General features: G+C 43.8%; 1 protein-coding gene and 1 long non-coding RNA gene across 3 annotated transcripts; both read right to left on the reverse strand.

The window, feature by feature from the left end:
* Positions 1-5,532: 5,532 nt before the first annotated feature.
* On the reverse strand, positions 5,533-7,657 carry LOC308676857. The gene is made up of 4 exons (XR_014028371.1): positions 7,449-7,657; positions 7,209-7,344; positions 6,290-6,413; positions 5,533-5,711 (listed from the first exon to the last, which is right to left on the reverse strand). It is a non-coding gene; the product is annotated as an uncharacterized lncRNA (long non-coding RNA).
* A 1,473-nt stretch (positions 7,658-9,130) lies between these two features.
* LOC308676856 (von Willebrand factor A domain-containing protein 5A-like) lies at positions 9,131-33,315 on the reverse strand. 2 transcript variants are annotated; one of them, XM_081342893.1, is made up of 15 exons: positions 33,261-33,315; positions 32,907-32,951; positions 27,185-27,261; positions 24,360-24,562; positions 23,710-23,932; positions 22,640-22,806; positions 20,573-20,687; positions 20,170-20,330; positions 19,465-19,553; positions 18,345-18,489; positions 15,705-15,784; positions 15,345-15,459; positions 11,571-11,674; positions 10,590-10,795; positions 9,131-9,920 (listed from the first exon to the last, which is right to left on the reverse strand). In XM_081342893.1, the coding sequence occupies exons 3-15, from the start codon at positions 27,222-27,224 to the stop codon at positions 9,679-9,681; spliced, it is 1,890 nt and encodes a 629-aa protein (XP_081199019.1). In that variant the 5' UTR covers positions 27,225-27,261; positions 32,907-32,951; positions 33,261-33,315; the 3' UTR covers positions 9,131-9,678. The 2 variants fall into 2 exon arrangements, with proteins under 2 accessions (XP_081199019.1, XP_081199020.1); XM_081342894.1 differs by lacking the exons at positions 9,131-9,920; positions 10,590-10,795; positions 32,907-32,951 and having other exon boundaries at positions 11,593-12,012; positions 33,261-33,309.
* Positions 33,316-71,928: the final 38,613 nt, after the last annotated feature.

Raw genomic sequence — 71,928 nt, forward strand, 5'->3', positions numbered from 1 at the left:
CTAGAATCATGCATATCCAAGTGCTTTGTGAGTTAAATAAATACTTTGCAAGCCCCGTCCCAATTTTGTAGGAGACAATCTATTCTTGAATGCCCTGTCACCAGTGTAGAAAATGGACCATGGTAAGTCCAGTGTAATCTCTCTCCCTAAGTGTATTTGTAGGAAGATATTGGAAGGTAAAATTACACTGTAGTATATTGCTTAATATCCACTGGCCACACATTGGCCAATTCAATCCATGATTTCAATTCGTGCTTAGTAATATTGAGTGGGGCATGAGATTCTTCTGCTGAAGTAATTGAAGTGATTGATAAATGTGTGTGAATGTTTGGCTTTTAATTTCTCATTTCCCTAAGGGTCTGCAACCTTTCTTGCTTTGGTGAAATCCCAGAGGAGAAAATCGTGTGGAAACATCTCCCACAGGACTTGTTCAGTTACGGAGCCTAGGTATCCAAGGACACTGCAGAGTTATTGAGAGATGTATAAGAAAAACAACTTCAGCACACTCAAAATGCCATCTAAGGTATTGTGAGAATGAGGTGAAAACAGTTGAAATAAAAATCAATTCCAGTAACTTCCATACTATCTCAGCAGATCTTACTGCAACCTTTTAAGATAGCATTTCTATTAAAAGTGGAAGTCTAAAATCAGGGCTCTACCTAATGCAACTGGGTGAATTCAGGTTAAGATAAGATTTGAATGGGATTTTTCCCCCTCAACAATCTCTAAAGCTGTAGATTTAGTAAGATCTGTGGTCATGGAGTAAAATCTGATAAACTCTAATCATCCAAGTACAGGATTATAAAGATCTGACTTGCAAAAATCTGAATGACTACTAGATGGCAACACAAGCATACAGAAATCTCATTTTTGCTGCCATCTACTGGTCATGTGAACTGATGGGTTATAGAATATAATCTTTGGAGAAGCACTGCTAACTCTCTTACCAGGATATTTCCATTTTTGTAGCTATTCATTTCCTTTATGCCAGAGCACTTTTAGTTAATTTTTCATTTTTTAAAATGTAATTATTACCCAGTTACTGTCCTTATATGTCACAAAAGTCTAATGGTTACTCATATAATCTGAGAGATTTCAAAAATATTGCATTGGATTCCATTATTTGTATATACAGGTAGTCCTCGACTTAGAACTGTTCGTATAGTAACCATTCAAAGATGCAACAACACTGAAAAAAGTGACATGGCTATTTTACACTTAGGACTGTTGCAGCATCCCCATGGTCATGTGATCAAAATCTGGATGCTTGGCAACTGGTTCATATTTATGACGGGATCATGTGAGCAGATTTTGTGACCTTCTGACAAGCAAAGTCAATGGGGAAGCCAGATTCATTTAACAATAGTGTTACTAACTTAATAATTGCAATGATTCACTTAACAGCTGTGGCGAGAAAGGTCGTAAAATGGGGAAAATCCCATCTTATTCTGCTTATCTTCCTAGCCCACGCAAAATTGGGAGAGAGGCTGTCACCTGCTGAGAGATTGTATGCAATGTTATTTACAGGCTTTATCTTGACAATTGGAGGAGTGTTATTCATTTGTGCCTACCTTAGAAAACTCATTTGTTTAGGAAAAGTATTTGATTCAAGGGACTGTGTAGCATACTTTGTCAAATAGTAGACCATTAATATCCATGGAGATTCTCAGTCATCCAGATCACAGGTGCTTTTTCAAGAGGCAACTAGACTTTCTTGTTTTTCTTTGAAGAAGTTTTGCTTCTCATCCAAGAAGCCTTTTCAGCTCCACCATCCAGTCAAAGCTGAAGAAACTTCTTGGATGAGAAGCAAAACATCTTCAAAGGAAAAACAAAGAAGTCCAGTTGCCTGTTGAAAAAGCACCTTTAGGACAGTAGACCATTAATGTATCTTAGAAGCTTCATTAATTTAACTCCCTCAGTAATCTATTATATTGGGGATGACTAGTGCCCCCACAATAAGTATCTGACCAAAAAGTAAAGTCACATTTACATCCAAGATAAAAACAAAGGGCAGTTTTTAATCACAGCATTAAATTTTTATGCAGAGTAGTTATTCTATTCATTATATAAACAGTATGAATATGTACCATCTATCCAAGACTGCATGTCTGGGATGGTATAAGAAAATAATCACCTTTGGAATGCTTCAATAAATTCAAAATTCTTTATATATTGATAAAACTCCAGATGATTGCATAATTCAACATTTTAAAACTATTGTAAGCTTACTGTTCCTATTTCCAAACTTTATTAACATATTTATGATTTATTAAATAAAGTTATACACATAGTGAGAGAAGTTTGTATTTCTAAGTATGTGTATGCTTTTGAATTATTGTTGACTTTTCAGGAAGGTTGGAGTAGACCCTGCTGTTTGTTTATTTTGGTAAGGTTTTTCAGCAATGGTTTACCATTATGTGCTCCTTAAGACTAAAGGAGTGTGACTAGCCTGAGGTCACACAGATGGCTTTGTGCCTAAAGCAAGATTCGCAACATCCTAATTTCTGCTTGATGCCTTAATCACTACATCAAAGTGGCTTTTATTTTTTTGTAAGCATCCCCTCCATTATTTTATACCACCAGCATAATGAAATTTACAACCAACCATAAACATTATCTGAGCTTAATACTGATCTGGGGTTTTTATTCTTAACTAGAGTGTTTAATCCTTTATTGCTCTTTCAGATCAGTGAAAATCTCATTTATTATACAAATCTATTTTGGGCTTTGCTGGGATTAGGAATGCCTAATTTTTAATTAGTGGAAGATGCATACAGATTTATGCTCCGAGGTCTTAATATAAACTTTAGATTGCAAATTAACACAGAAATATTGGGGTGGTAGATGTCAACTTTAATTTGCATTCTTTCATTTCATTCTAACAAGTAATGATTTGTGGGTAAATATATCTATATCTAGTCTGTATGTATATCTATATATCATGGAACAAATATAAATCTACTGGTTGCATAGTGTTTAGAATGCAGAATTGTAGGCAAACTGCCCACAGGCTGGAATTCAATCCTGATGATGGGGGTCAAGGTTGACTCATCCTTCCAAGATTGGTTAAATGAGGACCCAGACTGTTGAGGGCAATATGCAAATAATGTTTCAACATTGTAAACCTCCCAGAGTGTGCTGTAAAATGCTAATGGGATGCTATATAAGCCTAAACACTATTGTTATTGCTACATTTATACCTAGAATGTGTCCATATCAATGCACCAATAAAGCAATTTGTGATGCATTAGAACTTAGTGAGTTTGTAAGCAAGGCACTGGTACTTTCAAGGGAATAACAACACAGGACCTAATACCGTATATACTTGAGTATAAGCCGACTCGAGTATAAGCCGAGACCCCCAATTTCACCCCCAAAAACTGGGAAAAGTTGTTGACTCGAGTATAAGCCGATCCGCCGTTCTGCAAGCCTCCGCCGCCAGCAGAGGCTCGATCCGCCATTTTGCAAGCCTGAATACACAGGAATACCCTGTGTGGCCGCGGCTCTCGGGGAAGCCCTGGCTGTCCGCTTCCTCGCTCCACGCTGCCATTCGGGGCCCGCGCGTTCCCCGGGCAAATCGCGGCGCCCAGCAGGCGAGGAAACACGCCCGCTCCAGTCGCCCCCCCTTCCCTCAGGAGACGCGAAGCAAGTGACCGCCCGGAGCTTACCGAGGACTTGCGCGCGGCCGAGGCTTCGGTGCTTCCAGGATCGCGCGCACCTCTCCCAAGCCGCCGCCGTCCGGAGACCTGCCGAAGTTTGGGGAGGTGCGCGCGCACCTCCCCAAACCTCCCCAAACGTTGGCAGGTCTCCGTTCCTCCGCGCAGACCTGCCGACGTTTGGGGAGGTTTGGGCGCCTCCCCAAACCTCCCCAAACGTCGGCAGGTCTCCGTTCCTCCGCGCAGACCTGCCGACGTTTGGGGAGGTTTGGGCGCCTCCCCAAACCTCCCCAAACGTCGGCAGGTCTCCGTTCCTCCTGCCGACATTTGGGGAGGTTTGGGCGCCTCCCCAAACCTCCCCAAACGTCAGCAGGTCTCCGTTCCTCCTGCCGACGTTTGGGGAGGTTTGGGCACCTCCCCAAACCTACCCAGGTCTCCGTTCCTCCGCGCAGACCTGCCAACGTTTGGGGAGGTTTGGGCGCCTCCCCAAACCTCCCCAAACGTCGGCAGGTCTCCGTTCCTCCTGCCGACGTTTGGGGAGGTTTGGGCGCCTCCCCAAACCTCCCCAGGTCTCCGTTCCTCCGCGCAGACCTGCCGACGTTTGGGGAGGTTTGGGCGCCTCCCCAAACCTCCCCAGGTCTCCGTTCCTCCGCGCAGACCTGCCGACGTTTGGGGAGGTTTGGGCGCCTCCCCAAACCTCCCCAGGTCTCCGTTCCTCCTGCCGACGTTTGGGGAGGTTTGGGCACCTCCCCAAACCTCCCCAGGTCTCCGTTCCTCCGCGCAGACCTGCCGACGTTTGGGGAGGTTTGGGCGCCTCCCCAAACCTCCCCAAACGTCGGCAGGTCTCCGTTCCTCCTGCCGACGTTTGGGGAGGTTTGGGCGCCTCCCCAAACCTCCCCAGGTCTCCGTTCCTCCGTGCAGACCTGCCGACGTTTGGGGAGGTTTGGGCGCCTCCCCAAACCTCCCCAGGTCTCCGTTCCTCCTGCCGACGTTTGGGGAGGTTTGGGCGCCTCCCCAAACCTCCCCAGGTCTCCGTTCCTCCGCGCAGACCTGCCGACGTTTGGGGAGGTTTGGGGAGGCGCCCAAACCTCCCCAAACGTCGGCAGGAGGAACGGAGACCTGCCGACGTTTGGGGAGGTTTGGGGAGGCGCCCAAACCTCCCCAAACGTCGGCAGGTCTGCGCGGAGGAACGGAGACCTGGGGAGGTTTGGGGAGGTGCCCAAACCTCCCCAAACGTCGGCAGGAGGAACGGAGACCTGCCGACGTTTGGGGAGGCGCCCAAACCTCCCCAAACGTCGGCAGGTCTGCGCGGAGGAACGGAGACCTGGGGAGGTTTGGGGAGGTGCCCAAACCTCCCCAAACGTCGGCAGGAGGAACGGAGACCTGCCGACGTTTGGGGAGGTTTGGGGAGGCGCCCAAACCTCCCCAAACGTCGGCAGGTCTGCGCGGAGGAAGGGAGACCTGGGGAGGTTTGGGGAGGCGCCCAAACCTCCCCAAACGTCGGCAGGAGGAACGGAGACCTGCCGAGGTTTGGGGAGGCGCCCAAACCTCCCCAAACGTCGGCAGGTCTCCGTTCCTCCGCGCCCTGCCTGCCTGCTTCTTTCCGCTGCGGAAAGAAGCAGGCAGGCAGGGCGCGGAGGAACGGAGACCTGCCGTTTGGGGAGGTTTGGCGAGGTGCGCGCGCACCTCCCCAAACTTCGGCAGGTCTCGGACGGCGGTGGCTTGGGAGAGGTGCGCGCGATCCCGGAAGCACCAAAGCCTCGGCCGCGCACAAGTCCTCGGTAAGTTTTTTTGTTGACTGGAGTATAAGCCGAAGTGGAATTTTTCAGCCCAAAAAGTGGGCTGAAAAATTCGGCTTATACTCAAGTATATACGGTATATTGTTATGGGGGTTGCAGCAGGTTACATTTCAGCAAGAATAGAAGCAGAATAGATGCAGATGTTCCAGTTTCAGGCATAGGATGACACTATAAACTCAGAGCCCGAATACCTGGGGGCTGACCCTACCTCCCAGAACTGCATTACCAGCCTTCACACACTTAGCCAGTTGATCTCCTGTAAATGAATAGTCAAGAATCAGGATTGATCAAGCAACATCCACTTCAATTTAAACAATACAGCATTCAGCACATCTTCCAATGTCCAAAAGACAGTTCACATGAATTTGGATGCCCTTTAAATTTCAGGAAGTCAACTCCCAGAAATCTCAGAATAGCTATTATGGCTGGGGAATTCTAAGGAACTGATCTACCCAAAAAATACTTCCAAGAACTAGAATCAGCAAGAAGGGTGGCATTAAGTAGTACTGCTGCTGAAATTTCATTCACCAAATTTTCTTTTTTCCATAAAACTAAGATTCCCTTGAATCAAATTCCTGGTTACCTCATGGACATTTCAAGATAGCCTTCTTGGCAACAATATAGAATTGATGCTACTGCCTTCTTTTGAGATGTTTCTTCAACTTCTCAGTCTAGGCAGTAGTCCTACGATTTCCTGTGATCTCCAAGTACTAACAAGGTCTGGTATTGATCAGCTGTTTCCATAATCACCCAAGGTACATTAAGGACTTCCACACACTATTATTTCTTATCCTTACATTGATTTCCCTTGACAAGCTGCTCTCAGTACCTCACCTGCGTTCACTTGGAGCCAATGGACAGCTTTTCCTTCCAGCAGTTCCCATTCATCTTTCTGCTCTGCAGCATTCAAATGAAGCCAGAGAACAGCCAGCACTGTTGCCCATATATCTGAGGCCACCTGAAAGCAATGGTGGGAAAAAGATGCTGAATGAGCCTTACACGTTATTCCTATAGAAACGTGCAAAATATTTTTCCAAACGATGGCTAAAAATAATTATTCAGTAACTAAATCAGAAATACAAGCTAGCCATTATCCAGCATTCAAAACAATAGATTGAAATAGGTAATGGATACCATGGTTTTCATTAACAATAGTAGTTAAGACTGTTTTTCATGGAGCGAAATTCAGTGAAGACATCTCTCCTGATTATTGTCAACCATCTCCAGTGTCCTAGTCCACTCGATGTCTTAATGCTGAGATAGCTTTGTTGAGCGAGCTAAATGTTCCATGATATGTATGAAATATTGAAGATGTTAAAATGTTTTTAGGGAAAGCGCAACAATAAGATGGCTGTGCCCTTCCATCTCCCATCATGGCAAAATGAAGGATTAAAGGCAGGGTAAACATGCATTGGCCTGTCTTCCCACCTACTTTGACAGCTCCTGTGTTCCTAAAAATGCCTGCTTACCTTCTATTAATGTCACAAAGCTTTTTTTTCAGTAACAGTTCAATCTGAACTCTGAAATTTGCTATCCTTTGGACTTTCTGGAATACAACTCTCACAACGTCTTGCTTTGGTCCTGCAGTGATGCCCCCTGTACCTGGAGGATTCTAGAACGCTTGCCTGATTTTAATTCTGTACTCCTTTCCCTCAAATTAGCTGAACGTGGACTCAAAGCTTTTTCTATTAATACACAATAATAAATGAATAAATCTTTTTTAGTCCATTATGAAAAGTTTACAAAAACTTACATTAGCCGGTGCTTTGCCTGAGATCTCAGCTTCACTGAGGTTTAGTATGGCGGCTAGGGCAGGCCCATGAGGCCAGGAGCCATCTGCATTCTGCAGGGATACCAACTTCAAAAGAGGAGATTCTTCTTCCTCGGTTCTGCTTAAGTTGGTGAAAAAGGAGATCTCAGATTTCAGAAACCATCAAGGTTTACCTTCAATTTCCTCTTAGCTGGTTTCTTTACATTGAATGTGTCAACTTGCCTCTTTGTATCTTTTGCTGGACGGGCTGAATGGAGTGACTTTTGAGCTAAATACAGAGGCAAAAATCATAGTGTAAGAGAGAACTACTAATGTAACTCTGGATTATTTACTTTTTAAATCAAATTCATATGACCAATCATCTCATAAATGTTACCTTCACCTTTTCACTTCTAAAATCCACTCTTACCCAAAATATTCACTTGCTGTCCAACTTCTTAACTTTTTACCAAAGAGACTACTCTTAATAAAATGAAATCGGGTTTCAATAAAACCAAATACGGTAGGTTTTAAATAATATTTATTTTTATTTTATTTTTGAGTTGAGGCAGAGAAGGAAAACAATGATGTCTGTTAATTCAGGTGTTGCATTTTAGATTCATTAACCAGAGATGGAACAAGGGAATAAGATCCTTTTTGTGTTATCTGGCTACAGGTAGTCCTTGACTTACAACAGTTCATTTAGTGACCGTTCAAAGTTGCAACAGCACTGAAAAAAGTGACTTATGACTATTTTTCACAGTTACAACCTTGGTAGCATCCTCATGATCATATGATTAAAATTCAGATGCTTGGCAACTTATGACCATTGCAGCATCCCAAGGTCATGTGATCCCCTTTGCGACCTGACAAGCAAAGTGAAGCCAGATTCACTTAACAACCAAGTTATTAACTTATCAACTACAGTGATTCCCTTAACAATTGTGGCAAGAAAAGTCATAGAATGGAGCAAAACTCAATAAATGTTTCATTTAACAACAGAAATTGGGCACTCAATTGTGGTCCTAACTTGAGGACTACCTGTATTAATATGAAGAGATTTAAAAACAGGATTTTGAGGAACAAGTTTCTAGATCTCATACTTACCAATTATTAAATTGCGTTTAATCCCTACTCTACATTTACCATTTAAATTTGATTATCTGCAACATCAGATATGAATCTTTGGGCGGCACAAATCCCAGGTATCTGCTTAAAGCTCCAATGTTGATCTCTCATATTTTTCCACCCCATTCTACCAACCTCACAAAAGCAAAAGGTTGGATATCAGAAGATACACTATAATTTAAAGATATACAAATGGTAGCCAGGTGATTTGTGGGACCACCCATCTCCCTCTCATTTGTGTTTGTGAACAAGTCGTGCTTTAGGTCCCTTTGTGTCAGTGTCACCTGGCTGAATCAAAGAAACATGTCTTTTTTGTGCAGCACCTGCATTTTAGATTGATTTCCCCCCCCCCTCCCCCCAACTCCAAGATTTGATCAATCTCAACCCTATCAGCTTTTCAAAAGACATTAAAAATCTATTTTTTCCCTCTGGACATTTGGGATGTTAAATATTCCCATCTCAGGAGGCTGATATCAGGAATGTGTATTTTGTCCTTATTGATGTTACTGTTTACCCAGATTTGGTTTGGCAAGCTTGGACAGTCATATAAATGAACACATTTCCTACTTTTATTATTTAAGTCACTTTGTAGTTACTGACACAAACCACATTCCACGTTCGACTTATACGCAAAATGTAATGGACGTTTGTGAAAATGGCTTTTTTAAAAAATTAGGGTTCCATTGTGATGAGGGGAATTACCTTCAAGTGCCATTGGTGGTACAGCACGTGCCTTCCGAGGGCTTCCCATCTTCAAAACTGAACCTAATGACATTGCTCCGAAATATGCTCCATCATCTAATCTGGCAGCTGTAGACATTCCAAAATGAAACACCACAGGAAAACAACTTTTGCAATAAAAGCTGTAATAGCCCCAAATTAATGTTTCCTTCTCTTTGTGTCTTTCCAGTCCTCCGTGAGCTCTGGATGGTTTAGATCAGTACAATATTTCTCAACTTTGACAACTTTTAACATGCATGCACTTCAACTCCCAGAATTCCCCAGCCAAGTGAAGTTCACATATTTTAAAACTGACAAGGTTGAACCCTGCCCCCACTAAAGTATAACTCATTATTTCAATCAGTCACTGAAGGACAGATTTCTAGAGCTCATTATTGTTAACTATAAAACTGCCTATATATTCTTCCCACCATATCACAATACTTTACATTTTGTTATCTGCAAATTCAAAAACAAGACTTTCCGAGGTGCAAATGTTAGGCACTGTCTTAAAGGTCCAATTTTGGACCCCCAACAGTTGTTTCCACCTCAATTCTGCCAGCCTCACAAAAATGAGAGGTTGCAACATAGCCCAAAACCACCTTACACAAATAATATTCTACATTTATTTATTGTATTTATTGATACGAATGAACGTATCCCATGTTTGATCTTCATACAGAATATAAAGGAAATTAATGAGAACATTTCTTTTGCTTGTACAATGCCTAACAGGAATTACCTTGTTGGTTATGATACACACTTGCCCATAGAGGTTACCTGAACTTTTACGGAGGATCTTTTCACATTGATAGTTAGATGCTAATGTTCGTGGCATGCAGTTTGCTCGTGATGCTGCCATCAAAGCTGCAGACGTTCCAAAATAAAACAGAACACAGGAAAATATTTTGCAATAAAAACTGTAATAAGCCAAGATTGATTTTTCCTTCTTTTTGTGTCCCATTCCCTGCTGAGTGGTCTAGATCAGTATTTCTCAACCTTGACAACTTTTAAGATGCATGGGTTTCTTAAAAGTCCCAGAATTCCCTAGTGGGATTAAGTCCACACATCTTAAGGTTGCCAAATATTGAGGGATGCTAGCCTAGATTCCAGCAGATGCAGAGGTAGCAAGTACCACCAGTAAACATTAAATGTGACCCCAAATTACTAAAAGGCTGTCCTTCCATCCTTCTCGGAAGGAAAGAGGGGATGTCCTAATGAAGAATCAACGATTCTCATTCAGATATTAAAAAGCAACAGCCTGACAGCTCAGGAAGGAAGTAGAAAACCAGCAATCCAGCGAGGTCACTACAAAAATATGATATGTTGATGATACCTGGCAATTAACACCTGGCAATCAATACCTGACACTCGCTCTGCCAATTGTTGGACAGCTAAAGTCCAGGGAGCAATGGGCTTTTTAACAGAAGCTCCACCAGACTATCTGAAGAAACTCAGCTGCAAATCAGTCCCTCATTTGGTTCAATGACCACTCAAGGCCTGGGACTGATCCGCCGTATTTTGCTGCCAACTCACCTGGAAGGGGGACATCTCGGTGGAGGAGAGCTCCTTGAACCGGCTTGCCCAGCTCTGTGTTCACACCCACGTAAGCCGTCTGGGAACACACCACCCCAGAGCTCAGGCTTGTCTCTAGTGCCAGGAGCTGCTTTTCTTCAACCTTCTCCTTGTCCTCCTCTAATTCCTGCAACAGCGCCTGAGCTGCAAGACGGTGAACAGGGAGCCTGCAAAAAAAGGGGAGGGATGGGCAGAGAAAGGTCTGCCATCATGCCACACACCAAGTCTTAATTTGTTGTCAGCTCCTTTTATATCGTGGCTTTCTCTCCGGAGGATCAGCTGACAGTAAATATAACAAAGTTAATAATGACTAAGTGCTTGTGTTGGATTTTAACTCAATGAAGCTGAAAATCTGGAGCAAAAAACCCCTTTCCTTGTTGTCTCTTCCCTGAAAAGAGAAAAAGCAGAGCCTGAATGTACCCCTGGAGAAGCACTTCTGTAGCCTGGAAGTAACATAAAAGAACACAAGTGGTTTGTTTTGCATTGGCTTGGGCTATTGGGCTTTAGTCAATATGTTCACAATGAAAACTGCCAGAACAATGATGAATCTAGTCAAATCTCTGGGTCCTTGGCTAAAGGTTTGTGACTCCAGAGGGCAAGAGATGACACACACATCTAAGCAATAAAGTTGATCAAGGTGGTGGCTTCCTACTTTCACTTGGCATTAACATACAAAGGACACGTCATCTCCAAGGGGAAATGGCTCTGCTAGGTGAAAAGCACCTCTCTCTGAATCAACAAAACGGCTTCATCTTTTTCTTGGTTCATAAGCTACTCCTGGCTGCATTGTATGTGAAGAGATAGCTGGGAGTAGGACATGAAGAAACTGTGAATCTGAAAAAAGAGGCATCTGCTTCAGGAGTCAGAAAAATATTTTGGATGTGCTCCCACTGACTCATTCATGTGCCTCTTTTCAAGGGTTTCCTCAGCCTTGGGTTATACCTGTCTGTCTTCTCAAGTTGGAGTGAGAACTTGGTTGTTTCTGTGGAAGTCTCATTTTGGAAATTATACCGAACAATGGCTGCCCCCTCCATGGAGCCCGACGTCTGTATAAAAACAAAAGTTGCAAAGGAAGGAAGGGGAAAAGAAGGGAAATTCTTTCTGAGGATCAGGACAATTCTAGGATTAGAGCTGCTGAAGGAGGGCAGCACAGGGTATATAGTCTGCACCACAGGAGGGAGGATTTCTCAGGTTGGTGGGCCTCAGGTGGATCACTTGCCTGAAGTTGCCCCTGGATCTGGGCATAGATGAGGCAGCGCTGACCTTGGAAAATGACCTGAGGGCCTGACCCCACCAGTGTGGCCTCAAGGCCATAAGGCAACTCCCAGTTCAGAGAGATCCCCGTCAGTGCTGGCTGAAGGGCCTTCTTCAGACTTTGCAAAGCCTGCAGGAAACAGGAATCTTATGAAGAAGCAGTACCGTATTTTCCGGTGTATAAGACGACTGTGAGGACGCAACGTATTTTCATATATGGTGGACATGTAAAAAGGTTAAAGCTTTTTGGATTAAAATTTGGTGGAATATGCAAAAGATATTTAAGAAAAGGATAAAGTTCTCTCCGCAATTGTTTCTATTGGGTATTATTACAGATACTACTGTTATAGATATTAAGTTGATGTTGAATTTAATTACGGCAGCGAGACTTTTAGTAGCGCAATATTGGAAGAAGGAAGAACTGCCGACTATAGAAGAGTGGACTTTAAAAGTTTCTAATTTGGCGGAAATGGCGAAGATTTCAGCGTATTTGAAAGACCAATCGCAACAGAGATATATTGTGGAATGGAGGAGATGGATTGATTATATCCAGAACAAATATGCGACTAAAAAGTTTCATTTAGCATTTGAATAAGTAGTGGAGTTATATGATGTATAATTAGCTAGTAGTTATTTTTTTGTTATTTTGACGATGGAGAGTTAAAGTGCGATAGACTTTAATGTTTTATTGTTGTTAGCATATTTTAGATTATGTTTGTTTGTATTTTTATACCCTGTATTCAGCTCTGGGAAGTCGGGGAATGGGAGGGGAGGGGAGGGTGGGGTTGGGGAGGGGGGGAGGAGGGGAGGTTTCTTTTTTGTTTTTCCTTTTTTTGTATTTTAAAATGTATTTTAAAACTTTTCAATAAAAAAAAGACGACTTGGCATATAAGACGACCCCCTACATTTTAAATTATAGGGTTTGGGCTATACTCGCCGTATAAGACTACCCCTCTTCCAACGCACACCAAATAAAAATTAAAAAACATCAGATTTGATTTTAATATGGTAATTTTAATTCAAATGCTTATGACATGCAGGTACTTAGTAGGAAAACTGTCACTTATAAACATAAGGCTGTTTGTCATCAAACATGTAAACATAAAACAGTGCAAGTGGATTAAACTTTTCCTAATTCACTCTAAAGCTTTCCCTTCGCAGAGCCTTAAGTAACACCAGCTGCCTGCAATTAGTGCAGGTTCACATCCCACCAGGCTCAAGGTTGACTCAGGCTTCCATCCTTCCGAGGTAGGTAAAATGAGGTCCCAGACTGTTGGGGGCAATAAGCTGACTTTGTAATAATGCTGCTGGGGGGGGGTCAAAAGCCCTAATAAGCAGGCATATACATAGAATGAAGGCTATTGTTAAGCAGATTGATTTGTGCTTTAAATTGTAAGCTGCCCTGAGTCTTCGGAGAAGGGCGGGATATAAATGGGATTAAAAAAAAAAAGACCAAATGGGAGATCCGCTCCAGGTTTTCCAGCCAGCCCGCCCAGTTCCTGAGTCAAATGTGTCCTTAGAGCTAAGCAGCTGCTCTGACTGCTGCATTCCCCACCTGCCTTTCAAGTTAGGATAGACTACAGCTGCTCTTCAACTTTAGAAGGAAAGACGCCCATACCCCAGCCTGTAAAAAATCACAGACTGCAGCTTCTTCTCCAATTGGTCCCGCTTTCCCTGCGCAGACAAAATGGGAGATCCGCTCCAGGTTTTCCAGCCAGCCCTGTCCCTAAAGTTTCAGCACCCGGCGTATAAGACAACCCCTGACTTTTGAAAAGATTTTCATGGGTTAAAAAGTCATCTTATATGCCGGAAAATACGGTATATGATTTCAGCATGCTCTGAGAAATAAAAGGCAAAATTTACTTTGAAAATATTAAGGTTGTCACTGCTCTAGCTTTGAGATTATAAAATAGCTTCTGCAAAAACAATCAAAATTTTGACTGCACAGTGTTCTATTCTCCCACTCCTCATGATAAACAGTAGCTTTTGGCTGCAAAGAAGGTAAATGCAGATTTATGCTGCAACTGCAGAAAATTAATTTTCAAATAATTATTCAACTGTATTCTGCTTTGTACAACTCCACCTTGAATGCCATGTCCAGTTCTGGCCTTTACTCTTTAAGCAGAAATGAAAGAACTGAGCAGATTCAGAGGAAGATAAGAAAGAAGATCGGGGAATTAGCATCTAAGCTCTGTGAAGGCAGACTGAAGGCGCAGAGTATGTTTAGAACTCAGAAAAGATGGTTGAGAAGGGATACAGTGGCACTCTTCAAATACCTGAAAGGGATTGCAGAATTAGTGATGAATTGGGTGGACTTAAAACATTTAAATAAATTTATACATTGCCTTGAGCTCCTAAATGAAGGAAACAAAGAAGACATTATCTTTTATTCCAGAATGCAGGGTATGGAATAGTGGATTTAATTACAGGAAGACAGATTCTGATTTGAAGTTAGACAAAACTTTCTGATAGTTAAGAGCAGTTCTGCAGTGGAATCAACTACCTAGAGAAGTAAATAGGCTTCTGTTCATTTGATGTGTTCAGATGGAGGTGAAGCAAGATGTTTTAATGAGGGCACCTGCTCTGAAAGGGAATTGGACTGAATAGCCTAAACAGTACATTCTGTGATTCTATGAATTATATCTTGCAACTTTGGTTAATACTGGACAACCTATGCCTGACTGGGTCATTGTTTCAGAAATATTTCTAGCATACAGATAGATTTTATCCCATCTGATGGCTTCCAGTTCAGAAAGAGATGTCATACAGGTAATCTTTGACTAACAATCACAATCGAGCCCAAATTTTCTTCTGATAAGTGAGATAATTGTTAAGTAAGTTGTTTGCCCCATTTTATGACTTTTTTTGCCTTAGCTGTTACGTGAATAACTGCAGTTAATAACATGATTGTTAAGTGAATTTGTGTTCGCCACTGACTTTGCTTGTGAGAAGATCACAAAATGTTATTACACGATCATAGGACACTGCAACTGTCATAAATATGAACCAGTTGTCAAGCATCCAAATTGTGATCACAGGACCATGGGGATGCTGCAATGGTTACAAGTGTGAAAAATGGTCATGTCACTTTTTTCAATGTCATTGTAATTTCGAACGGTCACTAAACTTATAAGTTGACTGTTGTTAATTTCCAGGTTCCAAATAACAATGACAAGGCTCTATATCTGCTACCCCAAAATATGTTCCTATATTTGTGCCTCATATGGAACATGTATTATAAATCAAAATAAACAGTGGGTTTTCACATTAGTTCTTGTTAGCACTAAAGAACTGAATCCATGTAATTTCTGATGTCCCCCTATATCTCAAAGATATTAAGCCACTGCAGCTGAAATATTAAAGACATATAATAATGTGGCAGCATAAAAGATGCTAAATCCTGGAACTATATATCAGTGAGATGCAGCAAAGCTAAAGCCCGTGAAGAAGAAGAGACCTGACCTTGGCCTGCATGCGTTCTTTGCCAGTGATGAATTCGGCACTGCCTCCAGCCGCTCGAGCAATGCCTTTGACCAGGGATGTGGAAGCCCCTTCCCCAATGCCAAAGGAAAAGCACCTGTTTGGTGAGGAAGGAAGAGGGCAGAAGCTGATGGAAACTAAGTGACAAGAACATCAAGAAAATAATTTCAGCCTCTCTTCTTACCCATTCTGTGTGCCTCTGACATATAGCCATGCTGGCTACATAACCATGGAAATTGTCTTCGGACAATGCTGGCTCCCTCAGCTAAGAAACGGAGATGAGCATGTGCACTAGAATCGGACACGAGTGACAGGGAAACCTTTACCTTTACATTTTCTTACCTGTGGCAACGACTGTTACGTCGAACTTCAGCAATGACCTCATCTGTATTGGACACTTCTCCATCAGTGAACACAAAGATCTGTGGAGACAGAGAGCAACTTGAAGTGAAAACTGTAAAGGGCAGAGAGACGAAGATTTGAAGCAGGCAAGAAGAAATGTAATTTGAACTTCCTATGGCTAGTCAAAGAGACAACAGGACTAGAATGAAGCCAAAGCTTTGCTTAACAATCTCTAAAGGTAAAGGTAAAGGTAAAGGTAAACGTTACCCCGCACACGCATGCTAGTCGTTTCCAACTCTAGGGGCCAGTGCTTATCTCCATTTCAAAAGCTGAAGAGCCAGCGCTTGTCCGAGGACGTCTCTGTGCTCATGTGGCCGGCATGACTAGATGCCAAAGGCACATAACGCTGTTACCTTCCCACCGTAGTGGTCCCTATTTTTCTACTTGCATTTTTACGTGCTTTCGAACTGCTAGGTTGGCAGAAGCTGGGACGAGTAACAGGCGCTCACGCGGCACTCGGGATTCGACCCGCCAAACTGCTGATCTGATCAACAAGCTCAGCGTCCTAACCCACTGAGCCACCGCGTCCCTTACTAACAATCTCTACATCCCCCAAAATGGCTTGGTTCGAGACATGATGACCTGCTGTCTCTGTGTATAGTTACTGTTTTTGTTCTACCAATGTTGGTGTTCTGTTCCAGCCTACGATCGGCCCTGTTTGAATGTCAGGGACACCCCCTTTTTATAGTCAACAGGCTGGAAAAACCCAACCAAATTTATTTACAAAGAAATCAAAAGTTCAAACGAGTTAAACCAAAAGTTCAAACAAGAGTTAAACAGGAATAACAGACCAGGACTCTAGCAGAAGATCTTCAAACGGTTGCCTTCAGCAACCAGCACCTCCCACACCTTCCCCTTTTATCAGCAGTCCCAAGGCGTGGCTTCTCATTGCCTTCTCCTTCTCTCACCGAGTTGCCTCATGGCCTTTCTCTGTTCTACTCTGCTGGATTGCCTCCTGCTCCTAGCATCCCTGAATAGATCCAGCTGTGAATCATCTACGTCCAATACCTCGTGCTCACATGGCTGAGTCTGATGAGGAACATGACGGGAGGGGCCAGGCTGAGAGTCCTGCAGTGCATCAGAGCCTCCCTCTGACACCAAAGGCTCTCCAAACCCTTCCTCCTCCTCCTCTTCAGAATCATCAGACTCAGCTGCCGGTATCACAGGCTGATGCTGAATCACAACAGTTGGTGAGATCTGAGTAACTGTATGTTGGCTTGCAAAGTAGTCTCTAGATTAGAAATTTGACTTGATCACAATAGCACAAGCAAATTTGGTTTTCATCTTGATGGCATATTGACAAAAATATGCCCAAACTGGTCAATAGTATTTATCATTAATAAAGAATGCTGCATATAGTATTGGTATAACTGAGACTGATAACCTAATTCAGTAGTCCCTAACTTTTGCGGCTTGGCAGCCTGGCTGGAGGGGGGGGATGGGGAACTGGGCCATGTGAGTGGTGGGCTATTGCGCGTGTGCACACACAGCTCTACTCATGCAAGAGAGAAGTCTTTGGGGTGTGGTTTCACACTCCTTCATGCTTTCATAAGCCAAAAGCTTTTGCAAAGGGACAGAAGGCCTGAAGTAGTGTGAAATCACTCCCCTGAAGGCTTTCATTTGTTTACAAAAGCTTTTGGCTCAGAGAAGAGAAGACTTTGTGGGCATGGTCTCATGCTCCTTCAGACTCACCGATGCTCCAAAAGAGAATCTGGTGTCCTGCTCAGGCAGCCTCAGTCAGTCAGCGAAGCTGAGCAGGGCACACTCATCCCAATCAACCTCTGCTCTCACAGCTCCATTTTTGGAGCATTGGGAGCAGGTAGCTTGGCAGCCTGGCTGGGGTGGAGAGGGGAACTGGGCCACGTGAGTAGTGGGCACACATGTGCATAGCTCCATTCATGCAAGAGAGGAGCCTTTGGGTTGCCGCTCGTGTGAATGGAGATGCGTGTGTGCACCGGCCCACTTCTCACATGGCCTGGTTCCGAATAAGCCATGGCCCGGTAGTGGGCTAGGGCCTGCAGATTGGGGACCCCTGACCTAGTTTGTATCTTCCCTATCTTATTAAAAGTGGCATGTGTAGACCTTAATGATCTAATGCCATGATGGGCTGTGGAGGTTTATGGACCCACCAGTTAATGATCATTACGTTTGGAAGAATGTAAGAGTAGTAAATATAGAGAATGCAGATTAATAAGTGGAAGAAAAACAGAAATGTATCTGTGAAATTAAAAACAAGAGAAGGATGTAATAGATCTAAGTGAAGGAGTTTTGGTCTTATAGAATAGAATAGCTATACTGTATATACAGAAATGAAAATGAATATTTAACGATGGATGAAAGGTCTCAATTGTACGTTAGAAAATATGAATTAGCCTCATCTAAATCTATTTGGCTGCAAACATGAAAGGTTGCAAACCATGACTATGCTTGTAACACTTACAGCATATAATAAAAGTAAAACTTCCTTCTAAGAGTCCTTATTTGGTAGTTATGGACATTATGCTTTTCTATAAATCTTTTTGTGCTCGTGCATAAATCTTGATTCTATGTAAAAAGAAAGATCTTATTAGAATTGAATACCTGTCGAGGATGTTCTTCAAGGCATGGCTGGCTGTAAATGGCATTCAAGGGTTTTACAATCTCTGTGCCTCCCAAGTCACAACGCAGCTCCTTCACACGTTGGACAGATGTATCCATGGTCTGCTGGGTATACTTAACACTCTGCCTGTGGAAGGCGCCAGAGGGTGAAAGCTGTTACTAAGCTCAACCAAGTTCTCCCAAACAATCTTTTATATATTCCTCATATCCACAAGAAGCTACTCTTCATCATCTCACTTTTCATAGCCTTAAAGTACAACCACACAGACCAAAGCCATTCTTTGTAATTTATCATCCTTAAAATGCTAAGAAGCATAGAGAACCCAAGGGCTCTATATGGCTATCAAGAAGGCCAAAGACGACAAGGGAACACCTCCTTAGGACCCAATAGGAGATCTCAAGGTCATGAACTTTCACCCAATTACAATTTTCATTATAATTCATGATAAATGAGGAAATTACTAGAAACACTGGGAGAAATTAAACTATGCTTACTTACTTAATTTATTTATTTATTAATTTAATTTCTATACCGCCCTTCTCCCGAAGGATTCAGGGCGGTGTACAGGGCAATAAAATACAATAAAAATACAATGTACAAAAGTTAAGATAAGAATTAAATAAAAAAGCCCAATTGCAATAAAAGTTAATTAAAAATTACAATTAAAATACCCCAAACCCATCAGACCAGGCCGGCTTGTTCAAATAGGTGAGTTTTCAGAAACATTTTTTAATGTTTCTTTATGTCAGTAAAATTTAGTTTTTGTGTTTGCATTATTTCTCTTTGGATTGCAGACTCTCAAAAGTGAAGTGGGGCCCTACAATCCGAAAATTCCATATGCCTCTGGTCTATGATAAAGCTTTCATATGATTTTCAAGTTAAGAAAAGGGATTTCAAGGAAGTGGCACATGCAAGACATTGTGTAATTTTTTTTCTTCTACTCCTAATTTAAGGACTTTGGAGTTTCTCCTATTTAACCCTGTATTTCTTTTAAAACCAAATTATCCATGTAATTCTTTCAAAATATTCTTTATGTAACAAGTAGAAGCTGAAGAAACCAAGAAATAAAAAGATGGACAAAAGGCATCTTTTAATACTCACGGGTAAAATGAGTCATAAGTAGAGCCAAAGCCATAGATGTTGAAATAACATCCCAGAGGGAGACTCTTTAACAAGAAAATCAAGGTCTCCTGAAATGGAATGGGGGAGCGAGAGAAACATCTGGAGTCACTTTAGATATCCCAGCACATCCTTTCAGATTCAAAATGACAGTTTCCATATTTATCACCTCCACTTTTCTGTAGTCCTTTGCAAAGTCAATTGTTGTGTTTGGATGTAGGTTATAGGGATTTGGGCTCCAATTATCATCACAGCTCTCACTTTGTGACCTTCCCTAGACACTAAATCCAGTGTACTTTACAGAGTTGTTTTAAGTCAGAGGGGTCTGACAGGTCAAAGGGAAAGGACCATGTACAGTAGCATAAGCACCTTGAAAGATCTGAGGAAATTCTACACAGGCAATAGATGTAGCCTATAAATATTGTAGACCATTAGTTCTCAACCTTTTCTTCACCACAGACCCCCTTTAAATAGCTTTTGTGGCCATAAACCATGGCCAAAGGGACCCCCCCAGACTTAAGATTTAAACCATGACATTTCTTCAAGCCTTCACGGACCCCCTGTGATGACAGAGCAGCCCCCCAGGGGTCCGTGGACAGCAGGTTGGGAACCTCTGTCATAGTCCACTTTTCATTCTCCATCTTCAACAATCCAACTGATTCATCCACTTGTCTACCTTTAAAGTACCTTAGCACTCTCGATGCGTGACAGTGAGCCAAAACTGGTACCCATGCTGCCAGAGCGATCCAGTAGGAAGATAAACTCTCCAGGAACATGCTGACCTGCTTTAGCAGCTAGAATCTTGGGGTACAGGCTTAGCAGGAGGGCTGGGTCCCCCATCAGTGAACCTATATATTGCAGGAAGAAAAGCAGTCAGTAGGCATTTCACTCAAGGCAGGACTCCTCCAATTCTTAGGACTTCCACTTCGGCCACATGATAGCTTATGCCAAAGATGAAGAACCCGTGTTCCTCCATATGTTGCCGAGTTGCATCTCTTAGCATCCTTTAGTGATAGGCAGGCTAAGAGGGATTGCTGAGTACTGTAGTGAAGAGGCATAAATTCCCTCCTTTGTCTTCAGCTTTGCTCACCTGGGGCAGCTCCAGATTTCCCAGCCTCCAAAATGGCACTGGTCTTGTGAACATCTTTGTAATATATCAGCAGTTCCACATCACGGTCAAATTGGTGCCCTTTAGCCAAGGAGACCTTTGGGAAGATAAGCAAAACCAAAGTGCTTGCAGGTTGCAGTTCTAACCCTGTTGTGGAGTCCAGGCTATGAATTCTCAAAGTAAGTGCTATGCTAAGTTGCTAAGATGCTACAAATGCTGCCTTGCCTTAAGTCTTCCATTAACAGAGGATCCCTTTTAATTCTGATAGGAGCACTGATAGGAGCAGATCACCCAGATCCCTAGCCATTTGGCCCACTCTAAGAGGACTTTCAGAGGACCTGTTCATCCTTGCAAGCTCATCTACTCTTTGCGAGAAAGACCATTTATAAAACCCGGTGTTCTCCCATTTGCATAAACCTTGCTTTCTGGGAATGATGGGAATGGTAGCACAACATATCCGAAGACTACCTGATTGGGGAACAGGCACCTGGGAATCTTCTGGCCATGTATAGTCAGCCCTTGGAGCCATAAATAACTTCATCAAGGCAAGTGAGTTAGGGATTTACTCATTATTTCTAAATAAATAATATGTATTATTTATGTACAAATAATTATTTGGGAAACCACGTACGAGTAGCCCTTGACTTATGACCACAATTAGGTCATAATCTCAGTCATTGAGCAAGACCCCCATATGACTGCTTTGCTCATTGACTACAATCCCAGCAGAGAGACACTTGTGTGCAGCATGCGCTGGTCCTGCCCATGGCACTCTTCACTCCTTTCCTTATCGAGCTGCTTCTTGGCTCAGGAGCTGAATGTCTTTCCTGCCAAACTCCAAGCAGGATTTTCAGCCCCTGAAGAAAGAGACGTTTGTGCAAGGCTTGTGCTGGGCCTCTCCCATCCATCAGGCACTCACACTTCTTGCCTTACCATGTAGCCTCTCTGCTTAGATTTTGATGCCCTCTCGTCTCTGGGGGCTGGCTGAAAGAACTATTTGCCAAAGGAGTTCAGATCCCCTTGATACATGAAAGGGAAATCCTTTGATTGGGTGCAAGAATGTAGCTTTTTCAGTCAGCACTTATAAACCAGAGGGCAGATGCAACAGCATCTGGGAAAGCTAGTAGAGAAGATTGCAAATGACACTTACTGTACATGATTAGAAGGTGCTTGGCAACTGGTTGTAATTGTGAATAGGTTGTCATGCACTTAGACCGTGATCACATGACTGCTGGGGTTTTGCAATGGCCAGAGATGCTTTATGGCTGTAAAGCATCTTTTCTAGGCTACCGTAACTATAAACCATCATTAAATGAAGAGTTATTAAGTTGAGGATTATCTGTAGCTCTACTTTTCAGCAGACCATTTTTTTTCAGCAGTTCTAAAAGGAACTGCATCTGGCAGCTCCTAAGCATTTAGAGTCCTCTATTGGGGCAGCAGCACCATTGCTTTTCAGCATCAGTCTTAATCCCACATCCCATTTCTGTTTTTTTCTTCTAAAAGTCAGTTCAAATGGTGTGAACAATCCTGTATTTCATTTGGCTGTTAGGTTCATACAGGTTACAGGTAGTCCTCGACTTACCATAGTTCGCTTAGTGACGGTTGGAAGTTACAACGGCACTGAAAAAAGTGACTTATGGCCATTTTTCACACTTATGATTGTTGCAGCATCCCGAGGATCATGTGATTTACATTTGGATGCTTGACAATTCACATTTATGATGGGTTGCAGTGTCCTGGGGTCATGTGATCACCTTTTGCAACCTTCTGACAAGCAAAGTCAATGGGAAACCAGAGTCACTTAACAACTGTGTTACTAATTGAACAACTGCAGTGATTCACTCAACAAATGTGGCAAGAAAAGTCGTAAAAAGGGACAAAACTCAGCAAACTTCTCACTTAGCAACATAAATTTGGGGCTTAATTGTGGTCGTATGTTGAGGGCCACCTGTACTGATGAGGTGTATAAGTGTGCAGGTGCTGGAAAAATACTTTTTTTTTACCCAAAGTTTCTCCCCATCCAAATCTTTAGGTCCTAAGCAGCCTTACCTGGGCAGCAGTGCAATCCTCCGACATATTTTGTATAAGACTGCATTTTGAATCCACCCGAATGATGCCATAGGGGGACTCCACCTTGGCGTTGAGGCTGAAGGTGTAGGGCAGAGCTTCTCTAGACACTCTTGGTATCTGCTGGGTAACGGTGCCCCCTTCTGAGCCTGATAAGAGATAAGGGATTCCTGGGGATAGCTGCCTGAATCTGGGGGCAGCAGGACACCACCTGAAACAAGAAAGTGGCACTGGGGTGCTGGGATTATTGAGCTGGACCAAGACAGGTTCAGAGCCCTGTATGGCCACAATTCTCACTCTGATTTTGGATCCCAGTAGATGCTTTACTTGGACTTCAAAGCTAAGCAGGGAGGGATATGCTTACTACTTGGCTACCATGGAAGAAACCAATGGGAAATCACTCCTGCCAAGAAAAGGAAGTGTCCATGAAGTCACAAGGAATCCTGCTCAAATTGGAGAATTTGTCCTAGTCAAACCCAGCCTTCTTCATGAAGATGGTGTGAGAAGAGGAAGGGAAGAAAAGCACTTTATATCAGTATTTCTTTTTAATTTGGAAAGGAAAATAATGGGATGCAATAACGGAAGGTCTCTGAATTCTTTGCACCTTCTTATACTCATTTGGCGGGCACCATCTTGCAAAAGTCTGGTCTAGCAACTACACACCATTTTGAGCTCTATCCATGAATAAAAATAAAGAAAATGGTAAAGTTAAATGGAAAGGATCAATGACAGCATGCCTCCTTCTCAAGGTTCTTACTTCAAGAGTTTATTGTTCTAACAGCAAACTATAGCTGTGTTTGCACAATGTGACTGAAACACTGCTTAACTGCACATCCCCAAAGATTGTACAGAATACATCGACTCCTATGCAAGTATCGTACATTATGCCTTCATGTCTTGTATGAATAGAGCCACAACTATTGGTTTTTAGGATGAAACTGAGTTAACTGTCCCAGTGCGTGACACCATTGAGCAAGGAAGGCAGGGAAGGTGCCTATTGGAGTCCTTGCTTTGGGGGCCTCCATGCTGAATTTAGGAATATAGTTGGTTACCTTCAGGAACATAGCGGGGGTTCAGGACAGCTGGCAGGACAAAACGGACGGCCTCATCTGGTTCCACAGCTAGAGCTTGAACGTAGCGTAGTTTCAGTGTGGCCTTCGCACCAGGAGGAAGTTTGCCCAGGTTGCATGTGAAGATGTCACTGGTATTTTCTTCTCTCTCGAGCAGAAAAGCCTGGCGGCCTTCGCTTAAGGCATCGTCGTATTCTTGCTTTGCCTGTGTTGAAGAGGGAGAAAGAGGACAAGATCACTGATTAGAGTGGTCACAAATAAAGAGCCTCTGGGACTTTGGGTTTTAAAAAAATCCCAGCCAGCAGTGGCAATTCACTTTCATAATGTTCTCAAGAAGACTGCACGCACTTACTCATCAGCAACCTTTCCAGATAGTATTCCTTTCAAATGAAAAACACTTTCACATGTTTGGGCAGTTACACTGTTCCTACCACCACTTAACTTTTCACTATGGTAGAGGAACAAATGTCATCAAGAAAATACATCAAACCCGAAGGAAATGTATTTAAGTCTGTTTAGCATAGCAGACTGTGATGTGTAGATTTCTTGACACAATCTGGGTGCAGTGATATAGCCTCTTATGCCTTCCCAAAACTATACCCCTGTATTCTGAAATGTTTAGTCTTCTGCACCTGCTTCTTCTCTCGGATCTCGGCCTCAATCCGTGTCCCACCGATCAGACCCTCAAAGCCATAAACTGCAGCTTCATCATCCAGAGGAAAGACAAAGGTGACCTCCACTGGATTCTCTTCCTCATTCTGGTACTGGAGTTCAGATACTACATCAGCCACGAAACCTCGTATAATGACATCCACAGAAATGCTTTTCAAAGGCACTGGCATGTAGAAATAACAAAAAGAGGATAATTAACTCAGTATCTGGCCTGGCCCAGAGCAGAAAGCCCTGTGCTGAAAGTTAACTATCGAAAATGCTGACAAAATGTCTTTTGTAGGTGTTATGCTCCTACCCCAAAATCTGTAATCCCCAGATGATTATTAATGTATATGGCCACCCATCTCACACATCTTACTCTGGGCAGCATACGTAATCAAAAAAATGAACAATCAGAAAATTCAATAATCAAAACCAATTAAAACCTGCAAAAACTACAATAACAAGGCAGGGGGAACACCTTCTAAACTTATATACAGTGCAGCCATTTAAGAGGTTCTACACTTGCATGGGATTCACAAGCTTGATGCATATCCAGGTTTTGAGGGTCTTTTGGAAGGCCTGTAGGATGGGACTAGAATCATCTTAGGGGGAATGCTGTTCCAAAGGGTGGGTGCCACAATAGAAAGGCTCTTTTCCTGGACCCTGCTGAGGAGTGTGTGACCTGGACTTTGCAATTTGTTAACTAACATAAGTTACTTTGTATTCTTTTCCTCTCCTTTAAAATGGTGTTAATGCTCATTACAGGCTGGAATGTAGGAAAAGGTTTTGTCCTATTTATTTATTTATTTATTTATTTATTTGGTTTATATACCGCCCTATTCCCAAAGGACTCAGGGTGGTTTACAAGGCAAAATTTAAAAACAATCCAATATAAAATTAAAATAAATTAAAATAAATTAAATTAAGTCTAGCCACAAAAATTAAATCACAATTTAAAAACATTAAACCCCTCAGTCCAGGCCAGATAGCTCAAAGAGCCAGGTTTTTAGGTCCCGGCGAAATGAACGAAGGTCGGGGGCAGTCCGGAGTTCCGTTGGCAGTTGATTCCATAGGGCAGGCGCGTCCACAGAGAACACCCTCCCCCTGTGGATCGCCCGTCGGCAATCCTTGACCGGCGGTACCCTGAGGAGGCCCTCCCTGTGGGAGCGCACAGGACGATAGGAAATTGACGCTGGCAGCAGGTGCTCCCTTAGATAATCCGGGCCCATGCCATTTAGGGCTTTATAGGTCATCACTATGACTGTATGCATTGATTGATAGCTTCTAACATTCCTAAACTGAAAAGACAAACTATGGAAGGGAGATTATCTCCTGATAAGAAAAAGTTTGTTAGTGTTAATTGGTGTCTGGTTTGTCTCTTTCTGAACTTCAAACAACCTTTTCTTTGTTAACAATTTTACACCCCTTCTGACATCAGATCTCATTTAAATGGATATACATGTAACATGTCTGACTACCAGTATTTGTAGATAATTTACTGTGCAAAGGTTACTTTTATCTTGTCCAATCGACTCTACTCTTGCATTTTCTTTGTTGTGTTAACTATAAAATGGAATGTAAGATAAGGAGGAATTCCTTTTGTCTGAACATTCTGATAAATTATAATCAAATGATCTTTAAATCTCCTTTAAATTTCTGGGAGTCTACCTCTGTGAAGATCTGACCTGGAAAGTTAATATAACCCAGGTGGCTAGAAAGGCCCAACAGAGGCTTCACTTTCTTAGGGTCTTGCGGAAGAACAGGGTAGAACAACGGCTAATGACCCTCTTTTACCGGTCTACTATAGAGAGCGTCCTCTCGTATGGTATTGTGGTTTGGTATGCTGGTCTGACAGCCGCGGACAGGAAAGTATTACAGAGGGTAGTGAGCACAGCACAAGACATTGTGGGCTGTCCCCTGACACCACTGGATGACATCGCCAGGGCTCGTTGCCTTGGAAGAGTGAGGAAGATTCTCACACCCTGGACGATATCTCTTTACTCTCGTACCATCTGGTAGGAGATATAGGAGTATAGCCAGCCATACCAACAGGCTGAAAAATAGCTTTTATCTGTGGGCTGTTAGGCTTTTAAATGGGATATAATCTCTGTGAACTTATGCAGAATTGACTTGGGAGGCCTGTGTGTGGTGTAGTTGGTTCACATGGTGTGGTAGGATGGAGGGTTTGTTGTCACTGTGTGTTGGGGGGAGAGAGCAGGGGGGGAGGCTCAGCTAATCTCAATGTACACATGTTGTACTTTGACAATAAAGGTTTATTATTATTATTATTATTATTATTATTATTATTATTATTATTATTATTATTATTATTATTATTCCTGTCTCAGTTTATCTTATTAAAAAATATGCATACCAAGGCATACCAAGTATTTGTTCTTCACTGCTAAACAAAGTTCCTTGGCTGACTGGACGCACAGCATGCTATTTTTGCTAAATGTAATTGGGGAGAGCCGGTCCCTCAAATAACCTGTCCTATGCCATATAAGGTTTGAAAAGTTATAATTAGCATCTTGAATTGGATCAGGAAGCAAACTGGCAACCAATGCAGTTCACAGAGTAGAGGTGTAATCTGTGTAGTTCTTGGAGCACACAAAGCTGTCTACCCTGTTGCATTTTGCAGCAGCTGATGCTTTTAGTCACTCTTCAAGGACAGAGTATACAAATGATCTGCAAAGCTATAGAATTAAAATCTTAAGTTTAAAGACACCATACCTTATTTTTTAAGTCATATGCAACTTGTCATTTTACTCAACATTAACTAGCAATCAGATACTCAGTTTACCTGGCACCTTAAAGGATGTGAGAAGGCCACATTGATGCATAATTGATGCTCTATGAAGGAGAAGCAAGGCACACCAACTGTGGAAGACAAAAAATATTATAGTTTTTTATTTTAAGAGAATAGTATATTCCCACAGAGGTGAAGATGCTTCTTGCATGAGAAGCGAAATGTCTTCAAAGAAAAACATGGAAAAGTATCTTTGTGAAAAAGCATCTTTGGGACAATTATGACTTGGATGACTGAGAATCTCCATAGATATATTCCCACATCATGTATAAGTCATTTCAACTAAAAAAATGATTTTCTGACATAGCACAGGGACTGTTTCAGCTAAGCAAAGTCTTTATGGCTCATCTGGCCAATTTCTGGTGTTGATTCTTTCATTTTTAGCCATTGTTATCTTGCATCTCTGTGAATTAGAGGTTCAATGGGCCTCTGTCACTGCACGTTTTTTTTGTTCGTCAGAAAAGTTCATTTCTAACTGTACATTTCCCCTGTTCTCTGCACCTGTTGTGATAACTTATCTGGTAACCATAGTGAATCCCATATGACCAGTTATGTTATGGTTTCAGTCTGTTTAGTGCGCATGTCTAGAAGAGGTTCACACAGTGTTATTTTTATTGTTTCTTTCACTTTGCTGCTACTGTCTGTTACGTTAGGATGTAGCTAGCTAGCTCTCTGTATAATATATATTTAGTTTTTATATTTTTGTAAGTAAAAGGTATTTAGTAAGATTATGCGTCGTGTTTTTATTGCCTTCCTGCACGCACATCATGCATTCTCTGAAGCACGGTCCTTCGCCCTCTACAAAGGTGATTTTTACCTTGACATTTTGGTATCGAGGATGGTTTGATTTATGTTTTTAGAGATGCATGTTTCTGCGGCTGTTATCAGTTAGTGCTAGCGAGGCAGCAGTGATTAACTGCTGAAACATGTCAGGAAGGAAGCCACGGCTGAAAAGGAGTCTTTCTGTGGGCCAGCTCCCTTCAGCTTTAAGAACTCCAATAGCTTCGGCCACACGCCTTGGAGAAGACGCACCTGCTCCTGTCCACGATGCAAGGTCAGTCACTCCTTTTTTCTACTTTTCCAAGCTCCCTGGCAGCTGCTTTTGAAAATGTTCACACTCCAGGGGCTCAAGATGCATTTCGAAGGCTTGGAGCGAAACCTAAGGTTCAGCCGAAGAAGATTCCTTCTGCTCCTTCAGGCCCCAAGCAAACTATGCGAGATAGGGCTATGCAAGGCTACTGTGAACAAATTGGGGTTTTTGAAAGGCGTTTGCAGGAGGCAAAGAAATATGTGTCAATGGTTCAGCAATATGAGAGGAATTCTGAGCATGAACCGGCCATATTGCCACACCCACAAGGAGAAGCCATATTGCCTCCTTCTTCCCCAAAGCCAAAGTCACGCCCATCATTGAGTGTCATGCAAGACGAATGGGAACCGGAGGCTCCTATGTCACATGATTATGGGCTGTCCCAAAAGCCATACAGAGCCACAGTGATGCCTGAAGCAAATGTTATAGCACCATCTACTGGTGAAGCTGCATTAAGACATGAATTGGAGCTCTCACTCTCGCAATTGTCTATGGAGGAGTCTTTGCTCAGAGATACAAGATTTCTGCCGTTATCTGAGGCTCCAGTCCCTGATGGTGCTAGGATTCCTGTTACTATTGCTTCTCCTGTTAATATTGCTTCTATGCAAGCCCCTCTACCTGGCAGAACACAGCCATATTTAACCCACATGCAATTGCCACCGGGTTCTTATATGCGAAGGCCAGTGTCATCTGCAGGTTATGCTACTGCACCAGCCCCAGCGCCAGCGCCTCCTGCTGGCCAGGGTAGAATAGCAGCTCAAAGACAGTCACAGCCAGCACCAAGACTACCGGCAGCTTCAATGCAACTGCCGCATGTCCAGGCACAGATGCCACTGGTGCCCCCTGCAGGTTATGGTCGGATTGCACAACCTGCACAGCCAGTAAATCAATTGTATATTCCTCATCAAACACCTTCCATTGTACCACTGGCTGGTGACTCAAAATTAAAGAAGTCAGGACAGAATTACAGGGCGTGGGTCAGTGAGGTTGGACTTTTGCTACGCAGAGAAGGTACTCACATGATGGTGTTTAATCCTCCTGCCCAGCCATGGACTCCTGACATATGGGACTTGGATAATAGAGCATGCACAACATTATTGATGTCAATGGACACTGAATTGCAGCTCACGTTTTCACAAGATGCAACTGCCCAACATATTTGGACTCAGTTAGAGACATGTTATCGGCCTACATCAATTGAGTCTACATGTTTACTTTTGTCTGAGTTCCATGGTTCCAGATTAAAATCTGGTGAACATATTGGAGCACATTTGACTAAAATGAAAGGTATTAGAAAAGAACTGGGTGAAAAAGGCTATCCTATTGATGATTTTCAAATGATCAGCATTATCATTAATTCTTTGAATCATGAATGGAAAGATGCTATTTCCAAGATCAATCAAGTGCCTATTGCTCAACGCACAGTGGATCATGTATGCAGAATTTTAGCCGAAGAAGAGGCACTTATGCAAGCTGCGCCACATTTAAGGGAACCACCTGCATCAAGAGCTTCAGCGAGGCGTGCCTTCCGTGGAAGGACCTACGTTCCAAGGATGCCAAGATGCTACATCTGCAATCGTGTGGGACATGCCACCCGGGATTGTCCCCAACGAGTTCCAGCGCCCGTCACATACCAGCCCAGAGGAACAGATTCCAGAGGAGGCAGAGGTAGAGGCGGACGACAAGGTCGTGGTCGTGGTTCCAGGCGTGATCCACAAGCTCCACTTGTCACATTGGTTGTGACCAACGATCCACAGCCTCAACCAGAGTACGACAGACGACTTCTTTGGACTTTGGACAGTGGAGCAGCATTACATGTTACCTACAGAAAAGAGCTTTACACAGAGATGCACAAGCCTGAACCTGAACTTCGTGAACTTTACTCTTTTTCCAATCATCCTGTTCAGGTCATGGGAAAAGGAACTGTTTATATTGAAGAGCTCGGTGCTCTCATTCCAAATGTTTACTACGTTCCGTCTGCCAGTAGTAATTTGCTTAGTCAGAGTCATTTGTCTAGGTTTTCTCATTTTCAGGTCCACCATCTTGAAAAAGCAAGTTATATAGTCAAAGACGGAGATATTGTTGCTGAAACCATGTTGATTGGTGGTGTTTATTATTTAAAACCAAAGTCTAAGCAGCAAGAGCAGGCAAGTATACAAGCTCCAAAAAGCACAGGCCCAGAGAGAGACGTCCCAGAGAGAGATCCTGTTGCTACTCCAAAGGTTCCTAAAGATAATAAAAATACAAAAAAGACACAGGTTGCTCACAGCAAGCCTGGGGTTCCTAATAAAAATGCTAATGTTGAGAATTCACTAACAGGTAAACCTTTGCATTCCAGGTGTATCCATAAGTGGCACAGAAGATTGGGTCATGCCAGTTTCTGTGTTCTGAAGAAGATGCCAGAGTTCGCAAGAGGTTTGGATCTAAAGGGGTGTAAGGTGTTCTTGGACTGTGCTGTCTGTAAGAAAGCCAAATCCAAAGCAGCAGCAATTCCAAAACGCGCTACACGCCTGTCAACACGCATTTTTGATTTGGTATACACTGACATAGTTGGTCCTTTTGCACCAACACTTGGTGGTAAAAGATATTTCTTGACAATCGTTGATAATTATTCTAGATATGGATATGTATATCCTATGAAAGAAAAATCTGAGACCTTTCAGATCTTTAAAGACTTTGCTAGTCTTGTCTATACCCAATTCGAGGTCAACATTGCCAGAATCCAGAGTGATCGCGGTGCTGAATTCATGTCTCAGCGTTTCCAGGACTGGATGCGTGAAAATGGGATAGTACATCAGACATCTGCTCCTTATACTCCAGCTGAAAATGGAGTGGCAGAACGCAGAAATGGAGTTCTGCAAACCATGATGCGTTGCCTCCTTGAAGATGCTAACCTCAGTCTTCCATACTGGGGTGAAGCTATCAAATATGCTAACCACATCATCAACCGTATTTGGAGTAGTGCGATAAATCAGACCCCTTATTTCATGTTGTATGGACACAAGCCTGATCTCTCACATCTCCATATTTATGGTTCCTATGCTATGGTCAATATTCCTTTAGCCCAAAGAAAGAAAGGGGGTCCTGCAGCAAAAAGGATGAGATTTATGGGCATTGATGATAATTCAAAATGGAGCAAATACATTGACTCTCATCATGTTATTGTGGTTTCACAATCTGCTACTTTTGAGGAAGATGCTGACTGGTCCAGGATTCATTCTAACGATCCTGGAGTTTATTTTCCTAGAGATGATGTTGCTGATGCCACACAACCTGATGATCAAGATTCACAGGATAATGTTCCTTCCACGAGTTCTTCTCAACCTACTGTTCCGTCTTCGCAAGCCGCTGATGTTGCTGCTGGCGACAATGATGAAGACGAGGACGACACGGAAGAAGAATGGACGGTTGGCCCGAGACGTTCCAAGAGGACCACAAAGGGAATCCCTCCAAAACGGTATTCGTGGCAAGTAACAAAAACACCTGTACCTTTGATTTGTAATGTTACACTTCCACCTGAGAAGTTCACACAGATCAAAGTCATATGCAACTTGTCATTTTACTCAACATTAACTAGCAATCAGATACTCAGTTTACCTGGCACCTTAAAGGATGTGAGAAGGCCACATTGATGCATAATTGATGCTCTATGAAGGAGAAGCAAGGCACACCAACTGTGGAAGACAAAAAATATTATAGTTTTTTATTTTAAGAGAATAGTATATTCCCACAGAGGTGAAGATGCTTCTTGCATGAGAAGCGAAATGTCTTCAAAGAAAAACATGGAAAAGTATCTTTGTGAAAAAGCATCTTTGGGACAATTATGACTTGGATGACTGAGAATCTCCATAGATATATTCCCACATCATGTATAAGTCATTTCAACTAAAAAAATGATTTTCTGACATAGCACAGGGACTGTTTCAGCTAAGCAAAGTCTTTATGGCTCATCTGGCCAATTTCTGGTGTTGATTCTTTCATTTTTAGCCATTGTTATCTTGCATCTCTGTGAATTAGAGGTTCAATGGGCCTCAACACAAACCAGGAATAACCATGTTTCCCTGTTTGCACAGTTCATTATCTCAGATCTACATTCAGGAAGCCAGAAGAGAAAATTGAATAGTCAAATCATAAGACAACAACCTTCGAGGGTTTAGTTTATGTCTATAAATCATGGGTTATTTACTGACCCTGTATGCATCATGATAAGCCAAAATTAAAAAAAAACATATTGTAGTTTAATTCAGTTTGTGAATTCATCCAGAGAAAGATATCCTGCGGCTAAACCCTGCCAAAACTTTGCTTTCCTCAGCAGAATCCATTACTGCAGTGAAATCTTTTTTCTGCTCTGTTAATGCCACTGAGATTGAACATCATCCAAATGATAAAAAACATAAATAAACAACACCTTAGCTATTTCTGTGCAATGATAAGCTAACAGTTACAGCATCCCACTAGCATAAGAAGAATTTGAGAGAAAATATTTTCATCTCTTCTTTCAAAATAGGTGCAAATTGATACAACCACTATCCCTTCTATACGGCATGATTTTTCTGGATAATCCGATAAAAGAGGTAAGAGCAGATAGCGACCAGAAGTCAATGCTTACTGGAAAGTATGCGTACATACCTGTCTGTTTCCTTAGTTCACTAGGAGGAGCCAGAATGTTGGAAACTATATATGTGATTAGGAAAACAGGAGGTTATTGACCAAGTACAGAGAAATATAAATACAAGGTTAGGTGGATTAAGGGCATAGAAGTACAGTAGCTTGCTTCCTTGGGAGACTTCAATGTAAACGGACGGAGTCGGAGAAAAAAGAGGGGGGCTTTTTTTTTTTGATTCGCAAAAGATCCAGAACTGGAGATTGCGGAAGTAACGTATCGGGAAGGCACGCTTACACTATTTTGTTTTTCCTGTAAAAACAGATAGTCGTGGGAAAGATGCAAGAAAGAGCTCCGATACCCAAGACAATTTTGCCTACCTTAAAGTATCCGGACACCGTCGCTCTTTCCTCTTTCATTAAAATTCAGCATTAAGCGTAACTCCGCTGTTTTTGAGGAAATTCCCGATTATCCCCGATTATCCCCGCCCCTTATTCGGAAAGCACCAATAAGCGCGAGCCTGGGTTCGGAACCTGCGCCTGATGGAGTCACCGCAAGTTACCCGTTAGGCCCCTACCTGTTTTCCTCCGCTTTGGAAACATTAAACGCAACGACGGGCCTTTTTTTCTTTCCTTTTACCCGGGGCTGCTAAATGGCCCATTGCAATCCTTGCGGGGAGATACCGTAGCTTGGCTTTTCAGTGTTTTCCTCAGTCCCTCCCCTTAGACCCAACATGGACTCCGCGTCATCCTTGGGAAAGCCCCGTAACTCCATTCCCCGTAACTCCCATTTCCACAATCCATTACGGAAGGTGCCGATAAAGGAGAATATTTGTAGCTCAGGGTTTGACATGAGGGGTCCTCCGTGCTCTCTGAGCTTGGTGGTTTTGTTGCAGACGTTTCATTATCCAAACTAAGTAACCTCATCAGAGCTAGTCACTGATGATGTTACCTAGTTTGAATAATGAAACGTCTGCAAGAAAACTAGGGAAAAAGCAGGTAATGAAATGTTTGCAAGAAAATAAAGGCAAGGTACTTCTGCAAGTCACTGATGATTTTACCTAGTTTGGGTAATGAAACGTCTGCAAGAAAATAAGTTCAGAGAGCACCAAGGACCCACCAGTACAGAAGGTGGGTGACAGGAGTCCCACAATTTCTATAGTTGACCACCATCATCCGGGACTCTTTAATTCTCCTAAACCCCCGCCCCCCCTCCTGCCCCCAGCCTATGATTTTGCTGTCAGGATTTGATGGAAGCTGCAGCCGAAAGAAATGAAAGATGCACCAATGGCGAAATGGTGAACTCATCCCGGTTCAGGTGCCCACAACCTGCCCATGCTGCAGCCCAGCTCAGTTCAAGGAGGGATTTTCATGGACAAATTTTTACTCCCTAACTCACTTTGTGCTGAGAAATGAGCACAATTTGCGTGATTTTTCTTCTTTCAGAACTGCTTCTTAACCCCACTGACGGTCCAGAGTACTGTTACTTTTGCTGGTGAAGTTTAGGCAAAAGTCTGTTTCCCTCAGCCAAATGGCCCTGGGAATTTGAAGAAATATGCAACAGAACTGGGTTTGAGCATTTGTACCAAAGGAAGGAAAATAGTTAACATCATTTGCTCATTTTCGGTTTGACCAAGTATGTGAGTTCAGTTAGGGTATCGAGTTCCCACAATATCATAAGAGAACATCAAATAAAGTATATGAAGGTTAATGTATTATGGAAACCCAGCATGTTGTGCATCATTCTGTAAGGTCCCAGTTCCTTACTCGAACTTGAGATATCATATCAGTCTAATCAGATAACCCAAGCGGAGACTTCTTGATCAAGCAGCACTTTATTTGATCAAATTAAGCAGCTGGGTGGCCAACAATCTGGAATGCTGGCAGAGTTATGTCCAGAAGTGCCACACATTAGAAAATTGGCATGTATAAACTTTGTTAGGCAATGAAAATCAGACAACAGAATCATTACATCATAAGAAAGACATCAATCATTCCTGTACGCTCCCTTATTCCCTCCTTCAGTATATCACATCCATGTACATGTTTCCCAAGTTTGCATAAAATTTCTCTGGTGCAAAAGCTGATTACAAAAAGCAAGAAAGCAACAATTAGACTAAACAATTTCCCTTTGTTCCAGAACCCTTCATTCCCCCCCTTTAATTTTTGTAACAGAACGGTTTCTGTTGCTTGGTGACCAATTTAATTTAATTTAATTTAATTTAATTTAATTTAATTTAATTTAATTTAATTTAATTTAATTTAATTTAATTTAATTTAATTTAATTTATATACCGCCCTTTCTCGAAGGACTCAGGGCGGTTTACAGGGTATAATTTTTAAAACATTAATACAAAAATTAAGACCAATTTAAAAAAGATTAAACTAAGTCCCTGCAACATGTAAAACCCCAGTTAACCCCAATTAAAACTCAGCCTGAGCCGGAAAGCTCGAAGAGCCAGGTCTTCAGGTCTCGGCGGAATGATCGAAGGTCGGGGGCAGTCCTAAGCTCCGCAGGCAGCTGGTTCCAGAGGGCAGGCGCACCTACAGAGAAGGCCCTCCCCCTGGGTGTCATCCGCCGGCATTCTTTGACCGGCGGCACCCTGAGAAGACCCTCCCTGTGGGAGCGCACAGGACGAAGGGAGCTTGATGCCGGCAGCAGGTGTTCCCTCAAATATCCTGGACCCAAGCCATATAGGGCTTTATAGGTCATCACCAGCACCTTGAATCTCACCCGGAGGGCAACTGGAAGCCAATGCAGCTCGCGGAGCAGAGGTGTTACATGGGAGTAACAGGAAACTCCCATCACAACTCGCGTGGCTGCATTTTGCACCAGTTGAAGCCTCCGAGTGGTCCTCAAGGGCAGCCCATGTAGAGAGCGTTGCAGTAGTCTAAACGGGAGGTCACGAGCGCATGAGTGACTGTGCGTAGGGCATCTCGGTCCAGATAGGGTCGCAACTGGCGCACCAGGCGAACCTGGGCAAAAGCCCCCCTGGTCACGGCATATATTCCTTTGTTCAATGACGTATATTCGTTTGTTATTGTGGTCATAATCAGAACCTTGGCTGGCTTACGGGGTTTATCACTACTTACAGAGGATGCTATGACCTTCATCCCCGAGAAGGTAGAAATAACTGTTCTTTGGATAACAGGAATCAAAAATGGCAAAACCAAAAGACCTCTAAATGCTAACATAACCAGAAAATTTTCCCTTTGGCAATCGCCAAAGATCTCTCCAAACCAGCTTGTGTCCATGGCAGCTGTCCAGGTTTCTGAAGAAGCTGGGTGTATTTCCTCCACACACAGAGGAAGCAACATGTAAAAAGGAAAATCATACCCCTGTTTAATTTTGTAGTGTTATTTTAACTAATTAATTTTCTTTATCTTTCTGAATGTGTACTACTTGCCTTAGGGTAATGGAGGTTCCTGCGCAAGCATAGTATAGAGAAGCAAAAGAGCTTTATGTTATTCTAAATGCCCTTGATTTGTAATTATTTCTAATACAGCTTGCAGTCTAATAATTCTATTGAGCATATAAACAAGAGTCCTATTTGTTGTATACATAGTTGAGGTAATTTGACAGCTCAGCCACCGACAACAGCAGGTGGCACCGGCGGGCGCTCGGATTGGTTGACCAGCGTTCGGCGGGATATTCCAACACAGGGATTGGTCAAGAGTGCACCGGCTAGAGTATTTAAGGGGCTCTAAGAGGGCTCCGGTTGTTATGTTCAGGACTGAATAAAAGCTGAGAAACTGAGTCTCCGACTGTCATCTGTTCCCTCACAGTCCAGACCACACTATTTAACAGTGGCGACGAAGGTGGGATAGATACTGCTGCAAGCAGAGCTGAAGCACTAGCTGAGTCACGCTGAGCTGAAGCACTAGCCGAGCCATGGGAAAGGTGGAAAGAGAAAACTGTTCCAGGAAAAATCCTTCCCGCTAAAGCAGTATCCTGGACTGGGACAGCATGACTCAACTTGGGCATATCTGCGAGTTCGATATCCGCTACCCTGGTCACTGGGAGTCGCATTTGGGGCAAATTGAAGGCTACCTCCTGGTAAACCAAATAACGGAAGACCGTATGAAGGTGGCAGCTTTGCTGTGCCTCAGCGGTCCGGCCGTTTACGATGTAGCCATCGGGTTATGTAACCCAGACCCAGTCACAACCTTATCATACGTTGACCTCGCCGACAAACTGAGTCAACATTTCATGCTGAAGAGGTCTGAAATTTTCTGGTGGCTACAGTTCATCCAGCGGAACCAGCTCCCCGGTGAATCATCGACAGACTTCGTAGCAGCGGTATGGCAAGCCGCTCGCATGTGTAAGTTTCCCGACCTGGAAGACCAGATTCGAGATTGAATTGTCTTCGGATTGAGTGATGAGCGGCTCCAGCAAAAGATAGTCGCTAAGCCAACCCTGAGCCTGTCAGAGGTCATTAATGAAATAATGGCCCAGAAGGCTATCAACCACAAGAATACACTCCGACCCGGCAACAACTCAAGTGGATCCGTTCACCAGGAGAGCGGAACCCGAAAATGAAGCAGAGATTGACGCCATACTACAAAGACTTGAGAAATTCAAAGTCCGACATGACAACAGTGCGAACCAAAAGAAACTGGGGGCAGCCAACAAAAACTCAAGATACCCAAGCTACAGTTCCAGAGACAGTGACCAGAGATGTGCCAGCTGCGGCGGCAGTCATCCAAGGGCGTCCTGCCGGTTTCGTAGCGCAAAGTGCTGGTTTTCCGGTAAAACCGGCCACATACGAGCCGTCTGCCACAACCGTGACCGTGACAACCTCAACAAACTTGACTCATCGCCAGCAGGTACAGATAACTCGCCATTCCCCGGCACTGAGCCCCCAGGGACCTTGGCACAAACAGTTGTAGAAAATTTGGAAGTGGCGTGCCAGTCATCCATCCACCGCCTGCTTAAGCCAAAGATCAAAACTGAGATCCGTTTGCAAGGAATTCCTTGCAAAATGGAAGTGGATTCGGGTTCATCTGTCTCTTTAATATCTTATGAGACATATTTAATGATTTGTGGCCAGAGCAGGCGGCGGATTCCCTTAGAACCAACCCAAATTAAATTAGTGGATTTCCAACACGCCCCAATTAAAATGAAGGGACAGGCCACAGTATTAGTTGGTTATAAGGGGTTCCAGGGCCACTTAAACATATTAGTAACGGAGGGCAAGAAGACTAATTTGGTGGGGCTGGACTGGTTTGAGGCCCTGGGCATTTGGCTTGGGGGAGTTAATACCATCCAGTCCGGAAGCCTCGAATCTGTCTGCAAAAAATTTGCAGACATATTTGTTGGCAAACTGGGAAAATACACGTGGGCCCCCATTAAGTTAAAATTAAGACCCGATGTCCTGCCGATTAGAATCAAGGCCAGGAGGGTTCCGTTCACTCTCAAACACAAAATTGAGAGCGAACTAGAAAAACTAGTGAAACAGGGAATTTTGGAGCCTGTGGAGGGGGGAGACTGGGAAACCCCCATCATCACCCTATCAAACCGAATGGACAAATAAGAATTTGCATGGATTATAAGGCCACGGTAAACGAGGCCTTGAATCTGCATGCTTACCCGGTCCCATTGGTGAAACACGTTCTCTCGGCAATACAGTCAGGTGCCATCTTTGCAAAGCTCGACTTGGCGCAGGCGTACCAGCAAATTCTGGTTGCCCGTGAAACAGCTGACATTCAAACTATCGTGACACACAGAGAAGCCTTCAGGGTGAACTGCTTACAGTTCGGCATCTCCGTAGTTCCTGGAATATTCCAAGAGGTAATGGAGAGGACGCTGAAGGGTATTCCTGGAGTGTGTCCGTATTTTGACGATGTACTAATTGCTGGAGAGTCAGAGGCAGTTTTAGCAGATAGGCTGCAGGCTGTATTAAGTAGATTCCGTACTGCTGGTTTCAAACTGAAGAAGGAAAAGTGCAGTATTGGAGTGGCTTCCACAGAGTTTTTAGGATTCAGGGTAGATGCACTGGGCATCCACCCCACCGACTCTAAGGTAAGAGCCATTAAGATGGCTCCTACCTCTAAAAACAAGGCAGAACTGCAAGCTTTTCTAGGGCTACTTAACTTTTATCACTCATTCTTGCCCCACAAGGCAACTATTGCAGAGCCATTACATAGGTTACTGGACAAGAAAACCCCTTGGAAGTGGTCCACTATACGTGACAAAAGTTTTAAGAGCCTTAAGCAATTGCTGTCCAGCAATTCAGCTGTAACTCATTTCATTGAAAAGAAGCCCATCTGCTTAGCATGCGATGCCTCTCCTTATGGTGTGGGCGCAGTACTAAGTCATGTAGAGGAAAATGGAGAACAAAAGCCAATTGCTTTCTATTCCAGGATGCTCTCAAAAGCTGAAAGGAATTACGCCCAGATTGATAAGGAGGCCTTGGCCCTAGTTGCAGGTGTAAAAAAAATTCCACGACTACCTTTATGGTAGAGAATTCACCATCTTTACTGATCACAAGCCCTTGTTAGGATTATTTGCAACTGACAAAGCAACACCACAAATTCTGTCTCCCAGGATTTTAAGATGGTCCGTGTTTCTCTCTGCTTATACATATAAATTGGTATACAAACCAGGAAATGGGCCATGCAGATGGGTTAAGCAGATTGCCTCTAGCAGTTGGTGAGCCAGACCTGGCACCTGCTGGTCATATCTTAGTCATCCAGGAACTCCCTGAATGCCCTCTCCAAGCTAAAGACATTGCTGTCAGTACAGCAGCAGATAAAGTCCTAAGCAGGGTGTTAGCTTGGGTAGCCTCCGGGTGGCAGGAGAAGAGCCCGGGGTCTGAGTTCCAGGCATACTTCACTAGGAGGCACGAACTGTCTTCCCATAAAGGCTGCCTGTTATGGGGAAGCAGGGTCGTGATTCCTGACAAGTTAAGGAACAGAGTCCTGGAAGCACTGCACGAAGGGCACCCTGGTGTCGTAAGAATGAAAGCATTGGCACATAGTTATTTGTGGTGGCCAGGCCTCGACAAAGCAATAGAGGAACAAGTAGCGGGTTGCTACCTGTGCCAGAGATCCCGGCCAGAACAACCTCGTGCTCCAGTACATAAATGGGAGTCAACACACACTCCATGGTCTAGGATCCACATAGATTATGCGGGCCCTTTCCAGGGTCAGCTATTCCTAGTGGTAGTGGACAGTTATTCAAAATGGTTGGAGGTGGTTCCAGTTAAGAGCATGACCACAGCCAAAACTCTACAGGTGCTTAGGGGGCTCTTTGCTACACATGGTCTGCCGGATGTGATAGTCTCTGACAATGGCCCACGTTTTAAATCTGCTGATTTCCAGGATTTCACCAGGGCCAACTTGATTAGGCACGTCACGTCTGCCCCTTTCCACCCGTCGACTAATGGCCTTGCAGAACAAATGGTGAGAACAACCAAGGACGTTTTGAGATGCATTATCAACGGTGATTGGCACCAAATGTTGGCTCAATTCTTGCTAGCACAACACTCCACATCTTCAACTGTCACCGGCAAGAGCCCCGCTGAACTGCGTTGGGGCCAGCATCTCATTACTAAGTTGGACAGACTGTACCCTGATCGAGTAGCTGCTGAGGTGGAGCAGCCCACCCCCACCAGGGAGTTTGACATTGGTGAACTATTGTGGGCCAGGAACTATGGCTCTGGAGACTTGTGGGTTCAAGGGGTGGTGGTTGATAAAACTGGACCATTATCATACATTATAGAGGGGGAAGGGGGCTGCCAGGTCAGAAGGCATATCGACCAACTAAGGAAACGGGCCCTTGAAAACCAGCAACGTGAGCAGGCCCTAGCCCTCCAGTCACCACCATTGCCCCTGGTCACACCAACACCACCAAGAGCCCCTGGTGTTTATTTCCCTGCTCCTCTAACCTTGGCAAATGAGCAGAAGAGAAGGGTCCATTATGGATACGGAACCAGTCACTGCGCCCATGGGTCAGGGGGGACAACCTCGTAACCTAGCTTTCGAAGATAGTGGGGGTGTAGAAGATCAGGGCCTGATACCGGCCAGGGTTGTACAGCCTATAAGGCGTTCAAGCAGGACTCACAAAGCACCGCCGTATCTGGAGGACTATGTAAGGTCATAAGGTCAAAGGGTGGAAGGCGATCAAGAAGTCACACACACTTAGCTGTGTCAAGTTATTATTGTGTTTATTGTTCTTATATTGGGGGAAGGGGTGTTGTATACATAGTTGAGGTAATTTGACAGCTCGGCCACTGACAACAGCAGGTGGTGCCGGAGGGTGCTCGGATTGGTTGACCAGTGTTCGGTGGGATATTCCAACACAGGGATTGGTCAAGAGCGCACCGGCTAGAGTATTTAAGGGGCTCTAAGAGGGCTCCGGTTGTTATGTTCAGAACTGAATAAAAGCTGAGTTACTGAGTCTCCGACTGTCATCTGTTCCCTCACGGTCCAGACCACACTATTTAACACTATTAATTATACTTTCCATCTTCTTGCCATATAGTAGGTCTACCTGGGGCAATTCAGTTGAGGGTGGCATCTGTTAGATTGGTCCATAAGGTAGACAGTTGGGGAATGTTTGCCATGGGATTTTGGGGTTAGGCCGAATTGGTGGTAATCCACAAAAAGGACGCAACCTACAAGAGATGTTCACACCTAAGTCTTCCCAAGGTTTCTACCAGAACCTGCTCTTTTTAAAACAGAGGCTTCCCAGTATGGAAATGGTCAGAGTCCACAAGTTGGGTCTATTGATGGCTTTTCCCAGTCAGATTTTGACTAGTCAGGCTAGTAAAATTTATTTCATGTGCTTCCCAAGGCCATTGTTCACCCATATTAGTACCCACACACATATAACAGTTAGTCACATTCAGAGATGAAGCAATTCTTTTGGGCCAGATCAATAAAAAGATTCTTTGATGCTAGAGAATTTCAATTGTGGTTTCCAGTTAATCATAAAAAGAATGAAAACTCAAAAATGTTTTTGGGGCAGTGGTATAAAGTGTCACACTGAACCCATAATTGTGTCTGGTTTAATCGATAGCTGGTCCAAATGATGCTGAGAGTTCTGCTGGTCTGGTCCAAATGATGCTGAGAGGTCTGCTGGTCTGGTCCAAATGATGCTGAGAAGTCTGCAGGAATCAGCATTGCACTGAGAAGTGCTGACTCCTTTAATCATATTGAATTTTCCTTTGATTGTGCCATGTTGGGTAGGATGTAGTTTGCATTAAATGAATAAGCCTGTCTCTGTACTTAGTCTATTTAGTTTGATTATAGTCAATAGATGTACATGTATCAAAAGAGATTCTGGCACTTGTCCATAAGTCTCGTGTTATTCTTTCAAAAGAGTTAATGTCTGTGTGTCCCTCCATATGTCCTGATTTGAAGTTGTTGGTAGGGCTTTACTGTATTGACAGAAGCATAACAAGTGACCCTATCCCCCACTTTGCAAGTGGAATACGTAGTCTTGTTATGAACACAACTCCCTTTTGTTCCTTTAAGTATTGGACCCATGGTCTGAAGAAAGGTGTGAGGGAAACAGCAGCAAACAAAAATGTAGCAATACACAGTCTAGATATTACAAACCCAAGTTCCGGGGTAGTCCAATCCATTGAAGCTTTTCTCTTAATTAGATGAAAATAGTTCAACAGGCGAGGCATGTCGAAATTTCATTTTCAGGCTGTCCAGCTGCGGAGCTTGTCACTGGAGAGGGAATGATGATGGAACTTTCCATGGACTCATGTTTTCATTCCTTAACTCTCACTGTAGTTGAGGTCAAGAAGGCTTGGCATGGTTGGGGCCACTCAGGACTGGTACTTAAAGGTGATAGTTCTTTCACCTGAACCCACGCTCCAGGAACAATGGTCAAAGACAGGTGGTAGGGCAGGCTGGGCCTGTACTGGAATAGAAGACAAAACCTGCTCCAGATTATGCAAATACTGAGTAACAGTCTTCTCTTCTTCATTGACATTCTTGAATACCTTCGTGCAACTCTCCCATTTATAATTTCAAACAGGACAAGGCAAATTTTCCAGAGTTGAGGCCTGTATTGAAATGGCCTCACCACTAGATGTCACAACCTATCCAGCCATTGTGTACCATCCACAACATCAGCCAAAAACAAAACACATAACTCCTCCCCTTCTTCAACATTCATTTCCTTCCTATATCTGCCTTCAGCCTCCCATGTGCGTTCTCTTCTCTCAACTTTACCTACAGTAAGTAATTGTTTCCCTTTTACTATTAATCTTTCTTTCCAACTTCCAAAACTATCCATGTCTCTTCTCCTTCTTAGCCTGGTGCAGAACCCAGAAATACAGGGAGGGAAAGCCCACCCCCCCTCAGCCTCCCCTAACATTCTCTTCTCCTCATTCAACATCCACCACGTCTCTTTCTTATCAACTTTGCTATAACCGTCTATCCATAAACAATCAGGCTAAACCTTTATCTGCAATTCTATCCAGAATCAACATTCATAAAGACATTCAGTGCAGCTTCACAAAGGAAAAAAAACGTAATGAGATATTCTGAGTTAACGTACTGAATATATTATATGTGTGTATACAAAGACTGAAATTAGAGCATCAAACTTTTTGAAAACATTTACAAATCTAAGCAAAACTATTCAAAATCATTTTCTTAAGGTTCTTCGTTTTATAATACATTTAGCTTTCAGAGAAGGGAGAGCTTGTTGTCATTGGTTACGTTATCAGGTTAGGTCAGTTACATTATTTTCGTTTTGCACACACACAATCATTGGCAACCAGCCCAAAACTCTGAACAGAACTAAAGCTTCAGCAAAGAGGGGAGTTGGGGGAACAGGATGTTACAGATTCTGCATTTCTAAGCTTTTGAACACAAACTGCAGCAGAGAAATGAAATAATTGTCAGGACCCACCCCAAACCACGTCTTAGGAAGACAAAAACTCTTGGAGTCAGGTTTTTAGTCCAAAAGAAATCTTTACTATGACATGCTCGGTTGTAGGAAATGAGACAGGGCTTAATGGTTCCACGATGTAAATCCTTATAAAGAGTTCCCGGTTTAACCCCCCTTAATCCCCATTTGGTCAGTCCCCCCCATCCTTCCTCTCGTATCATCCATCTCGTGGGAAAGAGGAAGTTAGGACCCTTTTGTTTATTGCTGTCTTCCATGACAAAAGCCAGATGCTAGCCCCCCCTTTTGTTTCCCCAGTTCAAAAGGCTTCTCCTTTCCTTTGTAATGCCTATTGCCGGTTCAATACACATCTATCCTCTTCTCTTCGGGAGATGGCAGAATCCATAGGATATGTTTGAAACATTCCATTTATGAATATGATATAAATGGATTCTGACAGTCCGCTCTCCTTAGAAGAAAGATGTGTCCATCTGTAGGGGGAGAAAAGAAAAGAGAAGAAAAAAAACATGTGTAAATGTTAACTCGGTTTGTTTGGATATTCTGTATGAAATCTCTTAAGCAGCTTTGGTGCTTTAACGTGGTGTTTGCTGACCCATTCATTTTCTGAGGAGGGGAGGTGTTTCCAAGCCACTAGATATTGAGTTGTTCCATGATGTCTCCTGGAATCCAGAATTTCCTTCACCTCGAAATGTTGTTCTCCTTCCACCATGATGGGAGGTGGTGGTGGTGGAATTTTTGTTCGTAGGGGAGATTGTTGTTCTCTCTTTATTAGACTGCAGTGAAAGATTGGGTGTATTCGTCTAAGATTTTTAGGTAGTTCTAATTCAACTGTTACTGGGTTTATGATTCTTTTAATTGGAAAAGGTCCAATGTATTTTGGTCCTAGTTTTTTACAGGGTTGGAGAGACTTAAGGTATTTTGTAGACAGATATACCATCTCTCCCACCTTGAACGGTGTGGGATCAGATCTTTTCTTGTCTGCCTGTGTCTTGTGTGCTAATCTAGCCTCTGTTAATGCTTTTCTGACAATAGGCCAGGTGTATTGTAACTGAGCAATCCATTCCTTTAGTTCTGGAATTACCGGTTCTTTTGGAGTTAGATCAGGTATGGGGTTGAAGCTCTGGCCTGTGGCTACTTGAAAAGGAGTGTAACCTGTGCTGGAGTGAATTGCGTTGTTATATGCCACTTCTGCGAAGGGCAGCAGGTCTGTCCAATTGTTCTGCTGAAAATGTACATAACATCTTAAATATTATTCAAGTACAGAGTTAGCCCTTTCCGATTGCCCATTACCCTGAGGGTGATGACTAGATGTCAGTCCTTGGGTGGTTCCTAACAGAGATAAAAATTCCTTCCAGAATGCTGAGGTAAATTGCACCCCCCTGTCAGATATGATGCGTTGTGGTGCCCCATGCAATCTGTAAATATGTTGTACAAAAAGTTTTGCTAATGTTTTTGCAGTAGGAATTTTTGGGCAAGGTATGAAATGGACTTGCTTAGAGAACAGATCAGTAACAGTCCAGATAACGGTGTTTCCGTTGCTTTCTGGTAGTTCCACAATAAAATCCATGGCTATTTCTTTCCATGGGGCTGAGGGATTCGCCACTGGTTGTAACAGTCCTGGCGATTTCCCTTGTAACCTCTTGGCCATTGCGCAAATTTGACAGCTACCCACATAGCTTTCTATGTCCTTTTTCATAGATGGCCACCAAAATTGCCTTTTAGTTAAGTGTAAGGTTTTTACAAAGCCAAAGTGTCCTGCTGATTTTGTATCATGGCACAGTTGCATGAAATTGATTCTCTGTGTGGCAGGTATATATAGCTTCTCCCCCACCCACGGCAGTCCATCTTTAATTGTGCACACATGTTTATTTTTCTGGAACCATTCATCACTTTCCAAAGATTTCCTGAATTCTATTCCAGTTTGGCTATCTACCTTCGGCTTCATTTTTTCTTGTGCCCTGGTGGTGACTGGTGCTGCCAGTTGTTGTTCCGGTACAAGTGGTTTAAAGTCAGTAACTCTTGTGCTGTTATATTGGGGCATGCGGGATAATGCATCTGCCAGGAAGTTCTTCCCCCCCGGTAAGTGTTTGAGTGTGAAATTGAATCGGTGAAAGTGTTGGGACCAGCGGGCTTGCTTAGGAGTGAGCTTCCTGGGCGTTTTTAGTGCTTCTAAATTTTTGTGGTCAGTCCAGACTTGGAAAGGTATTTTATTTCCTTCCAAAAATTGACACCAAGTTAATAATGACCACCTTAATGAGAATGCTTCCTTCTCCCATATTGGCCATCGTTGTTCAGTTTCTGTAAGTTTCCTGGATGTATATGCGCAAGGTTGCAACGCCCCCTCATCATTTTCTTGTAGTAATACGGCTCCGACTGCTACGTCGCTCGCATCTGCCTGTATTACAAAAGGTTTGTTGGGATCTGGGTGTTTAAGTACAGGTTCCGCAGAAAAGAGTCTCTTTAGTCTCTCAAATGCTGCTTGACATTCCATTGACCATTTCAGAGGCTGGCTGGGTTTCACGGGTGACCCCCCCCTTCGTTTTCAACAAATTTGTGAGGGGCATGGCTATTTGGCCAAATGCAGGGATGAATTGGCGGTAGAAATTTGCAAACCCCAGGAAACTTTGCAATTGCTTCCGTGTGCGGGGGGGGTGCCCACTCTAGTACTGCCCTGACCTTCTCTGGGTCCATTTCGATGCCCTCTGGGGATATGCGATATCCCAGGTAGTCGATTTTTTCCTGATGAAATTCACACTTCGATAATTTAGCATATAAATGGGCAGCTCGCAATTTCTTCAGGACTGCTCTGACTAGTTTGATATGTTCCTCTTTGGTTTCTGTGAAGATAAGGATGTCATCGAGGTAAACCAGGACCCCCTTATATAGGTGCTCTCTCAGTACGTCATTAATTAATTGCATAAAGACTGCGGGGGCCCCTTGCAGTCCAAATGGCAATACTTTGAATTGATAGCACCCCATTGGGCAGTTGAATGCAGTTTTCCATTCGTCTCCTTCCTTAATCCTAATACGGTAGTATGCTTCCCTCAGGTCTAGTTTGGTAAAAATCTTTCCTTTCGATAGGTGGGATAGCATATCCTTCATTAGGGGAAGGGGGTATAGATTACATTCACTAATTGTATTTAGGTTCCGGTAATCCACAACCAAACGAAAGGAACCATCCTTCTTCTCCCTGAACAGAACCGGGGCGGCTACTTTGGGTTTGGCGGGCTCAATAAATCCTCTTTCTAAGTTTTTCTTTATGAATCTTTCCATTTCTGCCATTTCCCTTGGGCTCATGGCATACATCCTGGGTTTTGGGAGTTTTGCCCCAGGTTTGAATTCTATGGTGCAATCTGTGGGGCGGTGGGGGGGGGGAGCTCATCTGCTCTTTCCTCACTGAAAACCTCAGCCAGGTCCCTGTATTCCTCCGGTATCTCTGTTAGCCCCTTCTCTTCCCCCACTGCTGCTTTTTCCTCCCTCTGGGTTGGGGGGGTGTTTGGGGTTTTTACGTTTTCCTGTTCCCCTTTTGGGAAGTTGAGTTCTGCAGTCCTCCAGTTTATCCCGGGGTTCCATTTCTTCAGCCATTCCAGTCCTAAAATCATTGGGCATGCCATGCCTGGGGCCACTATAAATGTTATGTCTTCCTCATGGGACCCCAGGGACATGTGGAGTGGTAGAGTGGCTAGGGTAGCTGGTCCCCCCCTGCTATAGACCCGTCTAATTGACTGAAGGAGATTGGTTGTTTTAGCCTCCTCACTGGGATGCTCAGTTCCTCCACCAGCGTTGGGCTGATGAGGCAGCGGATGCAGCCAGAGTCTATCAAAGCTTTTATTTCATTGGCTTTTGGTGCAGAGGAAGCTAATATAGTTACTGTCTTAAGTATGGGTGGAAGAGGTCCACTTACCAAAGGTTCTCCCTCTGAGCTGTCTTCCGAGGTGTCCACCGCCCCTGCAGTGTAGGCCGGAGTCCAATCCCAGGTTTTGGCAGAAATTGTGGACTCTACAGCCTCTGTCCCCTTCATGGAAGATTCTTTTGGGTTGCCTTGAGACTTCCCCAGCTTTTTGGAAGATGGTGCCTCTGTTTTGCGTGGAGGGGCTTTCGAACGACATTCTGCAGCACGGTGGCCCTCTCTCCCGCAATTGAAACATCCCTTTGATTTTTTAGCCGTGGCCGGTGGGTTTTCCCCCTCACGTGTTTGCTCGAGTGGCGGGCGGCCCCATGGTTTTCCTCTGCGTTGTCTTTTCAATAGGTCTATTTCCACTTCCTCTGCCAGGACATACCAGTCATCGAGATGGTAGGGGTCTCCCCGAGGCAGGCAAGCGTCATACAGGTCGTAGTTTAGACCGTCTTTGAAATGGCTGAGGAGGATGTCTTCTGGCCAGTTCAGCTTGCTGGCGAAGGCTCGGAATTCTTGGGTATATTCGGCCACTGTTCTCCTGCCCTGCCTCACCGTCTTGATTCTCTCCCGGGCCTTCCGGTCAGCCAAAGGGTCCTCAAATCGTCGCCTCAAGGATGACATGAATCGGTTGAAGTCGTTGAGTTCTGGGGCGTTGGAGTCATGCAGGTTCACCACCCAGTCTGCGGCCGTCCCGTCCAGGGCAGATTGCACAATTCGGATGCGTGTTTTGTCACTGGGGATGTCCCGTCCGTACTCTTCCATGTAGCTGAGGACTTGGGTTAGGAAAAATCCCAGTCGTGATGGCTCCCCCTTGAATTTTGCTTCCAGGGGTGGGAATCTTTGGCTGGATCGTTGTCTGCGCCGCAGAGTGTATCGCTCCTCATCTCGATCCCCATCTGTGGGTCTGGGGGGGGTGGGTATCGCTGAGTCAGCGGCTCCTGTTCCATTGGACAGCCCTGGGGTTTCAGGTGTTGGATTCCTTCCGTTACCCCTCCAGTTGCGACCCCAGGTGTTGTGGTTTCCAGCTCTCTCCTCCCTTAGTGAGCTCAGGGTTGTTTTCATCAAGTCAATAGCTTTTTCCAGAATCCGCTCTTCCTCACTGGCGTGCAGGGAGTTCTCCATCTCTTGTTTCCATTCCGGTTGGTGGTCGCTCCGTCTCAGGGTCACTTCTCTCGAAGCCTTTTCCCACTCACTTTTCCTTCCAACGCCCATCGACCACCGGGGTTTTTGTTCGTGCTGCTCCGCTGTTTCCTCCCAGGAGGAATATGATGCCTCAGCTTCCCAATGTTTCTGGGAGTTCGGCTGGGGGGAAGGCTCCTTCTCCGTGGGGCTTTCTTCCCTTCTTGCTTCATCGTCAGACATCATAATTATTTGCAAAGTCCCCCGGTAAGGTTCTTCTTCCCGGGTTGACTTTCGTTGCAAGCCCTGTCTAATGTCAGGACCCACCCCAAACCACGTCTTAGGAAGACAAAAACTCTTGGAGTCAGGTTTTTAGTCCAAAAGAAATCTTTACTATGACATGCTCGGTTGTAGGAAATGAGACAGGGCTTAATGGTTCCACGATGTAAATCCTTATAAAGAGTTCCCGGTTTAACCCCCCTTAATCCCCATTTGGTCAGTCCCCCCCATCCTTCCTCTCGTATCATCCATCTCGTGGGAAAGAGGAAGTTAGGACCCTTTTGTTTATTGCTGTCTTCCGTGACAAAAGCCAGATGCTAGCCCCCCCTTTTGTTTCCCCAGTTCAAAAGTCTTCTCCTTTCCTTTGAAATGCCTATTGCCGGTTCAATACACATCTATCCTCTTCTCTTCGGGAGATGGCAGAATCCATAGGATATGTTTGAAACATTCCATTTATGAATATGATATAAATGGATTCTGACAATAATACAATTGCAACAAGAAGAAGCATACTAAACAAGTTGTCTTTGTTCTTTGTCCCTGAGTCCATACACAAAATAGTGTGGTATTAATCCATGTCTAAAGTAACATTTTTAATAACATTTTTATATATTTCCAATCAATTAAAGAGGAAAAAGGATGTAAAAAGTAACACAGATGCATAGATAAAGTCTTTATCTAAACCACTTAATAAACCAAATAGTTATTAAAAATTAGGAGAGTGAAAGAAGAGGAAAAAAGTAAGATTGTTATGCTGTTTATCTTTCCTTAACTTATCTGTGCCTTTATTCCATAGGCCTGTGTTTCAAATGTTACCAATGCAAATTAGTGCAGGTTCGAGTCCCACCAGGCTCAAGGTTGACTCAGCCTTCCATCCTTCCGAGGTAGGTAAAATGAGGACCCAGATTGTTGGGGGCAATAAGCTGACTTTGTAATAATGCCGCTTGGGGGGGGGGGCGAAAGCCCTAATAAGCAGGCATATACATAGAATGAAGGCTATTGCTAAGCACATTGATTTGTGCTTTAGATTGTAAGCCGCCCTGAGTCTTCAGAGAAGGGCGGGATATAAATGGGATTTTAAAAAAAATTAGAAATTGGGTATGTTATTTTATTTCATATGAAATAGCAAACTTAGAATTTATGTGGGTGGCTGGATTCATTTAGGTGTGTTTGTATTTTCAAGAGTTTGAGGAGACTGAATCCAAAGGATTGCACAGCTCTAAATTTGTAACACTGTTTATTTTACAAAACTGAAAAATAATAAGAAATAGTTTTCCTTTTTTCTGAATATAGAAATAATAATTGTTGACAATTATCTATCTTTGATTTTTTTGATTATTTTTTTTGATTAACAGAATGAAACTTGGTGTTCTGCCAATTTTTACTGAGATAAAAAAAGTGTGGTTTCAAGTAAAGCACATGATGCTGATGGACCTTTAGCCAGGAAAAATGAAAATAACAAATTAAATATTAATTTGATTTTATAGCTTTCAATAAATGAAATCCTGTTATCTGTATTACAGGCATCACCACCATCACTTTTTACAAATGTAGAGGGGCTGGCTGAAAGGCTTTGGAGGAGCCTGGCCGGGGAAAGGGAATCTTGGATAGCTGCTGCCGGTTTTGGGTGCGGCAGGCGTGGATCGGGCAGAAGGAAAGAAAAAGAAGGAAATAAAGGGGGTGGGGGAGGCTGTTGTTGCTGTTTGTCGGAGAGAGACCAGGTGAAGTCAAAGAGGGATTGGAGGTTTTAAGCTGGTCCCTTTCTGTGAAGAAGGGGGGAGGGGGGAAAGGGAGAGTGAGAGAGAGTGTGAAGGTGGAATTTTATTGCTTTCTTTTGCAAGGGGGATATCCCAAGTGGAGGCAAGGGAGAGAGTGAGGAGAGAGAAAGTTGCTGGGGTTGCTAAATTCAGATTTTAATAATAAAGGACAGTGGGGAGGGGTTTGACACCAACGAGACCTGAGGTTGCAAGCAACAACAGAAGAGAAGGAGAGGCTGGTTGTTGCTGCTTTGGAGACTAGCAGCCATCCAAACTTTGACTATTGCTGCTTGTGCAAGTTTTAGACATTGTGGGGAGTTGCCCTGAGGGACGAGCTGTTACTGCAGAACATTGACCATCTTTGTTCATGTTCGTATTGTTGCCTGGAGCCGGGGCTTTCCCCCCACCCCACTTGTTTCCAAACAGTCATTGGGAAATCATTGACTATTGCTGCTATGACTGCCTGGGGCTGTTAAACAAACCACATATTGACATATTGACTATCGGGGCTGGCAATCTTTGTTCCTGAAAGCCCCCTTTTGACAAAAAGAGTCTGCCACCTCCTCACTTCGCATGAGCTTCTGCTAGAAGAGACACTTTACTAAGATCTAGGGAGCACAGCTGCAGAGCTCGACGGAGGGGAGTGGGGCTGGGAGGGCCTAGGCTTTGGCGGCCTCTGAGGGGGTAACGCCACACAAATAATCTACCTATCAGATCAGCTCTTTGGAATGTATCTCACTTATCACCAGTAGATGGACCTCCAAAATTAAATAAAAATGCCCTAGATCTCATGAGACAGTTTAATTTCATCTGTATAACAATACTCCATCGAACTACCCATTGGACATATCTGTAACATCTGCCCTATGTGGACATTTTAGTGCTGCATGGTTTGTCTCCATTATTCCGAAGCTGATCTGTATGCCCTCAGGGGGGTTTCTCCCTCCTGGGCGTGACCTACCGCCTGTTTCCACACTCCCCTTAATGACGAGCCCAATTGTTGGGACTCCGAGAGGTGGCTGGGCTTAGATAGGGGCCTCGAGTTGAGACGCGCTAAGAGGCCCCTGATACATTTTTTAGCTGGTTATTTTAAAAGGTTAGGGAGGGGGAGGGGTAGGAGGGTGGGGAGGGAATCTTTAACCGGCACTCAGTCTGGGCCTGTTAGGGGTCCTGACGGGACAGGGTTCGGGGAGGTGGTTGCTGGTTCTGTGAATGTTGGGGTGGGGCTTCAAATCCACACGATGATAGGGAATGGCAGCAGGTGGTTGCACGGAGGGCCATATCAACATCTGGGATCGCGCCCCCGCTGTCTCCGAGCGGTGGCACGCTCCGACCCTCCAGTTAGCACCCTTTTACCCGGGGATGAGGGTGATCAGGTCCCTGAGCTCAGGCTGGTTTATTTTAATGCCAGATCCGTCGTTAAAAAGGCTCCCCTCATTCATGATTTGATTGAGGAGGAATGTGTGGATCTGGTGTGCATTACGGAGACTTGGCTGGGCTCGGAGGGAGGGGTGCCTCTGACTGAGTTATGCCCTCCAGGTTTCCGGGTGCTACACCAGCCACGGGCTCAGGGCAGGGGTGGTGGGGTGGCAGTGGTTGTCCGGGAGACTTTATGCCCGCGGGAGGCCACCATTGTCCAGATGGCCGGGAGTGAATCCCTCCTCTTGAGATGTGGTCCTCGGGCTCAGTTGGGCTTGTTGCTCACATACCTGGCGCCCAGCTGTGTGGCAACAGCCCTGCCCGAGCTGCTCGACACTCTCTCAGGGTTGGCGGTGGAGTTCCCCAGGCTTATAGTTCTGGGTGACTTCAACCTGCCTTCACTGGGAGGGTCGTCTGAGTTAGCTCGGGAGTTCATGGCCTCCATGACGGCCATGGGCCTGACCCAAGTTATTGAGGGCCCGACTCATGTGGGGGATCATACTCTCGACCTGGTGTTCCTATCTGGACAGTGGTTGGATGATCTGGGAGGGGGTTCACCAACCATTGCTCCCCTGTCATGGTCAGATCATTACCTCCTGCGGCTGGTCTTCCGTTATGCCACCCCCCGCCGCTGGGCTGCGGAACCGACCAGGTGGTTCCACCCCAGGCGCCTAATGGACCCGGAACGGTTCCAGAGGCCTATACCCATCACCCTTACCCACAGCCCAGTCGATGCCCTGGTGGATGCCTGGGAAAGGGCGGCTGCTGGGGCACTTGACTGTGTTGTACCCTTGCGACCTCTGACCCGGCGCAGATCCCGTTGGGCTCCATGGTTCTCTGCGGAGCTCTGGGAGATGAAGCGTCGGAGACGGGGTCTAGAGAGCGGTTGGAGGTCCAGCCGATCCGAATCTGACCGATTGCAGTTAAGAACCTTTATAAGGTCTTATCTTGCGGCGATAAGGACGGCGAAGTCTAACTACTTCACTGCCCTTATCGCGTCCGCAGATAATCCCCCGGCTGCCCTGTTTAGGGTAACTCGCTCCCTCCTTAATCAGGAGGTGAGGGAGGATCCCTTACGGGGATGAGCCGAGGAGTTTAGTCATCATCTGGTGGACAAAATCGCTCAGATCCGGACCGGTCTGGACTCTGACTGGGCAGAGTCTGATGTGGAGGAATCGGACGGTCTTGAGCATGTTATCTGGACTGAGTTCGATCCTGTTTCCCCTGATGATGTGGACAGGATCATGGGGAGGCTGAGCACCACCACCTGTTTGTTGGATCCGTGCCCCTCCTGGCTAGCTTATGCGGCCCGGGAGGAGAGACGAGGCTGGTTCCACGCAGTAATAACTGCTTCTTTGAAGGAGGGTGTCTTCCCTGCCGCCTTGAAGGAGGCGGTGGTGAGACCCCTCCTCAAGAAGCCTGCCCTGGACCCGGCTGTTTTAAATAACTATCGTCCAGTCTCCAACCTTCGCTTTTTGGCGAAGGTTGTTGAGAGTGTGGTGGCGCATCAGCTTCCTCTGTTCCTGGAGGAAACTGATTATCTGGACCCGTACCAATCAGGTTTCAGGCCCGGATACAGCACGGAGACGGCATTGGTCGCGCTGGTGAATGATATCTGGAGGGCTTGGGACAGGGGTTGCTCCTCTGTCCTGGTCCTATTAGAGCTCTCAGCAGCTTTTGATACCATCGGCCATGGTATCCTACTGCGGCGTCTCAGGGGGTTGGGAGTGGGAGGCACCGTTTTACGGTGGTTCTCCTCTTATCTCCTGGGCCGTTCGCAGTCGGTGTTGACGGGAGGGCAGAGATCCGCCCCAAGGCCTCTCATTTGTGGAGTTCCTCAGGGGTCGGTTCTCTCGCCCCTCCTGTTCAACATCTATATGAAGCCGCTGGGTGAGATCATTCGTGGTTTCGGGGTGGGGTATCATCAGTACGCTGATGATACCCAACTTTTTCTTTCCACCCCGAACCAACCCAGCGATGCCCTCGCCGTGATGTCCCGTTGCCTGGAGGCGGTCCAGGTCTGGATGGGGAGAAACAGGCTTCGTCTCAATCCCGCCAAGACTGAGTGGCTGTGCATATCGGCATCTCGGGTCAACCAGACTATTCCATCTCTAACGATGGGGGGTGAGGTGTTACCCCCCGTTGATAGGGCTCGTCCTCCTGGATTCACGACTCAATTTTGAAGACCATATAGGAGCCGTGACCAGGGGGGCTTTTGCCCAGGTTCGCCTGGTGCGCCAGTTGCGACCCTATCTGGACCGAGATGCCCTACGCACAGTCACTCTTGTGCTCGTGACCTCCCGTTTAGACTACTGCAACACTCTCTACATGGGGCTGCCCTTGAGGACCACTCGGAGGCTTCAGCTGGTGCATAATGCGGCCGCGCGAGTTGTGATGGGGGTTTCCCGATACTCCCATGTAACACCTCTACTCCGTGAGCTGCATTGGCTCCCAGTTGCCCTCCGGGTGAGATTCAAGGTGCTGGTGATGACCTATAAAGCCCTAAATGGCTTGGGTCCGGGATATCTGAGGGAACACCTGCTGCCGGCATCAAGTTCCCTTCGTCCAGTGCGCTCCCACAGGGAGGGTCTTCTCAGGGTGCCACCGGTAAGAGATTGCCGGCGGACGACACCCAGGGATAGGGCCTTCTCAGTGGGGGCGCCTGCCCTTTGGAATCAGCTGCCAGTGGAGCTGAGGACTGCCCCCGACCTCCGTTCATTCTGCCGGGACCTGAAGACCTGGCTCTTCGAGCTCTCTGGCCCAGGCTGAGAATTATTCTTAATTTTAACTGGGGTTTTATTTATGCAGGGACAAATATAATTTTTTTAAAATTTGTTTTTAACTTTTGTATCTTGGTTTTTCAATCACCCTGTAAACAGCCCTGAGTCCTTCAGGAAAGGGCAGTATATAAATGTAATAAAATAAAAAAATAAATAAAATAAATAATTTTCTTGTAATCTTGACCATCTTGACCATTTTTAATTTTTTATATATTTTTTAGTTTTTATTATAATAAATGGATTGTAACCTTGGATGAAACTTCATTATTGTATGTGTGATTCTGCTTGAGAAATCTGATATCCCTGCACTGTCAATGATTTTGAGATAATACATTTCTACATAGACAAAAATCTACTGAACACGCTAGGCACTGGGGAAATCATAGGGGTGGAAAGAGACCAGCCTTTGAGTACTTTTTTCTTAACTGTCCCAAAGGTGCTTTTTTCACAACACAATTGGACTTTCTTGTTTTTCTTTGAAGACGTGAAGATGTTAAGGAAAATAGTCTAGCCTTCCTGGACTGTGCAGTATACATTTAGGATGACAGAAGCCTTAACATTGAAATTTACAGAAAACTCCCACACACAGATCAATATTTACATTTTGATTCTCACCACCCACAGGAACACAAAATGAGTGTTATCAGAACCCTACACCACCGAGCTGAAGGCCTGCCTATCAGCAAAGATGGTGTCAAATCTACAAATGAGCATGGCTGCAGCCATTTTCCTTCTCTTTCTAGGTTGCCACGCAGAACGCTAGTGAAAATAATCTTTTGTCCCATGGGAACTAAGGTCATTTGTTCCTGAGATTAGGGACTGGGCGTTGCATAAAACCCCCATCAAATAACCATATTGGGGAATATAATTGCTTGCATAGCTTTTATGGGTGAGCCATTTAACTTTGTATTGGAAAATTGTGTATCCAGACCTGGTTTCACTCTTGACCATGCCGATACTTTGTAATTAATAAAAATGTTCTTTGAGGAATTTGCAAGCTTCATAGTTCTGCTTTATTTGTCTCTGTCTGTTGGAACCATGACATTAAACCAAGTCTCATGAAACTTTGTTTTCTCAGAGTCCTGGACCCCAACCACCTACCCACTCACTTTTGGGAGAGCGGTAAAGACTTGATAAAGATTTGAAATGGAGGAGAAGAGTGAAACCGCTGCTAGCCGCAATGAAACTCCGGCTGCCAGAGCACAAGCTGGCACTCCAGCCATCGAGGAGGTATCACTGGCAGGGGCTTGGCCAAAGGCCAAGTTAATTCAACCTGGGAAACTGGTACTGCAGAAAGGAGCTACGATCCTGGCTGCCCTCTATCAAGCCGAGGCTGCCCCTCAGCACAGGAGCACTCCTGTAACTGCTGGAGAGGAGCTCCTATTACTACCATCCCAGGGTTCTTCATCTGTGGATAGCAAGAAAGGAAAGGGGTGGATGGGATGGGGCGACTCTGGAGAGTGTAGGTTTCAGTCTTCAGTCCACAGCCCCTTGCTCAAACAGCTGAAGAAGTTCAACAAGCTGGAGGTAAAAAGGATATGATTCCTGTTACCCAGGAGGTGGGTGCCATGGGGGGGGGAAGCCAAGAACTACCCATCTCTTCCCCCCCTCGCCAGAGTCCCAGCCTGACAGCGGGAGCCCATGGTACTTCACCCATCCCCCAGCCAGCTGTGATGTCAAGCCCTGTATCCCAGTCATGCCTGCTCCTGCGGCCTCGGGATGCCAGTCCCAGAACCCACCCAAGAGAAGTCCAGAGAGTGGTTTAGCCATGTCCCCAGGAGCAACAACCTGCCCAAGCCCAGCAGCAGGTGCAGGCAGCTCTGCTGAGGTTCAAGCCACCTCCAATCAAGCCCAACTTTGATGGGGACCCCAAGAAGCTAACCTTCCTAAACCATGTGCAGGCTCATTTAGATCACTACACTTATGCCTACCTGGATGGGGCTATGATGGTGAATGCTGTGGTGGCAAATTTAGAGGGGGAAGTGGCCAACTGGGTGAGCAACCTCCATGATGAAGGAGCTCCTGAATTGAACAATATTAACCTATTCATGGAGCAACTGAGAAGTCATTTTTAAGATGAATCCCAAGCTCTGCTGGCCGAAAAGGAGATCCACCACCTGAAGCAAAGAGGTCGCCCCACTAAGGAGTATGTTCATGAATTCAGGAGAGTTGCTGATCAGCTGGGGCAGTGGCCAGAATGGTCACAGTTCAACTACTTCAAGCAGGGGCTAGATCATGACTTACTTCAAGCCTGTATCATTTGGGGTTTCCCTAACCTATTGCGTGGGTGGTACAGCATGGCAGTGGTGCTGGACATCAAGTTGGACTGCTCAAGAAAATCAAGCACCACCGAGCCCAAGCTGCCACGTGTCCAGGAGAAATGCCCGTTTGGCCAATGTTTCCAAGCCACTGTAGCCACCAGCATCTCCTAAGCACCAGCTAGGGCTCCTTTCAAGTGTTACTGGTGCAGTCAGATGGGCCACCATGCTGTGGAGTGCCCAGCTCCTAATCCTCAACCCAGGAGCATGCCAGTCACTGCTGCAAAGCTGTGAAAAGCTCCCAGAGGGGAAGAGAAAAGTAAAACTGGGCATGTCAGGACCCGAGCATTGAGGCGTCCCCTCCCATTGAGCTTGAGGCCAAAACATGATTCGAGCCATAGCAGATGCCGGCACCTTCCAACAGTGATGAGAAAGGCAAGGAGGACCCTATGGTGAGCCAGCCCATTCCCTCCTTTGCCATTCCCGCTAGGCTAATAGTGCTCAAAACAAGAGCCCGTATGAGCTTGAACATCCTAATAGACTCGGGGGGCACTCAATGCTTAATTAACCTACCCACCATAGTCAAACTGGACATCCAAGCCAAATTATTGCTCCTATCCATGAGGTTTGAACAAGCTGATGGTTCCCTCATTGGAGTATCCCTGCCACACACATAACAGAACCTGTGCATTTGGAAATGGGTCAGCATTGGGAAATAATCCATTTTGTGGTGGTTCTGAAGATGACTGAAGCAGTAATTTTGGGACTAGCATGGCTTGATAAATGGCATCACTACATCTGGTGGGAGAAGGGAATGCAGAAGTTAGGATTGGGGACAGGACTCCTCTCACCTGCCACTGATGATAAAATAAAGACACTGTCCATCAGTGAGATTTAAGGGGAGCCCCATGAAATCCTAAAGACTGTAGCTGAAAAGCTGCTGGGGATTCAACTTGTCCCCACTGAGTACCGTGATTTACTGGAAGCATTTAGTGAAAAGGAATGTGACATCTTCCCCCCACACTGGGCTATGGACTGTGCTATTGAAATTTTGCCCAGTGCCAAGCTCCCTAAACTAAGGATATACTCTATGATGCCCAGGGAGATGAAAGAACTGAGAGAATACAGTACATTGATAAAAACTTAGCTTGTGGTTTCATTCAGCCAGCCAAATCATGCATGGCTGCTCCCATGCTTTTCAAGGAAAAGAAAGATGGATCTCTTAGATTATGCATGAATTTTAAAGGGTTAAACGTGGTCAGTATAGAAAATATATACCCCCTCTCCCTGACGAAGGATATGTTAGCCCACCTGGCTAAAGGAAAAGTTTTTTTTTTTATTAAAAAGTTTTATCATACATTTTATCTTTAACAAACCCCCCTACCCCTCCCCTATCCCTCCCTCCTTACCCCTCCCCCCCTCCCCCCCCCCGACTTCCCAGAGCTAAGTACAAGGTATAAAAAACAGAAAAAAAAGAATCATAAACAACCACATGCTAACAACCGTAAACTCTAAAATCTATCACTCTCTAGCTCATATAGAATAACTACAAACACTATTAATATAAAATCTTCATTTCAAAAAAAAAAAAAAAAGATTTAGGCAATCTAGCATGACTTGGGACGCGCTTAAAAGCTCCAGCCTTTCCATCTGTACATCCAAAACACCATTCCAATCCCCCATAAAAATAACAGATTTATAATCCAACTGGGTAAGCTTTGTATAAAGTAAACTAAAAAAGTCAGCTTGTTGATTAGGAGCATATAATCCAACTAAAAGCGTCTTTTTGCCTTCTAGCAGCAGCTCTATCATAACGTATCTTCCATGCTTATCTGCTTCAATTAAGTCTGCTGTTAAAGCACTTTTAACATAAACAACCACTCCATTTTTCTTATTCATTGCAGAAGCAACAAATCGCATACCCAACCTTGAGTTCAGTAAATACTTTTGATCCACAACCCTAATATACGTTTCTTGCAAACATATAACATCTATCTTGAATTGTTTTAAATATTGAAAAACTTTCTTCCTCTTCTGTGGTGAATTTAGTCCATTAACGTTCCAAGTTAAAAATTTAGTTGTCATGCATATCATCCCAAAGCTCTTAAAGCGCTGCTCTGATAGGACTATCTTTTTTAGGCCGTGCTCCTCCCACTGCTTGGCTATAAGTACGTTGTGAAAGTTCCATAGGCATCTGCTGATCTTGTTCTTTTATTTTTTATTTTTTAATCGTTTTAAAGCAGCACGCGTCACCCTCTGCTCTCTAAGATCATCCAAAGAAGTTGTAGCTTGATCTCCTCCAGCACCGTTCTCCTCTGTCTGTCCATCTTCAACCTCTTGATGTTCTCCTTCTCCAGATCTCTTTGCAGCTTCCAAAAGTAATAATGGGGTTGCTTTTAAAACGTTATTATAAAAATCACGCGCCTGCATCACAGTAACCAAACGGTACCTTTTACCTTCATGCATCACCATCAACCCAACTGGGATCTCCCATCTGAACCTTATATTTCGTTGTGTGAGCTCTTGCACAAGAAATGTAAAATCCTTCCTTCTCCTTAAAATCTTTGGAGGAATTTCTTTTAGAACCAAAACTTCTTGATCAGCAATCACAACTTTAGAATCATAGGCAGCTTGTATAACTTCATCTCTAATTTCCCTCTTTACAAAATAAACCACCACATCTCTAGGCAGCTTTCTCTGTCTAGCAATCCATGAATTCACACGAAACACTTTATCCATGCCTCCCTTTATTTCAGATGCTGGCTGATTCAATACCACTTCCAGAGCCTCAGAAATCAGCTGCTTTAGATCTTCCTTAATATTCTCTTTTAAGCCTCTGATTCTAACAGCAAACTGCATCTGGTAATATTGAGCAAGACTCAATTCTCTGTCCATTTTGTCTCTTAAATCTTCATTCTCCAATACTTTTGCTTCTAATATGGCATTCTTTTGAGTCAAATCTTCCACTTTTTCATCCAGGTCTTCCACACATTCAGCCACTTTATACACTGAAGACAAAATGTCTGCCTTCATCACACTGAACTTCTGTTCCATCCTCTCTTCCATTCTCTCCTCCAATTTCTCCAATTTCTCCTCCATCCGTGCAAATTTATCACCCATTGATTCCAGAATTACCTGAGCATGTTTTCCAAGAGCATCTTGTAGATTCTTCGGTGTCAATACATCAGGAGGATGCAACGCCTGCAATGATGATTGTTGCGTCGGAGAAGTTCCAGCACTCCGAAGAGTTTTTGAGGGAGGTTTAGCCGCCATCTTTTACTTCCACTTGTGACGCACTTTCACTTTAAGTTTAAAAAAGTCCATCAAGCTCGAGAGTAAAATATAATAATCCTCTTCATCCTTTCCTCTTGTACCGCTCTGCCTGCTCCTTTTATTCCATAGTCCTTCCTTCAGGCAGGGGTGGTCGCAAACGCCTGGCTCTGCTCCAAAAAATCCGGAGCAGAGACGCTGGCCAGCTGGGAGCGACCCAGGCTACGGGGGAGTTCGATCCTTCAGCCGCCCAAGCAACAAGCTCAGGCGGCCCCGGAGAACTCAACCCCTACCTGGGGCCTCACCCCCTCCTCTTCTCCCGAGGAGGGGGCTTCAAATTCACCCGAACAGCTGATCGGCGCTGTTTCGGGTGAAAATTACTCAGCTGAGCCGCGGGCAGCCCGGGAAGGCTGTCTCCGGCGCCGCGCAGCCACCGGAAGTCCTAAAGGAAAAGTTTTTACCAAGCTGGATATAAGAGAGGCTTATTACTGGATCTGGATTAAGGAGGGGGACAAGTGGAAAACTGCCTTTAATTGCCCTTTAGGGAGTTTCCAATTTAAAATGATGCCTTTTGGACTGCAGGGGACCCCAGCTGTGTTTATGCAATTGATAAATCAAGTGCTCCATGATCATTTATAGAAGGGATTTTTGTTCTATCTTGATGACATCCTTATTTACACCAAAACCATGGAAGAACACATCAGTTTGGTCTGTGAGGTGCTAAAGAGATCGCTAAAAGCCAAACTGTGTGCAAAGTTGTCAAAGTGTGAATTTTACCAGACGTGCCTTGATTATCTGGGGTATCGGATTTCAAATGAGAGGATAGAGATGGACCCACCGAAGTAAAAGTGGTGCTACAATTGCAACCCCCATGCACTTGTAAGCAGCTTCAAAGCTGAGTTTTGCCAACTTTTACTGTCAATTTATTCCATCTTTCTCAAAGATAGCCATGCCAATCACCGATTTACTCAAAATGGGGGGGGGGGACCCTGACCTTGTCAGCCATTGCAATGGTCGTTAAAGTGCCAGGCTGCATTCGAAAAACTAAACAGACTCTTTGCTGTTGAACCCATCCTTAAGCACCCTGACCCTGAACAAGAATTCATCATTCAAGCCAATGCAAGTGACGTAGCCGTGGGTGCCATTCTCTTAGAAAAAACCCACAGGGAAAATTACAGCCCTGTGTTTAAACTTCCTGAAAATTAACTGACACTGAGAGGAGGTGGGCTATTTGGAAGAAAGAGGCTTTTGCAGTTTGTTGGGCATTGCTAACATGGTGTCATTTCTTGGAAGGGGGGAAATAACTATTGAGGTGTGGACTGATCACAAAAGCTGATAGTTTCAGAAATACATTTTAGCTTTAAAAAATCAGAAACAAACAGACCATATTAATATGAAGTAATTATTGATCTCAGAATTATCTCCCCAAAGTATTCATGTTTTTATGGCTCTATGGAAGAAAACATATTTGTCACCTGCAACAATAGCCTTAGCCTGTGTCATTAACTTCTCAAAGAACCTGCGCATGCAGAATATTTTTTTCTTTTTGGGTCATCTGTGTTGAATTTGCAATAATGTCATGATGTGATATGTTCTTTGCTACATTGTACCATACATCAGGAATATTTCACATTGTGTTGGATACAGAAGCAAATTTAACTGACTGAGTCTCTATGCTGTCCTGTAGCAAATTGAATGATGTATCCACAGGTGATTCAAAAATCAAGATGCATCCACAACTGTGGAATTGAAGCCCCTTCCCTTTTTACATGCAAACATACTTGGATTAGATCCTGATTAAGCTAAACAAAGTTTATTTAGAAATAGAAGGACCTTAAATTAATCAGAGATTTTCTCTTTGATTTCAGTGAGATATATGAAGTACCAAGTGTTTAAACCTAAAGCCTATTGTTTAACTCATTCCTAATTTGAAGTTATTTGCCTATTTATGAAACATTTTCTTTGGCAACCAATTATTTCTTCTAAAAGGCAGAAAGAATGAAGGAATATTTGAAATACTAGTTTGAGACATTGTTATATTTTTAAACTCCCTTTTGGGGGGTTTTAAGCAGTTGTAATAGCAGAAAAAACTTATGTAACTATATAAATAAACCTGATTAAAAGCACTTCTTTGGGCCTATATATTTTGCCCTTTTATTACATATTTATTTACTTTATTAGTTGCTTCTTACAGTTTAATTCAGGCCTGATAATAATTATATACAATTTTGGACAAAATATGCAAATAAGTAATCCAGCACTGGAAGTCAAAATGGAGAAGACTTCCACAGCTATCATGTATTTACCCTTGGTGCTCAGGTAGGTGGGGACAAAACAGATCCAGACAGTGCAAAACACCAGCAAGCTGAAAGTGATGAATTTGGCTTCATTGAAAGTGCTGGGCAAGCTTCTAGCAAGGAAAGCCACAAGGAAACTAATGAAAGCCAAAAATCCCAAGTAGCCCAAAACACAGTAAAACAGAACGGGAGATCCTTCATTACACTCCAGAACAGATTCCTCAATCAAAGAATGAATGTCCTGGTCTGGAAATGGGGGAGCAACACAGAGCCAGACAGAACAAAGCATTGCTTGAATTAGAGAACAGAAAATAACTATGGAATGGGCCAATCTTTTGCCCACCCATTTCCTTATTCTACTTCCTGGCTTGATGGCCAAGAAAGCTACAACCACTGTGATAGTTTTTGCCAGTATCAAAGAAACAGCCATGCAGAAGATGATTCCAAAAGATGTTTGTTGGAGGTAGCAGGTGACAGCATGTGGTTGGCCAATGAATAGGAGGGGGCAAAGGAAGCAGAGAAAGAGGCAGATGAGCAGAGAGTATGTGAGGTCCCGGTTGTTTGTTTTGACAATGTGAGTATTTCTGTGCTTAATAAAGATTCCTAGCACAAAAACTGTGATCAGAGAAAAAAACAGAGACAAAGAAACTAAAATGATTCCCAAAGGTTCATGATGGGAAAGAAAATTTGGGATCTTTGGAAGACATAGATTTCTGCCTTTATTTGCGTATTGATCTTCTGGGCAACTGTAACAATCATCTGAATCTGAAAAATAGAATAGAAGCCATTGCTGTTTGTCAAATATATCACATGGAGACTGGTTAAATAGCTAGAATGGAAATGGAAAAGTGAACTTTTATCCTTCTGCCTTCATTCCTTTTTAAATGCTTCAAACTACTTGGATGTATCAAAATTACCACTAATTGTAATGAATTTAATCTCAGGCAAAACACTGTGCCTGGTGATAATTTCATTATTTCAATAAATTAATTCTTATTAAAGAAATACCCAAGCCTGCAAATTAGATGCCACTAGATATTCATGTACTTCTGTGGCCACATAACCTCTACACAAACACACAGACACAGACACAGAGACTCACACTCACCCATGTTTCTCTGCATGGTTTTGGCTTGGTTGGTTCAACCGGAAGCCCCAGGTTGGTTGGTTGGTTGAACATCTTCTGCTTCATTTATAATTTTTAAATTACTATTATTGCAAGTTGCTAAGTGTCATTATGTGGTCAAGCATTTTTTTTGCCAATAATAAATAAACATGCAAAAGATTAAACATAAATTGAGAATAGAATTGGCATTAAGAGTAGAAAGTGTCATAAAAGAAGAAAAACAGTTCATCAAACATTCTTATTTTTCTTTCTTTTTTTTTAAAAAAAGTTTTATTAGTTTTCCAACTTTACATCAAAATATAAAAATGTTTAGAAAGCAACGTGGTGATTGGGTAAGCAATAGTCCAGTAACAAAATCATTTGTGCCTATCTCAGGTTAAATCATCTAAAAATTTCCTCTCTGTTTCCCATAATTACTATGTCACAGTCAAGTTAATACATTTCTAGTTATAGAACAATCAGTTAAGATATTTATCAATATATTTTTAGTTATAGTTATCATGTCCTGCTTTTTAAAATTTTACCCATTTTCAATTACAGTGCTCCAATTTAGCTTTTAAGATCCATAGTATTTAAGTTTCGGGTGACCCCAATTTCCCCTATTTCATTAGATAATAGTTGTCATATCTAAAATACACATATTACATAGTTAGATACATTCTTGTTTTAGTTCACAAATACATTTCACAAATATATTCTATTTGTCATCCTAGTACCTCATCACTTATTAATAAAGTATCGTTTATTATCTCAATCCAACTTCCATATTATAATTCAAAACTATATTCTAATAGGTAATTTTAATTTCCCTTACAGGTCTAAATCCTAAATATTAAATCAAATAAGATCTTTTAAAGTCACCCCTTGTCCCATTAAATGAAATTGTAGGCTTTTCCATTATAGATAGAAAAAGAAATAAAATAAAATAAAAAATAGAAATAAAAATAAAACCATTTTTTTTAAAAAATCTAACTCTGGCTTTCTTTTTATGCCAGATAGGCTTCCATACCAGTGCCTTTAAATCCTCAAATGTATCTCCCTTCTTTCCTACATGTTATTTGAATCAAGGGAGACCATCCAGTTGTCAATTTTTCAAAGGAACTGGCCCCTCTGTAGTCATTAATTTGTTGCTCTAATAGTTCAAATTTTCATGTTTGGATCAGTATATTTGTTATCAGTTCAGTCTGGTTTTCTTTTTCTTCCAGTTTCATCTGGCTTAGGTGACAGGTCATGTCCAGTGTTGTAGTTGTTGTATGGTTGTCTAAGTTTTCAATAAGTTGTAGTTGTAAGTCTTTAGAGCTCTCCATCTTAATGTTGTTTTCTCCAGTTTGTGTTGTTTTTTGAGTTGCAGGTTCTATAGCTGAGATCAAGGTTTGGCTATCAAAGTACCAATCAATTGTACTTGTTGTTCTTTAAAGTCCTCTGTCTTGGTATTAATTTCTTCCTCTTCTGTTGCTTTTTGGATTGTAGATTCATTAGTTGGAATCAGGGCTTCATTTTGTAAATTTAGGCTGGCACCTTTGTTTTTCAGTCTAGCTTTCGTCTGTTCAGTAATTTCAAGGATTGTTTCAAGTGTAAGTTTATAATTAAGTTGTGGATAGTATGCCTCCATTTCTAAAGTGTTTACAGCCTCTTTAGTGGAGGCTGTGCTGGACCAGTATATATTCAGCTGCTCCATTTTATATCTAGTTTAGGAATTAGGAACTATGTTAGTGCTTTGTGTATCTATTGCCACATACATCTTTATGGCTTCTTCTGGGCATCCGTCTGGGTAGACTTTAGCCAGACAGATGTGAGCGCATGAACGAGGGCACGGTGAGTCTCCACATATTGCCATGCAGTGGACATTGATCGTTTCTGGGTGCTCTTTGGAGTCACATTGATACTCCTTTGACGTAGAAGTGGTTGAGGTCACTTGCTGTGGCTGCTTAAAGTCTAGGTGCAAGGCCCCCGGGTGCTTGTTACTGTTGCACAGGTGGCATTTCACCTTAGCTGCGCAATCTTTGGCTATGTGGTTAGTAGACTCACAGCACTTGAAGCATATCCTGTGCTTTTTGAGCAGAGCCTTTAGTTCATCCATGGATTTCCTTTGGAATTCTCTACATCTGTTTAGAGAATGTGAAGATTTATGAAGTGGACAAGTCAGGCCTTTATCTGATTGTTGAGGTCCAGGTTGAGTTGTCCTCTGTAGACGCTTGTCTGAAGTCTTCTTTGGCCAGGTTGTGACCTCTGTCTTGTGCACTGAAATCTGGGTTTTGCCCCTCGTGGTTTGGAATGGGCCCTTGGAAGCGCCACAGTTCTGGCTGGTCCGTTTGTTCGCTGGAGACAAATTATCTTTGTCATCGTGGTTGAAGGTGTTGGTGGACCATTCTGCTTCAGCGGCTACAAATTCTGCAAGAACAGCAAAAGGGGGGGGGGCTTCAGGATTCTGTTTCCTGTAAACTTCAGCTATATCGACCCATTTATTTCTCAACTCCCTTGGTAGTTTTTTGGTGATGAGCTTCTGCTTCTCAAACTGATCGAGGCAGTCAAGCCTCGGCATGTTGGGCTCGCTTCTTACTGATTTTAGCATTGTGAGTGAATTGGCCAAGTCCAACAACTGCTTAGGGTTATTGATATTGATGTTGGGGAATTTGTGTAAATGCGGTCCAGGAGCAAAGCCTCTGTCTGTGCGGTTTTGCCGTACCGCTTGTCGAGCTTTTCCCAGGCTTGCTGAAGCGCGATAACTGGGTTGATTAAGTGAGCTATTTTCGTGTTCTTTACTATCTCTGCAGATGCTGCTCCCAGCCATGCCGTCATGAGCCTGAGCTCGTTGCCTGACGATAGCCTTTTGTCATGGAGGGCTTGCTTGAACTCATATTTCCACAATATGTATTCCTTCCCCAGTTTATCAGAGAATTTCTGTATACCTTTCTGTATACCTTTGTATACCTAACTTGGATGCCAAGTTTAGCCTTCCTCTGGAGGGTATTTGAGGATACGTTGGTGCTGCGTAGGGGGTGTAACTGGGTGGAATTGGTGTACTGCTCCCGAAAGCGGGGCCATATGCCAGGGCTGGCAAGTGATTTTCTTCAGTATGTTGTCTGCTGAGGGTAACTTGCCACAGCACATACAAGGGGCCTTGAGGGTTTGGCCTGAATTCCTCTGCCTTTACTTGTTGGGGAGGATCTCGTCATTCAGGTGGTGCATTGCCATCTCCCTGGCCAGTAGGCACATCTGGTGGTCGAGATTCTCCTCCATGGTTGGGCGTGTAGGTGGCGCCTTGGGATGCTGTTTCCCTTTGACACTAGCCTGGCCTGAGCCCTGGCAATCTCGTCCTGTAGCAGTTGCTCTTCTTGCTGTGGAGTCGTCAATGATGCAGATGGACCTGTCTGGTTACCACACCTGGTTGTGGAGATTCTCCATCCTGCCCTCTTGGTCTTGGGGGATTTGCAGGTAACTGCAGCTCTCCTGCCTGGTCCTGTCGACTCGTGCTCTGGTTGTCAACGTAGGCCTGCACATGCTCCTGTGGGCTTACAACTTCTAGCCTTTCCAAATTGTGCATGAAGGCAGCCCCCTGAACTACCTTCTGAAAGGCTTCTGCTCTTGCTGATGCTTCCCACTGGTGCTTTTCGATTGGCTGCTTCCGCCTCTCATCTGGCCTCCATCTGTGCAGCTTCCTCCAGTTTGGCTAATTCATCCCTTTGCAGTTGCTCCGCTTCTGTCACGCGAAGAGCTGCATTGGCCACTTTGGCTTCGATTGTTGCTTGGGCACCTTGGGTGGCAAAGCTCTCTGCCCTGGAGGCTCGGGAACAATGGCTGTGGCAAGAAGATGCCTTGGAGTGATGGGAGGCCCCTGAAATGGAAGATTGTGGTGACACGCTGGAACCCGCCAGAGATCATGGTGGGGTATGACGAGAGGGTGAAGCCTTGTTAGAGGTGTGAGAGGGAGCCATGTGTGATCACTGGGATGATGTATGCGAATGACGGGACACTTCACATGTGGCCTTCTCGATTGGTGTCTTTTTCATGTGAAATTTGACCTCAGGGAGGCATCCTTTACTTTCTAAGAAATGCTCATGTTCCTTGTTGTCTAACCTGAGTTGTTGCATTTCCTTTTCAAGTGTTGGATCCCCTAGCTTCAACTGGACCTTTTCAAGACAATGTTTGCATTCTTTCCATTTGAAGAAAAACTCCTCTGCTGAAAGAATGTGTTCCAGGGAAAGCTTCTCTTTAGGCACTTGGCAGAGTTCCTGTAATTTCTCTCAGTTTCTTTTGTGGCACTTATAGAACCCATCCCTTTTCTCCATCAAATTCAGCTGCATGACTCCTGTAGGCTTTCTTTGTTGCCTCAGGTCACAGGGTTTCTGGGATGTCTTTGGCTTCACCGAAGCTTGGACGTCAGCTTCTGTGTACAAATCAAGGTAGGTTGTTTGAACCAGCTCTTCTGAACTAATAGGACACTATGTCATGGCTAGGACAGGTTCAAAAAACTTCCTAGCTATTTTTAACTAATTCAGTGAGCTTTGCTCTTTGACCACCAGGGAACACCTTATGTGTGTTTAGAGACTTCAGGAAAGTTCACCCTTTGGCCACTAGGGTGGCACCATTTATGTGAGTGGCAACTTCAGCGAAGTTCACTCTTCGACTTCTAGGGAGCACTGTTTATGTGTCTGGAGACAAGCCTTTTATTTGCAGAGCAGCCACCGGGGTGCTGCTTATGTGAGTGGGTACTTCAGCAAAGTTCGCCCTTTGACCACTAGGGGTCACTGGTTGGAAGCAAGCCTGATATTTGCAGATCAGCCACTGGAGGGTGTGCTGTTTTGCATGAGCAAATGCTAGCCTGTTATTGCCCCTAGCCTTCACTTGGACACAAGGTCAGCCAATTTTTTTTTCTTAGGTCCACAAATTGTAAGCCGGTCTGGAACTCCTAAGGGACTGCCTGTCCATGTTAAGAACTTCAACCGTAGGCTGTGAAACTGTGCCTTTAACAAAAGTTAATTTGCTCCTTGTTCCTTTGTTTAGAACTAGTGGGGACTGGGTAGGGTTGCTTTGCTTTAGGCTTCAGTTGCAGGTAACATAAATGTAGACTTGTTGTTTGCAGGTTGCCACTAGAGGCCGCCACGTATGGGCTTCTTATGATGTTCCAGGGCCACAAGCAGTTTGATGTTAAATGCTTGTAATTCAAGCACGTTCCACCAGAGGTCGCCAGGGGTCGCTGCTTACTTTGAAACTAGGGCTGTCTTGTCTCACTATATTCCATTAATTCCGAAGGGAGGGGTGGTGTAGAGGCTAGCAGTGGCTTTCTCCCACCAGTTGCCGTTACCAAGGCAATTAATTGTTTTATTGATCTTTTATGGCTGAGCCAGAGAGGCTGGAGAAAGAGGAATGCTTGCTTCGAACTATGCTGAATTAAGCAAACAGGAGGGGTCAGGCTACCTACTCTCAGTAGTCTTTTAAACAAAAGGACTTTAGCAAACTAACACACTTTTCTCCTTTGAGTAAAAATACTGCTTTAAACACAAATTGGGTTTGCAACAGAGGGTGATATCTCTGATCTTCCCAATCAATTTGGGGGGAAAGCAGTTTCCTTTTGGAGAAGGCAGGCAGGGGAATTTGATCACACATGGAGGCTTTCTTCAGAGAGCAATTATTCCCTGCATTTGATTACACAAAGGCTTGGAGGTTGCAAACAAACAGTCTCTCTTTGCAGATTGCAAGCTGATATACAGATACACACACCTGTTCTTTAGAAACACTTGTAAACATTCAAAGCAGATCTCTCTGAGGAAGCAGAAAACTCATTTGCATTTCAAATGTGTCGGGTTTTTCTTGGCAGAGGAAAGAAAAGGGGGCAATTCTCCAAATCACTTTAAAATGCTGAGTGCTGGCTAGAAACTCAATGGCAAATGAGGCAGTAAAAATTAAACAGGCTTTTCAAGCTGGTCTCCATATGAAAGGAAAGAGAAAAGGAGGGGTGTGGCTTGGAACACAATCGCAGGCTTCCTTAGCAGGCAAGTTAACTCTTTTAGCACATTTCCAAACGGGAAATGGAGCAGCTGAATATATACTGGTCCAGCACAGAGGCTATTTTTAATAAAAGTCAGTGAATGTCCACCTCCATTATTCCTGGGAGTTGTTTTCTCTGCCAGCTGTTTCAAATTCTTATCTTTTTTAGATAATGCCAAGGACAGCTAGACTGTAGCCAGGTCTCACAATAGAAAATAAATTTCCTTGCTGTACCAGGCTTCGCCACAAGATGTCCTTAGTAGCATATAAAATCCTTTTTCCAAGCTCCAGTTAATCTTTTATCAGTTTAGAGCAGGGGTGTCAAACTGCTGGCCCACAGGCCGGAGCGTCATGGAGAAACCGCACCCATCCCATTGCCGGCAATGGGAAAAAGTTCCGATACGTCGCGTGACGTCACGTGACGTCGCAAGTTTGACATGTCTAGTTTTCCTTTTTTTTCCCTTTTTTTCCTTTTTTCAGCTTAACAAGTAGATAGGGTAGTAGGTCCCCATAGAAATAAGAACTTTTTGGGACCTCAAATGTCCAAAAAGAGGAAGTCCAATTTTTAGTTATTTAATTTTAGTTATATTTCTCTTCTCTTCTCTTCTCTTCTCTTCTCTTCTCTTCTCTTCTCTTCTCTTCTCTTCTCTTCTCTTCTCTTCTCTTAGCTTTAAATCCCCAAGTATGCAGACGCCGCTATTCCAAAAGGGGGGGAAAAGAGATTTTCAAAACGCTCCAACAGGAAAATAGTTGGGGAAAAAAGAAAGGTAGGGTCTCACCCAATTCCTCTGCATTGCTTTCGTCGTGCTTGTTAGTGCTTTTGGCTTTTGGCTGGTACAGCTTGATGGTCAGCCATGTTAATGGCCGATCTTTTCCTTATCGGTCCAAAGGAGCTGCTCCGGATCAAACAGAGAGGCTGCCGCCCCTCTGCGATCAGTCGGAGGGCCTCCTCACAGTTGTCACAGGGGCGAATTTTGACCGTTTTCAAAGTCTCCCAACGGAGGAAAACCGGGTGGCGGGGAGAAGAGCTCTCTGCACACATCCGCCAGCATCGCGAGCACAGACCAGAAGCCCTTATTTTTCTTTCTTAGGAGGAGCCTGGCTGCTTAGTGAAAGTTTTCATGTTAGAGTTTTACAAAGTAGGATTGCAGACACCATTTCACTGCCTCTTACCTTTTTCCTGTGATATCTTCTCTGTTGGGCACTGGATACAATCATAGCAACAAAATGGTTGTCCTTCTTTCTTTTTCCGGCTATATCCAGTGTGGCATTTACCATTGGAAACAGCAAGGGGCAAGACCTTAAAAATTAAGACACTTAAACAGTTTACAAATACTTAGTACTGTATGCCTTGAATTAAGATCAGTGAAAGAAAGTGTGTGATGTATTTTCTTTCAGGTCAATCAATAATATTTCTTTTAAGAAAGTTTACAAACCAGAACATTTTAAAAATATTTTTGTTATTAATTTCAATTTCCATATTATTGTTCCTTGCATATTTTACTTTAACGGGAATGTTTCTCCAAATATAGGTTTTCCACTGATAATCAGTATTTATCTCTTCTACTATTTCATGGTGATTTATAAAAAAGGAGAATAGAAGAAATTTAAAAATTCTAGAAATCAAAATATGGATAAAAATGTTTTAAGTATGGTATATGTGTGATTAGGTAAAAATATAGTCAGAAAGAGGTAATAACAGTCAATATTGTATACTGGTGAATGGATCATCATATTTTGTCATATGTTTGAAGCAATTTTATAAACGTTACTTTGTATTTGGAAGCATTCATTAAAAATGTTTGTTATTAAAACTAAAACGGGAAAGCTACAACTTTGCAATCATCACATGCTAGTCTAGCTTCCTAGAAAAACATCTTCCATTGGTTACTTGCTATGTAGCATCAATAAAAGCAGTAGATTCCAGATACATTGCTACTCCTTAAAAATATATTTCTTTAATCATGCCATTTATTGGTAACCTT

Source organism: Vipera berus (genome assembly GCF_964194415.1).
Source record: "Vipera berus genome assembly, chromosome: W".
NCBI lineage: Eukaryota > Metazoa > Chordata > Lepidosauria > Squamata > Viperidae > Vipera > Vipera berus.

Excerpts from the sequence above, each read along its gene's own strand:
- LOC308676856 (XM_081342893.1), bottom strand. The coding sequence starts at position 27,224 with ATGCATCAATGTGGCCTTCTCACATCCTTTAAGGTGCCAG. Across the intron at positions 15,460-15,704 it reads CGTAACAGTCGTTGCCACAG|GTGCTTTTCCTTTGGCATTG; the intron begins GTAAGAAAATGT and ends CTCACCAAACAG. Across the intron at positions 10,796-11,570 it reads CAACTTGAGAAGACAGACAG|GCTCCCTGTTCACCGTCTTG; the intron begins GTATAACCCAAG and ends CTTTTTTTGCAG.